The sequence below is a fragment of the Perognathus longimembris genome, chromosome 14, assembly GCF_023159225.1.
Source record: "Perognathus longimembris pacificus isolate PPM17 chromosome 14, ASM2315922v1, whole genome shotgun sequence".
NCBI classification, from domain to species: Eukaryota; Metazoa; Chordata; class Mammalia; order Rodentia; family Heteromyidae; genus Perognathus; species Perognathus longimembris.
In genome coordinates this window covers 59,692,982-59,762,524 of record NC_063174.1, presented here as the reverse complement: position 1 = coordinate 59,762,524, position 69,543 = coordinate 59,692,982, and the positions used below count along the sequence as shown (strand labels likewise).

Genomic DNA, 69,543 nt, shown 5'->3' with positions numbered 1-69,543 from the left:
CCTCTCAGGAGGCTGAGATCTAAGGATCATGGTTCAAAGCTAGCATAGGCAGCAAAGTCTTTAACACGCTAGTCTCCAAATAAACCACCAAAAAGCCAGAAGTGGAGCTATAGCTCAAGAAGGAGAGCACCAGCCTCGAGCCAAAGAGCTAAAGGACGGAGCCCAGGCCCTGAGTTCAAGTCCCAGGACCAGCACCAAAAAAAAGAAAGAAAGAAAGAAAGAAAAACAATAGTGTAATATAATAAAAACAACTAAAAGCAAACTCTTCACTTGAAGAGGTGACATCAAGCAAGACCCGTTGTACTCACAAGACACGTTCAACGGAAAAGCTTCTGTGTAACTACTCAAAAGTAATTTTTAAAAATATATAATTGAAAAAAAAAAACACCAAACTAGGGCTGGGAATATGGCCTAGTGGCAAGAGTGCTTGCCTTGAATACAGGAAGTCCTGGGTTCGATTCTCCAGCACCACATATATAGAAAAGGCCAGAAGGGGTGCTGTGGCTCAAGTGGCAGAGTGCTAGCCTTGAGCAAAAAGAAGCCAGGGACAGTGCTCAGGCCCTGAGTCTAAGCCCCAGGACTGGCAAAAAAAAAAAAAAAAAAAAAAAGAAAAGAAAAAAAAAGAAAGAAAAGAAAACGATTAGGTAGGCCCTGGTGGCTCTCACCTGTAATCCCAGATACTTAGGAGGCTGAGCTCTGAAGCTACCCTGGGTAGAAAAGTCCACTCAAGACTCCTATCTCCATCAAAAGCCAGAAATGGAGACGTGGTCCCAGTGGTAGAATGCCAGGCTTGAGCAAAAAAAAAAAAAAAAAAAAAAAAGCCAAGTAAGAGCACAAGGCCCTGAATTCAAACCTCAGTACCAGCAGACAAAAATAAAATAAAATTGAAAGCATTAAAACTAAAAGGCGAACTCTTCCCCCCTCCCTCCTCTCCCCAGAGCGGGCTAGGTGCTACCCCACGAACCCTTCAATCTGCCCATGTGGACCAGCAGTTTCGGGGTACACTGCGGCCAGCTGCCCATGAACCCGTACCCCCCCACCAGGGCAGAGCCAGGACAACCGCATGGCAGGTAAACCAACAAAGCATTTATTGTCACATAAACAGTCTCGTTAGATCACACAAGAACCATGCCGGGGAGGTACAACGATTTCCAGGTTAGAGGGAAGCACTCTCGCCCCGGGCCGCGCAGTCAGGGAGGGGGAGGGAGGGCTCCACTCCAGACAGCCTCACAAGCCAGCACAGACTCAGGCACCGGGGCTCACGGGGGAAACGGTTACCGGTGCCTCCCATTTCAACAGGTGGGAAACTGAGGCTAAGAAGGTTCTAGTAACTTTCCTAACACTGACAGGCTAAACCCCCCCTCCCTGGGACCTCACCCCCTGGGAATCCTCCTCTCCTCTCCACCCTCCCACCCTCCTCTATCCGGGAAGCACGATGGCCTTGTCTTTCCCTCCTGGCTCGATCTCGGGGGGCGCGGGGGGGGGGGGGGCCCAATGGGGAAATTCCGGGCACCTGCACGCTAACTGCCTAAGCTTCCAGGGAAAAGGCTTTTTCCACCCTTACCACAGGCCCTTGGGAGCCCAGAGGCAAAACCCCCTGGGCTTCCAAGGGTGACGGTCCATGGCAAAGACAGAAAAAGCTGTGCGGGGGGGGCCTGGGGGCGCGGGAGGGGCGGGGCAACGTGGGCCTACGTCCCTAGCGGCGACCTCGGCGGACCCCGGTGCGGGGGGAACCCGGGCGGGGACCCCAACCCATGTTCCCAGTGACTCTTCTACAGGGGACCTCTAACTACCCTACGGGGAGGCTGAGGGGTGCCCTGCCCTAATCCTAGCAGCTACTCTACAGGGGACCTCAGGGTACCCAGGCAGAGGGAGGCACCGTGGGGGGGCGGGGAGCCACGATGCGTGGGGTAGAAAGCGCTATCCACACAGGACGGTTCAGCTCTGACCCTGACCTTGTCTCTCAGTGGCCCCACACCCCAAGAGCAGTGCTAAAATGTCTGGGAACCCTACGCCTGTTGTCGAGTCGTGGGGAAGACTCAGTTCGGTTGCTATCCTACTAATGAGTGGGAGGCGTTTTAGGGCCTTGGAGACAGTGTCTAACGAATCCGGGGGCACGGCACACATACACCTTTGCAGGAGCACCCCCAAACCAGCAGACACACCGCCCCCGCCCCCACCCAAAGCAGAGTTCCACCATCAAACAAGTATTTACCCTGGATCCCCACGGCCAAACACCCCGAGGTTCTCTGCTGGGCCTCACGCATCCCCTGAACTGTGGGAAACACAACCTTGGCGTGAAGATCCTCCCTTGTGGGGTAACCCCCCCCCGCCCCGGCCCACGACCCCGCACCATGGGCCGGCTCTGGCCCCTCACAACAGCCCTGTGAGGTAGGCTTTCCACGACAGAGGGGCTGAGTGGCTCGCGGACACCCCGCACGCAGCTCAGCGGCACGGAGGTCGGCCCACGCCCAACGCTCTGAGCATGCGCCACAGAAACGCAGACGCCGGCCAGGCAGCTCCCCGCCCGTCCACAAGGCGCCCGCAGACTAGAGCCCTTCAGCAGGCCACGCGCCGCCCGGCGCGCGTGACAATGAACGCGTTCATGGAGAGCCAGACAGCGGCAGCTCCGAGCAGAGGCTCCACACGCTCGCCCCTCAGCCGTGGTTACAGTTTGGCATCGCCTGGGCAGCCACCGAGCAGCACGGGAGGGGAGTCCCTGCCACTGGCCCGGGACTGTGTTAGGCACCCGGCCCGTGGGGCAGAGGACCCGAATGGAGTTGGGGGACACTGGCAAAGCAACAACGGAGACCCAACGCGCTCCCGGGAGAGGACTTTGTGGGGGGCGGGGGGGGGGGGGGGACGTACGGGTGCCGCCCACAGCCTGGACTCAGAGGCGCTGCTCAGTGGCAGGAGAGCGGACGGAGCACCCCAACCCTTCCCAGAGGAGGGTGTGAGCGCCCCGGGGCATGGGGCCAGGGCATTCCGCTGGGAAGTTCCTAGCTAAAGCGCTCCATGAACCATCACACCTAGCCACCGCCGTATCCCACAATACGCTCCGCGTGCTCCTCCAGCCGGAGCGAGCCCCCCTACCTCCTCACGCTGGGTCCCCGCTTCCCTGGCTTACCCCCACGGGCACGCACACCGTCCTTCTGGAATCACAGATGAAATTTCCCCCCGGTCCTCCCGGCACACAGACTGGAAACGCGCACAGGAAGGGAAACTACACAGTTTGTCCAACTCCACGATCCTGGCTTTGCCCCCGCAGCTCCTCCCCGCCGAGGAGGGGTCCGCCCGGCCTGGTTTCTGCATAGAGCGTCAGAGTGGCAACCAGAATCTGCAAAGCGCTACGTGTCTCTCACGTTGGGGTCTGCCCAGGACCCCTGGCTGGGGCAGGAGTCTTGTCACCTGCCCGAGCAATGACCTCCTGCGATGTTCTCTAAATAGAGCCCTGCATCAAGCCCCGGAGAGGCTAGAATGCTGATGGGATCGCCTCACGGGTGGGAGATGCCTGTCAAACCTGCCCCCCGGGGCAGCAAGCCCCTTGCTCTGCGCCGAGCCTCCTCAGGGTATACACCGTGGTTTCCGAGAACACAGTTTGAGGGGTTTCTCATCCACCTAGCTTTTACGAGGAACAAAGTGGGGAGGGTAATCACACTCACAGCAACACGGGGGACGGGGGGAGTTTAAACTGAGTCAAGGCCCACAAGCATGGCCCCTCTAACACACACACAAGTGCTATCTTCCAAAAGCCAATGCTGGGATGAGTCCTAGTCATAAGCCAGCTCTCGTACAGCACTGGCGACGTTCGCTTTTTCACGTATGCACGCACGTCCACGGTAAGAGAATGGATGACGGGGTGAAGGAATGAACGGATGACGCCAACAACCGCGGCCGTCGGGTGGAGGAAACTGCAAGGCTGAAGGCAAAGCTCACGGCAGGGACCATGCGCTGGGCGGGGCGGGACCTAACGGTGGGAACGTCTCGGATGAGCAGGCTCCACACCGGGCCACCACTTGCCTCCTGGCCCTGTTGAGATGCATGGAGAGGGAAGCACTATGGGGGAAAGAAGCCATGAGAGTGACCGTCGTGGACGGGGCGGGGGCGGGGGGAGGGTGCAGCTGGGACGTGCTCAGCTGCGGGGGGGAGGGGGAGGGGGAGGGGGGATCTGCTTCGTCATTTCAGCCCATGGGGGTGCCACACAGCCCGCCCGAGATGGAAAGGTTTGCTTTGAGGAAAAGGGAAGGCCAAACGCACCAGGTCAAAAAAAAATGTAGGCCAAATGCATGGATGGACAGATGGTTAAAGTCATGTCGAACACACACACCCCCCACCCCACCCCCGCCCCGCTGGATTCCCAAGCTTGATGCTGAGATAAACACACGGGAGGGGGGGAGAGGGAGGGGGGAGAGGGAGGCTCCACACAGGCAGGCATGCTCAGTTGCTATAGTAGAGGGGACTGGGGAGGGGGTCGGGGAGAGGAAGCAGCTCTTTGCAGAGAGAGGAGGTTTGGTGTGGAAGGCAGGCTATCCCCAAACGGTGGTGACTGGCCAAGAGCCCAGGCTAGCTAGCTTTGGGGAGGAGGCGGCCATCTATCCTGTCCCATGAGGAAACTGGGGCGGGGGTGGGGGGAGGCGGGGGAGATTATCCATCACTCCAGATCGGAAATGATCCACGGGTCAACGAAAGCTCACAGCTCACCATCAAGGCAAAGACGTTCAGGCCAGGGTGTGGGGGCCGCTGGCGGACACATCTCAGGACACTTAGGAGCCCGTTCCGGCAAGAGCTGGGGGAATGGAGGCCCTGTGCAAAGTCACCCACCCACCGGATGAGGCTGCCTGGGCGCCAGGGGAGTCACAGAGGCACTCCGGACCCTAGGACACTGGAGAGGCTTCGTTGACGCACCCCAAGGGGTGCACCCTGGTGGGCTAGGGGGGGGAGATGTGTCTGCCCCACCTTCCAGGGGTAAAAAGAAAAAAACACTCAAGTCAAACAGATCTGAGGTTTCAGCTGGTCCACCCTCCTGCCACTCTTTTGAGTTTCTGTAAAACTCTCTCCAAGCAGCTACCTGGCTGCCCCCCACCCCGCTCCCCTGGGTGCCTCTGGGTGCCTCTGGGGACAGAACGGTTCACTGCGTTCTGAGGGACACCTTTGGGCAGAAGCCGTGACCCAGTGGAGTTGGACAAATAGTTCACAGAAGGTACAACTGGTTAGCAAGGAGAACTGAACATCCTCAACCTTCGTCCGTACACAACAGGCTCCTTTAAAAGCGAACGGCCCCGCGCTGCCTCCCTGCACTGGGTCCACATCCACACTCCAAACCCCCGGCCTTTCACGCTCAGGTCTCCACTCAGCCGCCTCGCCACCTCATTCGGACCCACGCACGCTTGCCGGGCTCAGCCAGCCTCTCACCCACACACCCGAGAGACACTCGCTCAGTCAGCCAACACCAGCCCCTCAAGCCGCTTGCCCCGGCGGGGGCTCACAATCTAGCGGGGAAGGCGGGCGCGGAATGAAGCCATGAAGACGTTCCAGATGTCAAAAGAAAAAGCACGGGATGAGGATGGAAGACGGCGGGTGTGGTTGGGTCGTTAGTGTGACATCGTTTGTAAGATTAAAAAAAGAAGAAGAAGAAGAAGAAAAGAAAAAGGCCATGTGTGCGGAAGGATGGGCAGAGCTGGCGAGTGGAGTCTAAGGCAGGGAGGAGAGGCGGACAGGGAAACAAAGAAGAACGCTGATGACAGACAGACAGACAGACAGACAGACAGGGCGCGAAAAGGCGCCACGTGGTGAAGACTGCTGATTAAAGTTTTCAAAAATGGAGGCTGACTAAACACAGAGCAGGTGGGCCTGGAAGACGGGATGCGGAGGGCAGAAAGAAAGATGGTGGCACAACAGCATGGAGCTGGGCGGGGGCTTCCTCCTGCTCTAGGTCACATGGCATCGGGAATCCCAGGAGCCTCTGCCCGTCCGTCCCATCCGAGGGGACGGGGGGGTCACCGTGCGGAGCCAAGGAGAGCGGTCGCCCCTGATGTCACCCGGGAAGAGATTTGTGTGGGGGTGCGTGCAGATGTCCATCAAGGGGGGCAACATTTCCCCTGGGTTTATCAAGTGGGAGGAAAGAGCCACAGGGCTCTAAGGATGGGCCCTGGGCGCCCGGGGCGGGCGGGGGCCAGGGAGCATGCGCAGGCCACGCTATCCGCCCCGCCCCTCCTCCTCCTCCTCCTCCTCCTCCTCCGCCTTCGGGAGCCCTGAGCTGCCTTGCCATGCCCTGAGGTTCCGCAGGTCGTGGATCCTAAGGCCCTCAGGATTTCTAGGGAGACATGGGTGCGATTCCACCCAGTGGGTGTCCCTCCCTCCTGGCCCCTTCTCCATCCCAAGCGTGAGGTCTTCAGAGCCTCCTGGACTGGCTGAATAGCTACAACCCCGCCCTCTGGAGGCTTCTAAAGGCCCCCTAGTCTCCTGCCCCGGCCCTGCGCCCCTCCTGCGGGCACCCCAGGCATGCGTGGGCCTGTCTGAAGACTTCAGAAATCAGCTCAGCAGATGTCCCGGGGAGATAAGGGCCAGGGCCCAGCCTGGAGCCCCAGATTCTGAAAGAGATGGCCTGCATACCCCTGCGGCCCTAGCTCCACGTCAGGCCCACGTGGCCCTGCTCACGTGGCCCAGACACGTGGTGCTGGGGGCACAGAAGGTGGCTTCTGACACGTGAACTCCGTGTCCTCCATGTTCTGAGGTCACTGCCGTCCAGCCGGGGCTTACACTAGAAGCTGGGGAGACCCCCCCCCCCGCCCTCCGTCTGCCTCTGTGCTTCCTCACCTACAGCCTCAGTCCTGGGCTAAGGTCAGGCCTCCCTCGGCGCCACCCTAGACGGCAAGCAGCTCTCCCCAGAGCCCCTCGCCATCTGCCCACCTTCCTAGCATGCAGATGCTCCCCGAATCCTGCCCCCCCCCGGGCTTTGTTCATGCCCCAAAGAGGAATTTGGAAGCCTTCGGTCCTTGTTTTTGAGGACGGATACACACACACAACACACAAATGCATACGCCTTGTCCACTACAAAGAAAGGAAACTCCACAGAGACAGGGTTCCCGGAGCGTGGGGGTGGACATCAGCACAAACAACTCCCCCCGGCTCCCCACGCAGACCCCCCAGGGCGAGTCAACACAGTTCCAACAAAGGCATTTTCCAAGAAGTACAGAGCACATGGGAAAACAGTCAGGAAAACAGGCCTTGAAACGGGCTCCGGGGTGCCAGGTATTCAGGGCAGCCGGGATTGGGGTCTCTAAGCCTAGCTTGAGGTACACCTGCCCAGGATTCCCGACGGGCTTCTATCAGAGAGTTGCAAGGACAAGGTTCCTGGTGCTCTGCCCGGGGCACCCGGGTCCCTGGGCTCCTGGGTCCCCCCAAACCGCTGTCTTACCTGCCACTCCCAAGACGGCAGGAAGGAAGCAGGCCACCCCCTCCCGAATCCTGGCTGCTCTCTGACAGGCTACACCAAGCCCCCTACCTGAAGACTCACAGGTGACCCCAGCCCAGGGAAGCGTGAGATGCCCACTGGGCTGAACACCCCTTGTCCATGCAGCTGTCTGCAGCCCGCCCGGGGCTTCGGAAAGGGCACTGGAGGCGAGGGCATGACTTGCGCCCCGGGGGTCCCCCTACACCGGGAGGGGTGCGGCCACCTGCGTTGACAGGTGAGCCCACGGAGGATGAGAGAGCGGGAGTGGAATGGCCCATCATACAAGCAGGACATCGCCACGGCACGCCAAGGCCAAGGCGTTCCTGCGCCAGCTCTGCCCTGCCGGGGCGGGCTCAGGACCGGCCCTCCCGCAGGCATCTGCAGCCAGCCAGGGACCAGAGCTGGACAGGAAGACCTTCCTTCCCTGGCCTCCTTCTCTTCCTACATGCCTCCCCTGGTCCATCCATCCGTTCACTCGCTCGCTCAGATTTGTAGGCACCAATAGCCCCCGTTTCACGGGCGGGTATCTCTGGGACTGTGAAGAGCCCTCCTCACAAGGCCCACTGCTCGGTTCCTAGCTCTCTACGTCGCGTCTGCCTCCCTTCCTCTCGCTCTTCCCTGCGCTCGCTCCTTGTCATTAATCTGGATGCCCAGAATCAGGGCTGAGCCTTGCTCGTCAACATCCTCACCACTTGTGAACTAACTGATGGAACGGTCAAAACATCACCGACGCGGACATCCGCCGGCACCCCTGTATTTAGTCACTTTTTACAGTTAAGTACTTTTGCGTTTATTTATGCACCTCAATTGTAACATAGTTTATTACGGTGCTAGAGGATGGAACTTCATTTGTGGGCTGGGACTTTTTCTATTTTTCATTTCAAGGGAATAATGTATTTATCTATTTAACGAGGATATATGCGAACTTATTTTCATCCCTGTTTAGACAACTTCTCTTAATTATCCATTTATCACTCTGGTTATTGGTTTATTATCTTTTCCTTCTTAAATATTTTTTTGGTAATTCTCTTCTGCCTTCCCCTAAGAAACCTGGGTCTGAATTATCTCATCTATCTTGAGGATTGATGACAACCTCATTACTAATCTTAAGAGACTGTTCTCTTACAGATGTTGGTTAGTGCACGACTGGTGTTTATTTTCTTTTTCTCATTTGGTTGCTTCCTTCGCTCTTTTTTGTTTTCTAACTCTTAAGGACCCCAGGTGCTTAGGATAAGATAAGCAAAAGTCCCCCGGGTAATCTGCTCCTGGCCCTGGGGGGCATTTCCATTTTTAATTCAGTCATTCATGTATTCATTCATTCTTTCTGTCACTCCTTCATTTGAATATTTATTCTTTTATTTATGGACCTCAGGTGCATGGAATTGGATTAACCACAATCTGAGATTCCCTGAGCCTTGTCAGCACAGGTCTGTGTGGGGTTCTCTTTTGTTCCTTAATTCCTTGTACTGGTGATTTGGTTTAGGATTTATGTAACAATCTCAGGAGCCTGGTTTTTCAAATCTTGATGATGCAAATAATCTTTGATTCAAGAATCCTTGAATTCTTGCTACCTTCTTTTTTGTATTTGTATGGCCCTGTCTCTCACTTATTTATGAGTTTATTTAGGCACTCGATGTTATTGTGTATGCCTGTCTCATCCTAATTTCCCCTGCCCCTCTCCTTTCTTGCTTTCGGTTTTGCGTTCTTCCATTGTTTCTAGACTTGAGTGAAGTGGATTCATTAAAACCATCGCCTCTCCTTCCCTCCGTTATGCCTCAATTTATTTCTCCTTTTAGAGATTTGCTCTTTTACTGATAAATGCCAACTGTTATTATTTATTACACCTAATGAATGCTTATTACATTTATTAATTACTTATGCAGGAAGTGCCTTTTCTGTACAATTAACTTTAGTTTTGTTCTACAGCTTTCCTCTTTTCATTCTCGCCTTTTTTTTCCAGCTCCTTTTCCTGTTCGCTCGGCCGGCCTACGTCTATCTATTGCTCCTATCTTTTATTTCCACCATATTTATTACTATTCCTGAACTTGAGGACTGCCATTTGGTCCATTTGTCTTGTGGTGCTGGGAACGGACCCCACAGCCTGCCACATGCGCCCCCCAACAATGCCACCGAGCTACATGCCAGCCCAAGGGTACAATTTGGATTTAATGTTCATTACTTGCGCTAAACAACTCCCCTCTCGTTAACAATTGCTCCTCTTATTATCTTGTCTGCTTCTTGTTCCTTCTCCCTTTTCATTTTCCCCCATCTTATTGTTTCTATCACTCTTTCAAGCCTTCTTTCTTTGAGAGATTAGCCAAGGGTCAGGCGACTCTCGGAGTGCTCCGATACCACCCCCCTCATCGGTGAATACAAATCTTTTTCTCATCCATTCATTCATGCATTCGCGCAGCCATTCAGTCTTTCTTTCTATTTAAATACTGATTTCTACACTTGCAGAGGGCAGGTGCACCTAATTGGATACATTATAATCTGCTGTTAATGGGTGTCCCGTCCGGGCCTCCTCAAGTCCTCTCTCATGGGCCGGGCTGTGTGTGGCCAGCCTCTTGGTTGGGTCCTCGTCCCTCTCAGAAGCACAGATGGGAATTAACTAGTGTGCTTGTCTGGCCTAGCCCTTTCCTTTCTGTTCCTGGAGGGACGCTCGCTCCTGTCTGTGTCCATCTATTATTCGTTAACATACTGCAGTGGGGGAGGGGAGGGAGGGCGGGTGGGTGCGGGTGGGTGGGTGGGGATCTGATCTGCGGCCAGGGTTTGCACTCAGGGCCTGGCACTTCCAAGGTAAGGGATCTACCACTTGGGCCATTCCCCCTGTCCACTTTTCTTCTTTTCTAGCTAATTCTGTCAAGTTGTTACCCTTTCCTCGCCCTTTGGTTTTAACTTTCTGTCTTATTCTTCTATCAACAGGCCTCAGAGACCTGCATCCAAATGACATACTATCTGGCCCATTATAAATCGGGTGCCAGTTTCTGTGTGGCCCTAAGTATGTAAGGATTCAGTATTTTACGGGTGGTTATCTTGATGGGCGTGGGTCCGAGGAGGGATGGGTAGATCCTCAACCTGCCTTGCTCGCTTGTGGATCTGTCTTTGGGTCTACTCTCTCCTCCACGCTGGCTTGGCTCACCCCATCATCTGTGACGGAAAGTAGCCAAGGCCAGCCTCCCAAGAAAGACACTAAGACACACTCTCCTGGCTTCTGCCCACCACGTTCACCATCACCATTTTCATACCCACAACCCAGAAACACACATGACAGATGCAGAGTAGGGATGTGGTTTCTGTTCCTTTACTATGCCGTTCTCTAAGGGTCCGCATCCTAGACACGGCGGGAGCAGACCCGAAATTGGGGGGCCCCCTCCCCTTGGCGAGGCGGGCGCTGGACCCCAGTGGATGGCCAACCCCATGAGAAACCTGTTTCAAGACCCCAGAATACACAGAGACATACACGATACAGTTTTCGCGGTGGGAAACGACCGACACAGAGTTCATTTTTAAATAGGTGGCTTTGTCTACAGCAATATAAAAATATTTTGGCCTTTCAAGGCAAATACAAAAGAAAGCCCCCATTACCATCGCTGAGTGTCTCAGTCTCAAACAATAAAGAACTTGAAGAGGTTTAGCCGGAAACTTTGAAGACAGAAAACCTGCCCATTACATTTTCCAGACATTTTGAGGGGGTAAGCACAGGTCATTGGAGCTCGAAGCCCATGTTAGAGGCTGGTCCTCGGCCTGCGTTTTCTCCTCCGCCCCTCGAAGGCCCCCAGCTCACAAGGGCCCTTCCACGCTAGTCTGGCCCTGCGGCACAAGGCCAAAGAGAGACTCAGTAATGAAAGGACCATTCATTTGGAAGAGTGAAAAAGAAGACATTCTTTGGGGGTCCCACACTCGAAGCCATCTATAGAATTCTTTTTTTGCTGCAGAGACAACACAAGGGGCTGGGGTTCCCATCTCTTGAACACAAGCCCCGGGTCAGCCTGTGGCACGGCTCGCTGGACACCCACCCCCGGGGGGTCGGAACCAGCCGTCTGTCTGGCAGAGTGGTCTGGATAGCCGCCCAGTCCTATCAGCTACGTGTGTGTGTGTGTGTGTGTGTGTGTGTGTGTGTGTGTGTGTGTGTGTGTGTGTGTCTGGCCACTTACGATTTTAGAGCTGGAGGGTGCTGGAGGGGCGTGTGTCCAGATGTCCAGGGGTCCGGGGGTTCCGACGTCCAGGGAGATCCAGGAGTCCGGGGATCCAGGCGTCCGGGGGGATCCGGGGAGTCCGGGGGGTCCAGGGGGTCCAGGCGTGCAGGGGTCCAGGGTCCCACGCAGATCCCAGGCGGTGGCTTCAACCAGAAGGAGAAAACACAAGTTATGAAAGAGAACCCTACCAACCATGTAAGGACCCCAAATTTATGGTTTGATACCTTGATGCTTATGCACCAGAGAACAAGTGGCGGGTCTACACCCAACATACTAAAACCCAGAAAACATGCTTGAAATAGGGATTCGGCAAGGAGGAGGAAGCCGGTGACGGGAAGGGCAGTTCTACTGGGAGCAGGAAGGAGCTCCCTAACTTCCCACAAGTATTGAGTCCAGGAAACCAAGCATTTCCTGATCCAACATCCTCACCTGCCTGCCCACTTCCCCCCTCCCCCCAGCTGCCCCTAGGATGGCAGGGAAGGGGGTGACAGGTACAGACTAGACTAGACCCCAAGAGACCTGGGGTGGGGGCCTCGTGGGGGGGTGGGGGAGCAGAGGGCTGCTCTGTGCCCCGACACAAGCGAGGACCCAGAAGGGCCGGGGTGTGGGTTGTGCTGGGGCTGGGGTTGTGGAGTTTCCTGCGCCGACCACGCACCAGCCGGGACGCGTGGTCATCTTGGCAGTGCCTGGACAGACATGCTGACCCCAGTCCTCATGGAGAAGTTCTAACCTCTGTGATACCAGTCACTCAAGAAGTTGAGATCTGAGGATTGTGGTTCAAAGCTAGCCTGGGCAGGAAGGAAAGGCTACAGGACTGTGACCTCCGAGTGACTAGCAAAACGCCAGAAGTAGACCTATGGCTCAAGTGGTAGAGCGCTAACCTTGAGCAAAAAAAAAAAAAAGCTAAGGGACAATGTCCAGGCCCTGAGTTGAAGCCCTAGTATGAGCACACGCATGTGCACATACACACACGCACACACAGTCTAACAGACACCGTGAAATTCCTCAACCAAGTATTACATCACATCAACTATTGCCCTTGATGTGAAGGCAAACATATGCCATTAGACATTTGTCAAAACCCAAGAATACACCGCACAAAGAACAAGGCCTAACGATGTAAACTACAGACCTGACCTAAGAATACGGTCTCCTCGCTGCTAACAAACACACCTACAGATCCAAGACACGAGTAAGAGGACAGCAGACTGGGAGGGGGGTGTTTGGGAAATCTGTGGCTTTTTCTCTACACTGAAAATGGCTTAGAAAAAAAAAAATAACAATCGCCTATCCATTCAAAAAAATTGTTTAAATGTTATCATTTAAATACATGAAGCTCTGGGTTCGATTCTTCAGTACCACATATACAGAAACGGCCAGAAGTGGCTCTGTGGCTCAAGAGGTAGAGTGCTAGCCTTGAGCAAGAAGGAGCCAGGGACAGTGCTCGGGCCCTGAGTCCAAGCCCCAGGACTGGCAAAAAATAAATTAAATTAAAAGTGTGTCATTGGGGTCTGCTAAAGGTGAACTACTAAGCAGAAAAAGAGGGTGAGCAGAGGCTGAACGCTGGAAGCCAGGACCAGGGCTGAGGAGAGGACCAAGAACCCAGGGGCCGGGGGCCGGGTAAAGCCCTCGGGAGACTGCAGAAAAGGCAGAGGAGGGGCTCCCGGAGGACCTGTGGGGAGCCCAGGAGGCTGCCTGCCGGCAGAAAGGCTTGGGAGACCCATGGGTGAGGCCAGGGCTCTGAGGTGTGAGACCCACCCACATCCGGGGAGACCTCGCATCGTTGGACGCCTGCCCCACGGGCCCTCTAGGGGCCCCAAAGGAGAAAGAAGAGCTCCCTAGCTCCCCGCCCTGCGCCCCTTGCCCAGACTCTAGGCTTGGGGCACCCTGCTACCTTTCCCCCTCCATTCCCAGGCAGGCCTCTGGCTGAGTCACCCCAAGGCCCACCAGGGAGGGTGCCTGCACCTAGCTCACAGCCCACCCACGCACCCCTTCCTCGGCCTTGCGCTCCCCCAACATACGTTTTCCATAACTACCTTATTTGAAAACTTGACAGTAAGTTCGTGGGTGACCCTGGGGCACCGTCTGGCTATCTGTAGCCCCAGGACCACCTACCACGTCCTACACAGTGCTGGGGGCCGCTCAGCACAGCCACGGTGCTGAGGTGACAGTAAGAACACACAGCAAGACCAAAGGCCCCGTCATTCCCCACGGGAACACGAGCCGGGTCTTTTGGTCCGCTGCTTCCGTGTGGGTCTATTTTGTTGTTAATAGGAGCAGGGAAATCAGAAGCCGCGCGGGGCATCTGGGTTTTCTCTTGCCTGTGCCGCAGGGCCTCCCGGACCCTCAACGCGCCCAACTGTCCTTAATTAACTCTGCACGCAGCCCCCGGGCTGCCCTGCCTTGGCCTAAATGCTCCGTGTGCCAGCCCCGGGCCCACGGGGATGTACAAGCGACGCCATGCGCGGAGCTGGGCTCTTCATAAGTGTGGGGAACACTACAGGACCCCCAGCCCCAGCACACCCCACATCGGAGGAACACTGTCCAGAGCCCAAAGGAAAACGCCAGGCACCCTCATCACCGGAGGAACGAGTGTGGCCAACCTTCACTCAAAGAGCACGTGAGGGCGGCTCACAGCCCACGCTGAGAGCACGGACAGCCAGACCCTCACCCCAGAGAGCCCCAGCCAGACCCTACCCCAGAGCCCCCCAGCCAGACCCTCACCCTAGAGAGCCCCAGCCAGACCCTCACCCCAGACACCCCCCAGCCAGACCCTCACCCCAGACACCCCCCAGCCAGACCCTCACCCCAGAGAGCCCCAGCCAGACCCTCACCCTAGAGAGCCCCAGCCAGACCCTCACCCCAGAGAGCCCCAGCCAGACTCTCACCCCAGACACCCCCAGCCAGACCCTACCCCAGAGCCCCCCAGCCAGACCCTCACCCTAGAGAGCCCCAGCCAGACCCTCACCCCAGAGAGCCCCAGCCAGACTCTCACCCCAGACACCCCCCAGCCAGACCCTCACCCCAGAGCCCCCCAGCCAGACCCTCACCCCAGACACCCCCAGCCAGACCCTCACCCCAGACACCCCCCCAGCCAGACCCTACCGCAGACACCCCCAGCCAGACCCTACCCCAGAGAGCCCCAGCCAGACCCTACCCCAGAGAGCCCCAGTCAGACCCTCACCCCAGAGAGCCCCAGCCAGACCCTCACCCCAGAGAGCCCCAGCCAGACCCTCACCCCAGACACCCCCCCAGCCAGACCCTACCCCAGACACCCCCAGCCAGACCCTACCCCAGAGAGCCCCAGCCAGACCCTACCCCAGAGAGCCCCAGTCAGACCCTCACCCCAGAGAGCCCCAGCCAGACCCTCACCCCAGAGAGCCCCAGCCAGACCCTCACCCCAGACACCCCCCCAGCCAGACCCTACCCCAGACACCCCCCCAGCCAGACCCTCACCCCAGACACCCCCAGTCAGACCCTCACCCCAGACACTGCCCCCCCACCCGGCCACCGTGACTTTAACTAGAACATTCCAACTTGAGATTTGTCTTAAAGTTAACTCTCCTCTGGAGGTAAACAAGACCTGATTGACCCAGTGTTGTCTCTGGTACAAATATATTATGGATGCTTTACAGAGAAAAACGTCCAAATGTGCTTCTGACTAAGATGTTGACTTCAAGAACTACAGCCTCAGCCCTCCTAGCTCTACCTGTCGGACAAATACCACGTTCTTCCGACTTTCCCTTACACACGTAAGCTCTTTACAGAGCTAATTTCCTGTACCTTTGAGAGGCCCGGTCCCTGGACATTATGGGCCCATTTAGGAAAATGGGAGCAGTAATTGGGACATCTTTTGAAACCCTGTCCCCTCCCCGCACCAGCCCCCGTCGGCCCCCTCTAATTTTAGCCGGTCCGGTTAGAGGATGTTTACATGTGCCTCTTCCTGGAATTTCACCTCTCTGCTTCGGGAGCGGGCAATTAGAGAGAATTAGGGCCTATTTGGCACATGTTTTCGTTAATGGATAGAAAGGCACAGGCAGCCTTGGGAAGGCCGTCTGCCGGTCTAATTGAAGCTGGCAATTTTTTGATTCCTCGTTTTAGCTCACAGGTATTGTAGCAACCAAGGTCACAAAACAAAAGCTGCAGCCCACCACGGTACTAGGCGGGCGTAGGCCTGAGGAGGGGGCGCCCCGGGCCGCAGCCAAGCACCGAGAGAGCCAGGGCCCCGCGCGAAGCAATGGCAGGCAGGCCACGGCCCACGCCACCCGTGGCTACCCCGACGGTCTCTACAGAAAGTTCTGGCCAAGGGGGTCAGGAGGCCAACGGGGAAAGGGTGGGGGCTGCCGAGGGTCTCCAGGGACAGCGCCTTGGGTCGCACCCTCCCAGCCATCTCCTTACACAAGAGTTATTCTCGGGCCCCAAGATGGTTCCCCAGCCAGGCCGGAGGCCGACATGTGGGGCCCCCATGTGGAGCGGCCCCCCCCCCGTCCCCCGCAGCCTCCCGCAGCCAAGGCGGCAGCCCGCCCAGAGGCCGGCAGTGGGGCTGGCCCCCGGCGGTGACCCCTGGCCGCACTGGTCACGCAGGAGCTGGCGTGGCCTCTACCGAGGTCCTGGCCCTCTGGGGTCCCTAAAGCAGGGGGCCAGGGGGACCCAAGGTCCACAAAGCCCCAAGTCCTAGCTGACTGGCGGGCAGAGAAGCCCGCAGGGACCTGGAGTACCACAGCACTCCTCAGACAAGTCCCTCATCCTTCAGATAGGGAAACTGAGGCTCAAGAGGCCAAGAGCACACCCACAGTCAGGGCAATGGGTGGCACTGGTCCATCACCACAAGCTGGCCCCGGACTCTGGAGAGCTCTCTAGGATGGCTGGCCGTGCTGAACCCCGGCAGCCATGACCGCCAGCTCTCTCCTGATCGCCTGACCAGTCCCCAGTGGCCAGTGACCTACTAGGGGCTCGTGGGGGCACAAACTAGAAAGCTGGGGGTCTCCGTGTCCTCCTTGCCTCTCCTACACCCTGGACTGCTTCTGGCTTACAGGTGGGGTACCATCAACAGGCTGCCACCTCTGAGGCACAGATACCAGCAGACGCAAAAATCAGACCGAAACTCCATCCTCTCATGACAGGGACTTGGCCCTGGCTGGCTGGAGTGCTCCAAGGGCTTGAGGAATTCCAGTGACGAAGCAACCCCCTGTCCCCAATACCCCAGCCCAGCCCTCTCCCTAACCACACACACCTGCCCTGGAGTTAGGAGCCCCCTCCCCCCCTCCCCAGTAAGGACAAAGGACCCTATGTCCACCCAGAGAACAACCCAGGGAAAGGGCTAGAAGACAGAGGAGCCTCCCAGCTGTGGTTCCCTGGTGGCCCCTCTGACCATCACCCTCCTTCCCCAACTTTCCCATCCTGGGGCTCCGGGTCTCATCCCCGTGCTGGCTCTAACGCGGTCTTTCGGGCACCAGGCCCGGTTTGATAGAATTCCATCTCCAAGTGCAGCCATTGCAACCCTCGTGTCCGAAGAGACTTGCACAAACCCGGCTCTGGGTCGGGAGGGCATGGGTGTCCCCAGGGGTCACACAAGCCAGTGGCTGGGGACGAGAGCCATTGTGCCTCCTCCATCCCACACATACACACAGGGCTGAGGCCCCACGCAGCTCGAGGAACACACTCGCGCGCACGCACGCGCGCACACACACACTGTCCTTTCTGGGAAGGTAATTGAGGTTTGCTTCTTTTCTTCAGAAGAAAGGGCACCTTCCATTCACGCCGCGCATTCAGAGGACCTGGGAAACCCATCTGCACTTGCTCTCCCAAGGACCCCCCCAGGTGGCTGGGTTCCATGGGGCTCCCCCACATTCCTTTCTGCTGGCGCCTTTGTCTCCGGCCACAGAGGCCGGGGATGGGGCTCCCTAAGCCCCTGCAAAGCCCCTATTCACTGAGAGAAGACAAACCAAGCAAAAGGTGGAGGGACGCCCTCCTCCTGCCCCCCCCCCAGGCGGGAAGGGGGGAAAGGACTCTTCATCTGCATTTTTCTCCTAAGCCAAAGAAATTGGAGAGCAATTAAGAAAGCCAGGAGGATCTCCTCCAGCACAGTCCTCTCCTTAATTAAGTCGCCCCCCATACATCCCGCCCGGGTTGCGCCCCCCCCCCCATGCTAACCTCGGTCACCCAGCACCTGCCCTGAGCACCAGCCCCCACCTAGGCCGCTGGGACTGGAGGGAGATGAGAAGACGCAGCTCCAGAGCTGGCGGCAGCTCCTTTGTGAGAAGCCCCGGAGACTCGGGGCCTGGGCACTGGCCTCGGGACCCGACGAACCCAGAAGGTACCAGACACGACAGCAGCAGTGACCGCCTGAACCGCGGAAGCCCGGGACCCTGCTTCTAGTACCGCCCTGCCCTGTTTTGGAGCCCCAAAGGTGCCCAGGAGAGGACACTGGTGGGGGGCAGGCTCCTGCCGCCTCTCCACACCCCATAAGGCCTCTTTTCTAAGGAACCCCTAAGCGTGAGATGGCCATGTCTAGAAAGATCCAGTTCACCCAGAATCACGCAGGCAGCTCAACCCAGAGATAAGAGACCAGGCCGTACTTCCTTATTCTGACTTGGGGGGGAGTGGGGGAAGGTCAGGGTTTGAAGCAGCAGAGAGAAGGGGGGACTAGGTCTCTGCATCCTAAGAGACAATGCTCTGGGCTCCCCTAAGCTTTCCCCTAAGAGGCCTGCATTACCCGCTGCCCTTTAACCCTTTGGGACCTTAACTTGTCCCTTCCAAACTCCCTTTTGGGTAAGGCCCCCTTCCTCTTTTCAAGAAAAAGCTCATTCAAACATGGGTAGGTGGCCAGAAGTGGCGCTGTGGCTCAAGTGGCAGAGTGCTGGCCTTGAGCAAAAAGAAGCCAGGGACAGTGCTCAGGCCCTGAGTCCAAGCCCCAGGACTGGCAAAAACAAAACAAAACAAAACCCAAAACCCGGGGCTGGGAATGTGGCCTTGTGGCAAGAGCACTTGCCTCACATACATGAGGCCCTGGGTTCGATTCCCCAGCACCACATATACAGAAAATGGCCAGAAGTGGCGCTGTGGCTCAAGTGGCAGAGTGCTAGCCTTGAGCAAAAAGAAGCCAGGGACAGTGCTCAGGCCCTGAGTTCAAGCCCCAGGACTGGCCAAAAAGCAAAAAACAAAACCCATGGGTAGGTGTTTCGCACACAATATAAATAAGTAACGTTTTAAAAACAAGAAGCCCACACTTTGGAAGCTGCTTCCCGCACATGAGTAAGGAAGGCGGCGTGGCGGGGTCCCCACGCCCTCCCAGATCCTGACGTGACCTGGAGAAACGCGCTTGCTTGCAGCCCAGGCATCTGGGGTTTGACTCATGGCTTGGGACGCGGGGCTCAGGAGTCCTGAGAGCCTTCGCAAGGAACACGCAGGTGCGGGAGGCAGGGGGCGGGGGGTGAGGCAGGGGCCACCGTGTTCCCAGCCAAACGCTAGCTTCCTCTTCCCACACATAGCAAGGGGCCGCAGGGGGCGGGGGGGTGGGGGGGCAGCTCTCAGACGCCGCCATCGCTTCCCGGACATCTGGGCCCACCTGGAAGATGCCTGGGCCCCTGGGGTACCGCTTAGCGTGATGACAAACGACCAGAGGCCCCCCCACTGTCCCCCAGGGGGACCCCCTGCCTGGCTGGTCACTTTCCACCCTCCCAAGTGCTCACGGATGGGTCAATCTACCAATAAGAGAGAGAAAAAGAATTTTCCTGAAAATGACTCTTTCCTTGCACACTTAGGAGTGGCCCTCGTGAAGTTCCTGGGGTGACGCAACCAGGGACAGCTGAGCATCCTTAATGGAGGCTCTGGTGTCGTTTGTTGTTTGTTTTACTCCCCTGACAGTTCCTGACTCGGGTCCCAGTCGTGATAGAGCTGCGTGGCACCCTAGAGCGCCAGCCCAGGAAGGCAGCCCGCTTCCAAAGTTCTGAGCGGGTTGGGGACGCGCCCAAGAGGGTGGGAGCCACGGGAGGTGGGCAGGGCGGCCCACAGCCGTGCCGACCGGACCTCGCCTTTGGCCTCGAAGGCTCGGTCTACCTGGTGAGTCCGGCCATGCCCCCTAAGGGGCCAGCCTAGCAGCCCGGGGCTGGGCTCAGACCAGCTCAGACCAGCTTGGCAGATGCTCGGTCTGAGCTCGGGATCCGGTGCTCTGGGGAGCCCACTTCCACTCTATGCAAAGTTCCCCCCGCCCCGGCCCTGGCCAGCGCCTCGCCAGCGCGCGGTGTTTGGAGGTGGCTCGGTAAATGCCAGCCGTGGAGTAAATGTCACGGGGCGCAGCCCGCCCGCCGCCCCGGGCACGCGCCGCCCCTCCCGTCTGCAGCCCGAGGCAAGAAGCGCACGTCCAGGGGCTCCTGTTCCCCCCCCCCCAACTCTGCCTGCGTTGCGGGCTCTTGTTTAAAAGTCACCTCCCCATCCTCAAATTCGGGGAGACGAGCGGAGCTGTAGAAGAGCCATCTGCACCTTCCGTCTGGTTTGGGAACACGGTGGGGGGGGGGGGAGCAGGAGGCAGATGGGACCTGGGGGGGGGGCAGGGTTCTGTTCACAAAGACCCTGGGTGTGGGCATCCCAGGGTAGGGGCCCCGAAGGACAGGGCTGGGCCCACTTGGAGGGCCACACTGTCCTCTCCTCCCTTCCCCTTCCCCGCGCGGTAGCACGGCCATTCACCACGCCGTCCCGCGCCCGGAGGACACGGTCACCCCCTCTCCACGCCGCCTCGCTGGCTTCCTTGAAAGCCACGCAGCGTGGTGGGGGGCCTCTCGGTCCCCTCTCGACCCTCTGTCCCAGCAACAAGGCCTCCTCCTAGCCACTCCCCAACCCGAGCCCTTGACGGGGCCCCCGCTAATGTGTCTTGAATAAGTGAACCACAAGAAAACAAATGACGAGTCCTGAAGGAATTGTGTGGCTCTAATCCCCGCTTTCTCCGTCTTGGCCAGCGTGGCCGATTTTCCTGAAGCACACGCACACATTCCCATCTCCTTGTGATTTCAGGGGTGAGGACAAGAGCCAAGGGAAGAGCTCGCTCAAACCCCCATGTGATTAAAGGACCTTCTCAAAGGCTCCCGGGCGGGGCACTGGGATTCTTCACGGGGGCCCGCGTTGCCATGGCGGGCGAGAGACATGTCTTCCAGCCCAGGGTAGACAAGACAGCCGGCCTCCACCAACACGCTCAGCGCTCACTGTGTGCCTGGCTACCCTAGCCCTGGACGGTCCCCACTCACCTGCCCTGGTGCCCCTCTGGGGTGACCAAGGTGGCCCTGCCGCAGGCTGAGGCGGCGTGGCGGCGGTCTCCGCTCCGGGCAGCGTCCGGGCCCCGGTCGACGTGGAAGGTTGATGGTTGCCCCCCGCCCCAGAGGAGAGGTTGACATTCTACTCTTCCTTGTCTGGCTTGGTTTGGTGGGGTCTCCTTGTGTCGCCTAGGCTCGCCTAGAACTCGCGACGCAGGCTCGGTGGCCCTTGAACCCGTCATCCTCCTGCCTTAGCTTCCCGAATGCTGGGATTACAGGTGTGCACAACCACACCCAGCTCAGCTGTTCTTTACGTGGAGAGATGACCTACGCGGACCCTAGCGAAAAGGTGTGTGGAAGACGCAAAGAACTCACCCTCCACCGAGGCGCGTGGGGAAGAGGCTCGCGGGGGGGCGCGGGTCCTCCAGGGTCCCGGGTGGCGCCCGTGGCTGCTCTTCGGGCCGGCGGAGGGGGTCATCTTTGAGGAGGAGCAGAGAGTTAGACACGTCCCAGGCGGGCACCCCAAGAAAGCCACCCTGACAACCAGCGGAGGACCCGGAACACAGTCTCACCTGCTTCTCAGTGGAGTGGGGCAACCGGTGTGGTGTGAGCCACGGCGGGGAAGGGCGTGGGAGAGTCCTACTAGCCTAGGGGCCCCAAACCAACGGGGGGGGGGGGGCCGTCAGCCAGTGGCCCGGCAGCACTGAGCCTGGGCCTCTCAGGGCAGGTGGGCAAGGCGGGCAGGCTGCGGGCAGCACCCACCAGAGCTCGATGAGGAGGGGTCTCGGGAGCCAGCCCCGGGAAGGCGTGCCATCTGAGGCCGGGTGTGGAGAGATGGAGACGCCGGCAGGGCTAGGCCCCTGGGCACCAGGAACCTGTGGGAAACTGAGGCAGCACTGAGTGGGCTGGGCAGTGAGAGCTGGAGGTGGGAGGTGAGTCAGGCGGCCACAGGCGTGGCCTTGGCAAGGGAAGCCAGCCAAGGAGGCAGAGGGCAGAGGGGCAGAGTCCAGGGGGGGCTCTGAGCCCTGAAACAGAAGCAAGGAGGGGGCGGCGGGCAGGCTGGGGGGCGCGCGCGGAGCCGGGAGACCCCGAACGGGGCCATGGAGACGCCGGGGCAGAGACGCCAGGGAAAGAGCAGGCAAGCGGCCAGACGGGGGCAGAGGCTCCTGGAGGTCCCCCACCACAAGGGAGACTGAGTCCCGGGGGTGGGGGGACGGGAGAGGAAGAAATCGTGGGGGAAGGGGGTCAAAGACACAGACCCCCCCCATCTCAAGAGGGAGACCCACGTGTCAGGCCCGGGGCCACCGACCCCATCGCCATCCCACCATAGACCAGGGGGCCAGGGGTCTCCAGAACTACGACAGGGTGTTGGGGAGGGGGTGCCAGGCAAGTCTGTATGCAGGACAGTCGAGGCAGGCAACCCACACCGACCGACGCCGACGCGCCCCTCCCTCCCCCCAGGCCGCCGCTCTAGGGCCCTGACCGCCCCCCTCCCCCCCCACCGGCCGCCCTCCTGGGAAGCAGAGGCCGTCGAGGTGGCGCTAGGTGACAGGGGCCACGCCCGAGGCTAGGACCATGGGCTCGCTCAGTTAGGATCAACTGTGGATGACGGGGTGGGCGCGTGAGGGGATGCAGGGGCGTGGCCGCGGGGCCCCGTCAACGGGGCTGAGGGCCCTGCACCCGCCGCCGCCCCTGAGCCTGACTCCCCGCGTGGCCCGCCTCGCTGCTCGGGGTGATGGCCGAATCCTTCCATTCGCTCACCTGCCCAAGCCTACATCCCACATACTCTTACTGAGCCCCACTATTGCCAGGCTGGTACCGTGGGCACCCGGAGGCTGGGGGGGGGGCGGCCTAGGGAACCCCGGGAGGGCCAGAGTCCAAGCGAGCGAGGAGAGGGAGGGAGAGACCGAGAGCGAGAATAGAGGCGAGGGGTGGGGGGGGCAGAGAAGGCAATTCTCAGGATTGGGGTGGGGGGCGGGGGGGGCCGCTCCTCCTGAGCACTCCAGATTGGCTCAGAGGAGGCCGTGTGCCCAGAACTCTCTAGAGCTCTGCGCCCTAACTCTGAAGCCAGCCGGGGTAGAGAGAGAGAGAGAGCTGGGAGCCCCACAGTTCCTGAGAGCAGCCGAGCAAATGGCAAAGGGCCTGCCAGGCCTCCGGCGCCCCACCCTGGGCGAGGACCCTCACTCATCACTCATAGATCCCCCTATGTGTTCAGGATCCTGAAGACTGTCTCTAAACTACCCGACCCCCTCCCCCAGGGGCGGGGGGACCCTCCCACGGTGGCGTGGGGGGCTGTGGGCAATCCCTGCGTTCAGGGTCCCAGGCCTGCAGGCCTGACACCTTCAGAGTGGCTGCTCTAGTCCTCATTGGACAGGTCTCATCTCCAGAAAGGACTTTCACCTCGAACGGGCAGCCCTCCGCCCTGAAAGTATGGGGGCGCTGGCCGGAACCCACTTCCGGTCATTTGGGAATACCTGCAGATGGATTCCTTTAGAGAGGGAGGCCCCATCACTAGCAATGGCTTCTTGCTCAAACCGTCTCCTCTCTCTAGGCTGAAGGTCTGGCTAGAGCCCACGGGTTAATAAGAGTAATCTAACCCGGTGGATCTACCTTGGGTATGGAAAGGTCTGGGCTCCAGGAAGCTGGAGGGTGCGGGTGTGGGGCGGATGCGGTGGGGTGCAGGACATCTTGGTGGGAAATGAGCTAGAGCTATAGCGCCGGGTTAGTGCCAGGGCCTCCCATGTCCCCCTGAGCTGCACCCCCCCCCCAGCCCCAGATCCAAATGCTAATCTCCCCCCTGCAATCTGACAAGCTAGGAGACCTCTGGACCCCAATTCTGTCAGTACTCTGAAGCCAACCTTGAACCCCCCAACTCTGTCCTGTCCCAGCTGACCTTTCCTGTGGTGGCTGGGTGGGGGCGTCCAGGGGTGCTGGTCTACCTGGGTCTACCCGGGTCTGCTGGCTCTGGGCCTGGGCCGGCCCACTTGCTCCTAACACTCTGGGCTACACTCCCTAAGTTCTCCGTGGGGCCTGAGACTGGTAGACGGGTGGGGCTGGGGGCCGGCTGGGGGGCCTGGCACCCCACAGGGGGGTGACCTGCCTGTTGTGTGTGTGTTCGGGGTGAACAGCAACAACAACAAACAAAGCCAACCTTCACAAGGCAGACCGTCCTCGGGACCCTCGTCCCCCGAGGCTGCCTTTAACTTTCCACCCTCCTGGGGGACTTAGCTCTGGGATGGGGTGAGGGCTTCCGTGAGGAGCCCCCGGGGCTTCAGAGGCAGACCCCCAAATTGGACGTGTGGCTTCAGGACCCTCCCTGCCCCTGCCCCTGCCCTGGGCGCCAGCTCAGCTCATTAGGATAATCAGTATGTTTTTCCTTCACAGACAAAGAAGGCCCCTTATGAGGCCAATATTGGAACCCAGCAGCTACCTCATTAGTGTCTGCGGCCTCTTCCTTCGACAAGGCCCAAGATTAGCCTTTGTTCATTAAGGAAAAAGGTTGGGAAGTGGAATGAGACTGAAAAACCCAGCTGGAGGGAGGAGGGGGTCTTTTCTGTCTGCGATTCATTCATCGCAAGGTTCCTTTTACCCAGGGATTTAATCGCCAGCCCTGGCCAAGGGGTGCGGGGGTCGGTAGTGGGTAGGGAGGGGCAGGGAGGGGCAGAGGTTAAACCTAGGAGAGGAGTTAAAAACCCAAAATGGGGTGATTTGATCTGGAAGCTTCCTGGGATTTGTCACTGGGGTAATCAATTTAAAAGCTTCCTCCTGCTTACTTTCTCTTAAACCCAGCCTAATATGTAAGAGGAAACCTTTTTTCTAGATGAGTTTTTGGTGGGTCTTAATATTTTCTAAGTCTCCCCTTTCCTACTTTTTTTTTCTTTAATGGCTTTTAAAAAATTATTCTTTTCTTCTTTCTCTTTCCCACAAAGACCTCTCCCTCCCCCTCTCTCTCTTCTGCCTGGGGTCCTGGGCCCTCCCCGTGAGAACTATGCCTGTAAGAAAAACCTGATTCCAATTGTGTTTTCCTCATGACTTGCTGGATTGACTTCGCCTCGAGTCCCTCATCTAGTAGCGTCTGGTGCTTGCTTACCGGTAAGCTAAGCCGACCTGGCCTGCCAGGTAAAGATCAGTCGCCCTACTTCACACGTGGAAGTGGCCCACCCTAATGACACGGCCTGGGGTGCATTCACCAGGCTCACCCCGGCTTGAGAGTGGGGGGCCTTGAGTTCTCAGGAAAACCCAGAACAAGGCTGGTGGGGGCAGGCTGTCTGCCAAGTCACAGGAGAAAAGGCACTCCTAGGAGGGGCGTGTCTGGGTTGCCGGGAAGCTACAAGTGTGTCTAGGTCAACCTTACAGCCAAGTCTTTACCTGTGGAGGCCGCTGGACTGAGGAGAGGAAGTCAGGAAGCAGTGGTGTGAGGAAGGGAATTGGAGATCAGGAAGGAAATCAGCAAGTGTGCAGAGGCCTTTGCAGAAGCCGGGCTGCGAAGGAAAAACAGACACTGCAGTGGCTAGAATGGAGGAGAGCGCAGGAACCTGAGGAAAGCAGTCCAGAGTTCAGAGGGGACACCGGGGGGGGAGGTTCAGGCCCAGGACAGGTACCCCTAAAGAGGAGACGGGGATGGTGACATTGGGGGGGGGGGCCCAATCAGGAGATGCCGCAGCCTCTGCTTCCCTGGGAGGTAGCAGGCCGGTTCCACACCAGGACGGGACTTGTGAGGATCAAATGAACCAATGTGTGTACCAAAAAAAAAAAAACCGTGCCGGGCCACTGTGACAGCCCACTTGGAGGCTCACGGATGCCTGGATTCTCACTGACCAGAAATCATTGGTCCAAACATGAAGGCTATAAAGAGCCGAGAGTAAAAAGCTCCTCCAGTCTCCAGAAGACAAAGGGTCCCCTCCTAATAGCCTGAATTAACTCAAAGCAGGTCTCCACCCACTTCATTTGTCACCTTCTAAGTCATTTTTCCACCTCCACTGGTCTCCTAATCCAATCAGCCCTTTTCAGAGGCCCGCAGCTAACGGTTGTCTGTAGGAAGCTGAGTCACTCAAAAGCAACTCAGTTGTGGGGGTTTTTGGGGTTTTTTGTTTTGTTTTGTTTTGTTTTTTGTCTGGTCAAGACAAAACTGGATGGCTTAAGAGGGGACCAGAGAAAGTGCTGGTCAAATGAGGGTCCCAATTAGCTTCCCAGAGACTGTCTTCACGATCTTTGTCTCCTGGTCAAATGAGGGTCCCAATTAGCTTCCCAGAGACTGTTTCCATGATCTTTGTCTCTTGCACCTAGCCTGGCAAACTGGGCACATTGTCAGCGTCTCAGAAAATGTTTGTCACCTTAATTCCATTTATGTGCATTCTTGATCTGCTGAGCGCACAACACAGCACCTACTGGGTGCCATTGCCCCTACGGGTGAGGGCTTCAAAAGCCCCCTGTGGGGTACCTAACCTCACTCACGGTGGTAGGGGGCTGCCTTTAAGAATCCTCCTGAAGGCCATGAAAGGAGCTGCCAGTGGCAGAAGTTAAATGACTCGGCTAAGGTCACTCCTTCACGAGGAGGTGACAGCCAGCACCGGGACCACCCTGAAGGCCCCTGGGATTTGATAGCCCTTTGTCAAATGCTAGATCTGGTATTTAAAAAGAAAGCTCGGAGTAAAACTCAAGAGCAGGAGCAGCAGAGGGGCCAGGAGTAGCTACAATGGCACGCAGGGTCCTACCAGGACGCCCTCCTCTGGCTCACACAACATAGCAAAGCGGTCAGCTTCTTGGCGGCCCGTGTTCAGTCGGCCCCCATAGGACTGGGCGGGGGGGGGGGGGGAGGGGCTTCTCCTGTGCTCAGAGTTCTCTTCCTCGGGCCCCTACGCTTCTTGAAAATTTTGCAAATCAATGTCAAATCCACCCTTGTCTGGAAAGGGGGCTGCCTGGTTCCATACACACGTGACAGAGGGACTGCACGTGCAGGCCACGCACAAAGTGCTTTGGAAATGGCCCCATGCATAATTCATGTGGTTACACAAGTCTGCCCGACGGCGTCTTTGTGGAGCCCCTACCTGGTGCGGGGGAAGCCCCCCCATGCGCGGGGGCTGCCAGGAGTCTGTCGGAGAATAAACAAGACACGTAAGAGAAAGGCATGGGGTGGGGACGGACTGGCCTGCAAGCTTGTTCCACAAACATTTGCTGACAGCCTCCTCTCTGCCCAGCCCGGCCTCAGGCTGCTCTATCTCATTTAATTCTCACAAGGACCCTCGAAGGTTGCCCCTAACTCCCGGGACAAGGACAGGAATCTCTCCGAGGAAGTGAGCATGCCTGGGGAGGGAGGGGTGACAGCCAGCGTGCTCATTCCAGAAGCCCACCCAGGTTGCCAGCAACCTGCCCCTGGCCCAGGTCCCCCTCCTGAGAGGTTCCCAGAGGGATCCCTCCACTCAGGACGCCGTCAGGACCCCCTATAGGGAGGGAAGCACGAGGAAAGAACACACAGACACGAGGCAGGAGGGCAGCAGAGGTCAGGGGTCGGGCCCAATGCCCCCTCACTAGGGCATTGGTTTAAGTGTGGAGTGACGAGGGCCTGGTGGTCTTCGTGGTCCCTGGGGGTGGTCCTGGGGGTCTTCAGGCGGCGGTCCCGTCGGCTGGTGGCGTCCTGGTGTCCTCTGCAAACGACCAAGCATCAGAGAGCCAACGTCAAAGTCCGGTCTAGGAATTAGGCACAACTTAATTAGTGGGACTTAACTGATGAGTTGCGATTGAACGTGGTCTTGGGGCTAATGGGTCTGGGGGCGATGAACACGGGCTCGGTGAGGGGAGGGGGCTGTGGTACCGGCGGCGGGGCGGCATCCGGGGTGGGTGGTCCTGGAGGCGGGGGTCGGCCCAAGGCGCCATCCCGTTGAGCCTGCAGCAAGGGAGCGCCCGTGAGAAGGCGGCCTCTGCCGGCCAGCGCGGGAACTGCAGGGAGAGGGAGGGGGCAGGGGCGGGGATGGGAGGGAGGATGGGGAAGGGGAGGGGGCGGAGGGAGCCCAGGAGGGAGGAGGGAGGAGGGAGGAGGGAGGAGGGAGGGCCCGCCCGCCCAGGCGGGAGAAGAAGCAGGAGGGGGAGGAGGGAGGAGGAGGGAGGAAGAGGTGGGAGGGGGGGGGGAAGAGGAGTGGGGAGCAGAGGCAGGGGGAGGAGGGAGGAGCGGAGGAGCGGGAGGGGCCGAGGAGGAGCAGTGGGAGGGCCCAAAAGGCAATGGGAGGGGGTAAGGATGACTTGATTGACAAGTCACAAGTGGTCGCCGGGTGCGCCTGCGCAAGCTGAAGCCCAGCCTAGCGGGCCGCGAGCCTTTTGCGCACAGGGACCGCTAGGGGGCGCGCGGCCCGCACCCAGAGCCTAAGACCGCAGCCACCTGCGGCTGCCCCCGCCCGCGCCCAGGGCGCAGCTGCCAGAGCCAGGCTGGCGCAGAGCGGGCGGGGCTGGGGGGGGGGGGCGCACAACAGGTCTCGGGCCCGGGGAGGGGGGCGCAGCGCGCCGAGCCCTCCCCGGGCCCCGCAGAGCCGCCTCGCGCGCCCGAGGGTCTCCGGCGCCCCCTACCACCGAGGGGCCGCCGCGCCCGAGCCACGGCGCCCGGCCGCCACGGCGAGGCGGTGATCGAAGAGCCACCGGGAGACCCCGCCGCCCCCTCCCCACGCCCCCGGCCAGCGCAGGCATCGGAGGAGCCCACCGCGGGGCCGCGCAGCTCGCCCCCCGCCCTCCCCGGCGCGGCGCTCCCGCCGAGGCGAGCGGGGTCCCGGAGACCACCCGGCGCCCCCCGAGCCGGGCGGGCGCCTCCCGCCCGATGACGTCAGCGGGCTCCTCGCACCCACCCCCCCTCCCCGAGACCCCCGCCGCCGAGCCCACCGCGGATCAACCGCCTGCGCGCCCCCCGACGCCCCCCACACCCCGCCAGGGCCCGTGGCCGCCTTGCCGCGCCGCGCCCACCCCGCCGGCCGGGCGCCCCGAGAGCCCGGGGACCCCCGATCGTCCCCCCTCGCAGGTAAACCCACCCAGAACCTTCCAGAAAACTCCCGCGCCCGACCCCCTCCAGCAGGAGAACAAAGGCCACCTCCCCTCCCCACCCCGCCCCCCAAAATTCCGCAGTGCTACCCGGCGCCCTCTTGCGGCCAGCAGGAGAACCTTCCAGAAACCTGCCACGTAGCAACCCGCTCACGCTCCCCCCGCCCCCCGCGAGAACGCCAGCCAGAGTGGGGAGGGGGCTGCTGCCTGGGGGGCCCTGGCGGGGACAAAGGGAATGGCGAGCGGCCACCTCACCCAAGTCCGAGGCCCCCCCCCAGCCGGCCAGGATCCTGCGGCCCCGCGCCGCGCCCCCGAGGTCCCGCGCGCGCCGCCCGGACCCCCCCAGCACGCCCACCCCGCCGCCATCCGCCCTCCCTCCCCCAGACCCCAGGACGCGGCTCTCCGTCCTGCCCGCCCGCCCGCACCCCCGGCTCCGTGACCCCCTCGCCACCCGCCTCTGCGGCGCGGATCTGGGGGTTCCCGGTGGGTTTGAACTCAGACCCCCCCCCCGTCTCCCTTCCCCGTGAAGTGTCTGGTCGGGATCGAACCCGAGGGCACTGGGTAGAAATTGTACACCTCCCACCCCCACACCACCCCCCCCCCCAGCCTGCGCCACCGTAAACCTGGGTACTCGGGTTCGGAACCCCTGGGCGATACGGGAACCTGCACCCGCATGCCCGAGGACCACCAAAAACCAAACCCGGGGTGCCGTGCCGCAGACCCCTCTCCTCGGGCTTCCCCTCCCGGGCTCCTGCGGCGTGCAGAACGCGTCGCCGCCATATCTCCCACGTGATCATGTGATCTGAAAGGGGGTCTCGGAAACCCCCGAATCAGGGCTTTGGACCCCCACACTGGACTACGCTAGATTCCCGAGGGAGGGACTCTATCGGATTGCTCCCGCGCCCCGCCATCGGCCCCTGCCACCCCCCTGCTCTGAAGGCTTAGGGAAGAAAAGGACCCTGGTGTGGTCCCCCCCGCCCCCCCAGGAAAATGTGCCTGGAAATGCCCTTCCTGACGGGGTCTGGGGTCCGAGGCGCGGGGGACCAGTGGTCGCCTTCGGGCCGAGGTCCCCGAGCCTCGGGCTTTCGGCGTGCCGGAGGGCAGAGCCGGACCCAGATGGGAATGTGGTCTTGGTTTTGCGCATCCTTGGAGGCGAGGATGGCCACCGACTCACCAGCTCAGGGGTTCTCTCGTGGGCGCCCCGGCTCCGCGGAGGAGCTGCAGCCTCGGCCAGCGGAGGCCAGGCGCGCTCGGTCTCCGCGCTCCGCCGTCTGCGCTAGGGGCCGGCTGGGTGGGGTTTATATGGAGGTGCAGAGGGGGTGGTCTCTGACGACAGCGCATTCTGCTGCAATGCGCTCATTTCTCTAAAAATGATTGGCCGGAAAAATGAGCCCCCCAGATTCGATGACAAATTGCTCTAGCCGCACCCAGATTGCAGCAAAGAACCTAGGAAAAATTCTGCCGCAGTGCCCCTGGCCGCCATGACCGACACCCTGTGATCGCCGGTGCCTTTCTCTCACAGCAGCCCGCATCGCGGGGACGGGGCGATCGGGGTGCACAATTCATGGGGCGATCGCCCCCCGGGGGATGGCTGTCCTTGGGGGTGCCCGGGGATAACGGTTGGGGTGCTGTGGGGGGGGGGTGGTGAGAAGGTGGGCACGCCGATGATATAACCCGCGGCTTCCGAGCATCCATCCGTGGACCCGGGGCTTAGGGAAAGAAAAGTACGACTTCTGCTCGTTGCTGGGGCCAACAAAAGGCCTGGGTGGGATAACGGGGGTCCCCAGCATCAGCCCGCGGCTGTCACCCCTCTTCCAGCCCACCCCATTGCAGCCGTGATGGTTGCCGTGGGAGATACTGCGCTGCGTAGGCGTCAGGGGAAGAAAAAAAAAATCTGATTTTGAGTCTGGGGCTCTGCTTCTTACAACATATGTACCCAGGACCCCTCCGTTCCCCTCCTCTTCTAGGGGTCCATTTCTTCCACGGATGGGGTACCCCCACCCACCCAACCCGGCTTGGAATGAGAACGTGGGCGCGCGTCGTGTATTTCTACCGGGAGAAAAAGTACTTCCCGAGTGAAAGCAGGGTCCTCGGTGGGCCCGGGGTACACTGGGGGTACACTGGCGTACACCCCACAAGTTGGGGTGATCTCAGCACACGTACGCCTTGCAAGAGCCCCCACCCTGCCAGCCCAAGAAAACAGGCAGTGACACATGTTGCTGCGGGTCAGAGCCCGGGCCCTGGCTCAGCACTTGGCACACGGGAGCTAATCCCGGACAGGTGGCGCCTGCCTTCCCGCTCCGCGTGGCCTGAGGCGGCCAAGGGGGCAGCGCCATCCATCAAATGTCCTCTCCCAAAGGTCAACATGCTGTTGAAAGAGACACGAAGGATCTATCTTAGGGTGACAGGTGGGTGGCGGCCGGGAGGACAGGGAAGGGGTGCCTGGTGACAGACCGGGGGTGGGGGGGGTGAGGGGGAGTGGTGAACGTGACTGATGGACCCCACAGGGACAGGACGGAATTAGAAAAGCGGCGTTGCCCTTCTTCGGGGATCCAACTGCTCCTCGGTGAGCCCCCACCCGGGTGCCCAGGTCCTAGGACAGCCCTGGCTGTAATGGAGATCAGAGCTCCTGGGGTGGGGGTGAGGGGGGGAAGGAGGCCGAGAGGAAGGGAGGGAGAGAGGGGCGGCTGGGCGGCCACAAGTCAGGGAGCTGAGCAGAAACCACAGGGGGGGGACACTGGAAGTCGGGGTGCTAACGCACGAGAGGGATACGCTCCTGGGGGCACGAAGCTTTGGGAGACTGGGGACCTCACATGTGTGTCAGATATGGAGGGCATTTTAAAAACCCTTAATTAGAGCCTGGGGGACCATGCAGAGAGCCCCCCCCCTTCAAAAGCAAGCCCCAGAAGCCACATTCGCGAGGCAGAAAAGCCCCCACCAGCCGCAGACGTCAAGAATGCATCAAAAAATCATGGCTCCTATCAGCCGCATCAACAGGAGAACATTTATTACCCAAGGTATTAATAGCTAGGAAACAGCCAGAGCTGGCGGAGGCCAATCAACAGCCAAGAGACCCTGTCGTCAGGCCTCTGCAGCCAATCAGACGCCGGCAGGCCGAGTTGCTGGCCTCTGGGGGCAGAGGCAAGGGGGGTGCTTTGTCATGGGCGCTCCCGTCGCGGCCTGGGCGCGTGGGAATCGGGGCGGCCACCAGAGAGCATCCGTCGTCCCGCACCGGGGGGCCCTGGGGGCCCTGGGGGAGGGGGGGTGGCTGGCTTAGAGGCAGTGCCTCCTACCTCAGCCCCACCACCCCAAGACCATCAGGAGTGGATGGTCTGGTGGGGAGCACCAGGCCCCCCAAGAGGAGAGCATGTGGAGAAGTGGGCCTCCCCAACGTCCTCCACCTCCCTGCTTAGAACACATAGCTCCCCCTAGGCAGCCCCTGGCTCCTAAGCCCACTCCTCCACGTCCCTCGGCTCCAAGGCCTTCCTGACCCACCAAGGTGAAAGACCTTGGAAAGGCTGCCTCCTCGGAAAGCATGGTTTCCATCTGGGCTCTGCTCGGCGCTGCCTGGCCGGGCGGGAGGCCGAGGTCCGGGCCCTTCCCCACTCTGGGCCCCGTTTCCTCATCTGGAAAAAGGACAGGAGCGTCCCCAAGGAGCTTTCCAGTCCTGCTTTGCTTGATTTGAATGTATACATCAGGCGAGTCAAATGTCTTCCAGAACATTCTGCATGACAGTAATTAGTATCAGGTGTATCCTGCCGTCCATGTGGTTACTTCATCAGCCGGTTTTCCTTTCCATTGTATTTTATTTTAAACAGAACTCCATGGCAACATGTTTATCCTGCTTTTGAAAAAGAAAGAAAGAAAAAAAGATAGGGGGGAAATGGCAAAAGGAGGGGAAAAAAGACTTCTGTAAAGTAATCTCCACTGAGCAAGGTTCTGACCACAATTTAAAAAAAAAAAAATTCCATATGTTTAAATGTTTGTGTTGGCGTTTCTGGAGTTCAGAACCTAGCTTTTTAAATATTTATTGGTCCACAGCAATGGAAGAAATTCTTGAAGAAGCCAAATCTATGGTAATATTTGGAAGTGAAAAGTTTCTCTGTCTGGGCAATGATCTACACACTTTCCCCTCTCAGAAAGGACATTGGGGAGTTTCCAGTCACATCCATAGGGAAAAACAGTCAAGGAAATCTGGGTTTGAGAAATGAGGTACATTCTCTGTGAGCATGCTGAAACCTGGGTTTGCTGCAGGCCAAGAGAGAGCCATGTCCCAGCTGTTTGGCTCAACTGGCTGGCTATCCTGCTGCTTCTCCTCCTGTTTTCACCCCATCTCCTCCTCTTCCTCCTCCTCTTCTCTCTCCTTCTCTTTCTCTTCCACCCTGTCCTTTTCGATATCCTCCTCCTCCTCCCCCCTCCTCCTCTCCCTCTCACATAGATCAAATTCAAAGCACTCATTTTTCTTTCTTTCTTTCTTTTTCAAACTCATACTTGGGAATTCTCATGACCTGGGCGAGCAGTTTCCCTGCCCGCAAGTGCATACTTGTGGGCCAGCGTACAAACGTCCTAACATCCAGCCAGCAAATGAACACAGGCTCCTCTTTTTCATCCCCGGGGCTTCTCAGAAGCTATACTGGGGGCTACTGTCAAACACCACACCGCAGTCCTTCCCTATGTCTTTAAGCGGCCTCCCCAACTTTCCAGGTTCCCCCCAAATCTTACTGCTCCCTCAGGGAGCTGGGAAGCCTGCTACTGTCAATCATGCCCTCCAGTCCCCATGTCCCTGAGCCCTGCTTCTGGTGCCATCATAGACCCCAGCCAGCACTAAAGCAGCAACAGAACACTTGGGGGGGGGGGGGCTTCCCAGAAGCAGGTGTTAGTTGGCTAGTTAGTTGGCTGGTTGTTTGCTTAGTTGGTTGGCTGGTTGGCTGGCTGGCTGGTTGGTTGGTTGGTTGGTTGGCTGGCTAGCTGGCTGGTTGGCTGGTTGGTTGTCTGGTGAGTTGGTAGAAGAGCCTGACAATGCCAGCTGCAGCTTCTCTGCTTCCCATAGCTGTAAGATAACACCAAGTAATGATGGATGTGGGGGAAAACACAGTCTCCTCTTCTTTCTGAGGCTCAACTATTCTAGAAAGCGCCCCAAGCTAGTTCCTCAGTGTCAGGAAGGCTCTGCCCTTGCATATAACTCACCAAATTGTGGATTCTACAACAAGATTCAGTCTGGCACCTTCTAGAGAAGACCAAGAAACCAAGTTTAGTTCCCAGTCTACTGCAGATGGCCCCGAGCCCCAACCCTCAGCCTTCAGGCCCAGGAATCGATGCTCAGCTGCCTTCCACTCTGCTGGGGGGCTGGGGGGTGGGGCTTTCTTTCTCGGTTGACTTTCTGTCCGGTAATGTATGACTTTGATAATACGCTTTGCTCTTTCAGGTGCCAGGGTCTGAACACAGGGCATCATACCTGTTCAGCTTGCTTGCTCTACCACTTGAGCCATGCCTCCAGCCCTGCTTTTTGCTGAGAATCTTGGAGATGGAATCTCAGACTTCTCTGCCAAGGTTGGCTTCAAACCGTGATCCTCCAGATCATGAGGCCCCGGAGCCGCCTGAGTGGCTTGGATCCCAGGCAGGCCTGAGCCATCTACACCCAGGAGATGAGATGCTTACGTTTTGTTGATTGTTGTTTTAACGCAGCAACCCCAAAAGAATGGCCACTGACTTAGCCCCTTCTGTAGAGACCCCCAAATAGAAAATCTTTCTCTAACAAGTCCATAAAAATCTAGAGACTCAGGCTGCATCTCCTGCATAGCACAGGCAGTGTGTGTGTGTGTCGGGGGGGGGGGGGGTTCCGGGAAAGTTAATTCTAACCATCAAGAGCAAGAAAAAGAGCCTTCACCAGCCCCTCCCTGAGGAGAGGCCCCGAGAACTGTATTTACTCGGGGGAAATCTTGACATGAGAGGAAGGTGGAGGCCACGAAGCGGGTTCTGGGCAGGGGCCAGCCCCCGATTCAAGCTAGGGGTTTTCTTGGCCCAACTCCATGGAAATATTCCCTTTGGAGAAGCAAAGAAGTGCTTCATTCAACCGCCTGCGGCGGCGGGGCAGGAGGGAGCGGCTTTCCTGGGGTTCCTGGGGCGGGGGGGGGGGGTGGCGGGGGAGGCCCACAGGAGAAAGTGGGCTCCAGGTAGAGCAAAACCGGAAAGTTGCCTTTTATTTGATTTTTTTAAGCAAAAAGATTGCTGACGGCTGAAAAGCCACCACCCCACCCAAGGGGCCGTGGCGGACGCCACGCTGCTGGAATTCTGAGAGGCCTGGAATCGTGCGTGTCTGACTGTCAACCGGAAAGGGGCCGGTGCGGGGCCTCTTGGCAGTTTACACGTTCCAGAGCCCACAGCCACCCTTCCCGGAGCCGGGTCCGGGGAGATCCAGGAACTGTCCAGACACAGCCCCGGCTCCCATCGGAGAGCCGGGGGGTGGGGAGGTACCCCAAGGCAGGTGCCACTGTCTCAACAGCGGTGACCATGAGGTCCTCACTCCAGGAGTGATGCCGGAGGCCCCAGGCTTCCCCCCACGGGGCTGCTACCCCGGGTTCAGGCAGGCCAGACAGGGGGAGTGAGTGTACTCTGCTTCCTGTGGGGCAGTGGTTAGTGGCTCACCCTCCCGGAGCCACGTTTCCTCCTCCCATCTCCTAGGGCTAACATGCCCCCCACCCCCAGCCGAGAAGGCTGAGTAGAGAAGAGAACATGGTCTCAGGACTGCTGAACAAGACACTGCACACGCGCGTGTCCCGGGAGGAAGACAGGGCTCATGGGGAAGAAATCTTATTCAGCATTTAGTTCATAAGAAGTATAGATATCTATCAGATAGAGAGAGAGAGAGAGAGAGAGAGAGAGAGAGAGAGAGAGAGAGAGAGAGAGAGAGTTTGGCCTTGAGCATAGAAGCTCAGGGACAGAGCCCAGGCCCTGAGCATGCGCGTGCGCACACACACGCTCACACGCGCGCGCACACACACACACGCGCGCGCGCGCACACACACACACACTCCAGATATTGCCACCATACTGGCCCACATCCTTTTCCCTGTGGCCCTCAGGTTTCTGGGAGGGCGGGAGGCCATGTCAGCCTAGCACAGGGCGTCTTGGGGTGGGGAGGGGGGCTCCCTGCCGCCACCCCGCACCTCCACTCCCTTTCTGCAGGATGGGTGTCGCGGCCGGCGGGCCTATCTCGCAGAGCTCCTGAGAAGGTAAAGCAAGGCAGTGCGTGGGGCGCCCAGCGTGCCTCCGTTTCCCCAATGACATCCTTCCTCCTCCTGCAGACAGCCAGGGATGCCACAGGCCCTCGAAGCTTCTTGGTCTTCCCCCATCCGTCCAGCCCGGGAATGCAGGCTCCCAGGATAGCCCGCGGACGCACGTCAAGGCTAGCCTTCGGGCTCACCTCACGGCTTTAGTTTCCCCGCTTGGGGGGGGCCCTGCCACCCTGAAGGCAAGAGCCTCCCAGGGTCTTCCCAAAACGGCCCGGTTCAGCCCGGGTCTCCGTGCTTCACCCCCAACTCCTGAGCCGCCCAGGCTACGCTGTGCAAACGGGGCCCAAACGTTCAACATACCCTTTCCGTGTTTGCCGAGAGGATGAGCTTAAAGGCTCTGGCGTTAGGTAAACGGAGCTGCCCTCATATACTTGATGATAAAGAAGAGCAAACACAGTCTGCCTGGCAAAGGCCCGCACCCCTCCTACCAGCTCCCAACCTAAAGGCTTCTGCCTCTGCCGGTGTGAGCCGGGGGGCTGGAGACCCAGAGAGAGAGGGGGGTGCCTAAGACCCAGCCCTTAGCCTCCCGCAAGAAAGGTGAAAATTAATATCCGGGCCATAAGCTCGATTGAATAAGACAATTAGAGAAAAGAAAAGAGAGCCTCCCACGTCGTGGGATTGAAACTGGACCCCCGGGATCCACCGGGGAAGTGGAGGCTGAGCCAGGCAGAGAGTCGATGCCAACAGGCTGGAAAGCCCCCCGAGAAAAACCAGCCGCTGAGCTTGTGCGAAGCGAGTGTGAATTCTGTGGACTTCAGACACCCTCTTCAAGGCAGTAGAGCGCCTGCCCAGCGAGCACGCACGCGCACTGAGCAAGCGTGAGGACCTGAGTTCAAGCACCAGTACCAAACGCAAACAAATAAAGCTGACCGTGGAGAGCAGTCTTCCTCCACTCCACCGCTCAGTACAAGGATTCCGAGGGCTGGTCCTGTCGTGGGCACTGGGGTCCGAGGAAGAGTGACGGGGCAAGTGACAGCCCCCTCGCAGTCACACTGGACGCCAAGGGGAGCCCTACTGTGCGCACGCAAGCTCTGCTCTGCGGGGATATCAGGTGGGCCTCTGGCTCGGCCCAGCCCCTGCGGAACGGGGGTGGGGTGGGGTGGGGGGGGGCTGGAACTTTAGGAATCTGGACCACGTCTTTTCCCGACAGTCCGGGCCTTGTGTGTTTCTCAGAAACGCTCACTGTTTATACGGAGGGGCCTCTTGGAGCAGAAGCCATTCAAAGTCTGTGTTCCGCCGTAAGTCACTGCTGGCACAGGCACCTGGGAGCCGAGCGTACGGCCACGTGGCTGCCCAAGAGAGCCAAGCAAAACGGCCCCGCTGCCCAGCCCGCGCCGGCCCGGAGAGGCTTCCGTGTATAGCCTGGCCCTGCTCCGAGCTCTCCCGGGGGCTCCGGCCTGGGCCTGAGTGGATCGGAGAGGCCGGGGCCCCCTACCCACCCGCTTTGGAAGGAAGGCTTGGAAGGGCCTGGCGAGGAGAGGAGCTGGAGGAGGGGGAAAGAGCGAGGTGACCGCCTCGCTGGGTGACCCCTCACCTGGGCCTCTTGGCCCTGCCCTCCTGGAAGCAGTCTCCCAGCTCTACCCCAAGGGAAGGTGGAGGGCTGGGGCGAGCGCAGCGTTCGAATATTTGCCTGGCACGGGTAAGGCCCTGGCTTCTATCCCCAGCACGGTAACACCACCACCACCAAAAGGCGGAGGGGTGCTTGGAACCAAGTCCGCTAGCCCCGAACACTCCTCTGTGCCTACTCCAGGGCCCCGTGGGGCTGATCCTGTCAGAAACATCACAGGAGCCAACGGGGGCTCCGAGGACAGTCCTTCTCCATCTGCACACCCCCTCCGGGAATCTGGGACTATTAGCGTCATCACCGGGATCGGTCCATAGATGGAAATCGGTGTGCTAGGACACAAGGTTCTCAACCCACGCCATAGGATGCCAGGGGCAGAACGAGGAAGGGGTGCCAGGACCCCGGGGGTCTGGCTGCCCCTGTTCATCGGGGACCCTCACCCCAGCCTCACTTCTTCTGCAAGGTGGGGCCAGGAGAAATGGAGTCAAGGAAAGAAATCCCTCTCGGAGTGGAAGGAGCCTGTGGGCCACATGACGGACTGGGTCACTCCCGGGACTGTGGGGCTTCGTGCGTCCTTGCAGCCGATATTAAAGGCTCCGTTTGGGTATCCACTTAACAGCCAGTCCTGCCTTCTGCCCATCACATCCAAGGAGCACGTGAGGGGCTCTGTCCACCCAGAAGATGGGAACCACCCCTTCTGGAATCCTCCTGCTTGCCTTGGACTCTGTAGCTCCAGGCTTGGGGAAGGGGCTGGTAGGTCGATGGACGGCATACTAAGCATCTACATGCCCAAGGTGACCTGGGCCAGTGACTCCCGTCCCAACAGAAGACGGGGATGACATGGGGATGTCTTCAACATCCTCCTCTCTAGAGGAAGTCAAGGCAAGATGGCCTCACCAGCCAGGCCACATCCTGCAGGCCAAGCCACCCCCCTCCCCTCTGAGCCCAGAATCCAAGATCAGACCAGCCAGCACCCCCCTACCCCCACCAGCCCCAGGACAAGTCTACACAGAGGTGAGACTCCAGGTCCCCTTTAAATAGTGAAAACTCCCCAGTCTCCTGCTCTTGCCCCCACATTTCGAACTCAGGAAGATTTTGTCAAGGGCCCCCCCCGCCTTGCTTGGGACCAGAGATGGGCCAAGTTCTTCCCTGGTGACTAAACAGCACCTCTCACCCCAATTCCAGGCAGGGGTGCTGGGTCCTCTGGTCACCGTCACCACGAAAGACACTGGAAGAAAGCCAAAAAGAGGCAGGTGGGCTTCGGACCCTGTCAGAACATTCTGGCTGGCAGGCTTTCGTTTCCATTGATTTTTTTTTCTTTAAAGATCAGCAGGCTTTTACACAACTATTAGGTGCGCCATGAAAACGCACTCCACCCTACCAGGTTCCTGTCCCCAATTCAGCACTGCACCCCCAGTCTCAACAAGCTACAGCTTCTCGGGCCCACATCCTGACCACCGGCACCAAACGTCGGTTTGTTTGTTTTTGTGTTAGTCCTGGAGCTGGAACTCAAGACCCGTCCCTCAGAGGTGCTCCTCCGCTTGAGCCACAGCTCTCCTTCCAGCTTTTTGGTAGTTAATTGAAGCTAAGAAGCTCATAGGCTTTCCTGCCTTGGGCTCACTTCAGACTGTGGTTCTCAGATCTCAGCCTTCCCAGTAGCCAGGATTACAGCAACTGACTCAAAGGGTCCGCTTTCCACAACCACCAAATGGCCTAGTCAGACATGCGAGCCTCCCAGTCTGGCTTCTACTACCGGACGGTAAACGTGAGCCATGAGAAGGACGGAGGGCGTCCGGCACTGGTGGGGTAGACCCTGCAGATGCCAGGCCGCTTCGGAGGCTCCAAGACGGAAGCCATCTTGTCTCCCCCAAGCCTGGAGCCCAGCTAGGCGACAGGAAGGGCAGGCCTGCGGCCTGTCCCCTCCCCCACCAGGGACACACCGTCATTTGCAAACTTGTGAGACCAGACCCATCCTCTGAAAACTCCCACCTGAGAAGTCTTCCTCTTCCTAACGTGACAGGACTACCCAGCAGACATCAGCTTCCTTGGACCAAACAGGCCCGTCCTGGCTGGACAAGGAACTTCACGCAGTGGCCTATGGACAGATAAGAAGAAGCAATGCCCCATCTGGTCTGCGCACCCCTCTTCAGGGGCCCCCCGAGACTCATACACGTCATGCTGTCACAATTTCAGGGTTGTGGCGTGAGATTTTTGCATTGGTTTCTGAGTCCTGCCTGGTGAACCTTTTCATCTCTATTCTTTGCTGAGATCCACAGGGCTGGCCACAGCCCCCAGCTCTGTGTGCGCCTGGAAAATGTCATGGCGCCTGAGCCTTAGCAAATATTGTCCTGCCAAATCTCTTCTGGCAAAGGTCAGAGGTGAAAGATCAAAAGGAAAAGGGCTCCACTCGGATTTTCCCACTCAGATAGGCTCCTTCCTCAGTTTCAAGCACAGGCCAAGATCCACTCCCACTTTGGCTTTTTGGTCACAAACTTGACAACAGTTAATCCCAAGGAAAGTGGGGCCGGTAGCCGGGGAAGAATTCTTTCTGAGCAAAGCAGGCCCCAGGGCTTCCTGAGTGGCTGTGGATTTGAGGACCTCGGGGGCAGAGGGGGAAGAGAAGTGTCCACACGCATGTGCAGTGTGTGTGGAGATAAGGCTGTTTACCTTCATAAAGTTTGGGGGTGGTTTCTCCGTACCCTTTCTGGTCTGAGAGCCAGAGAACGGAGGTGTCTCTGGGAAGGAAGACAGACCCAGACTCCCCCACCACCTCACCCCCACCCCAGGCCGCCAGCAGGGATTTGCTGGGAACCGGAATCGTGGGGGGAGGGTCAGCTTGTCTGGACTTTCAATTCCGCTTGAAATGTAGATTCTCAGAGGGGGAGGGGAGGATCAGGCCCTCAGCTGTTCCAGGACACCCAAGTCTACTAGATAAACATGGAGGGGGCGGGGAGACTGCAGAGGACCGTACCCCACCTGGAGTCTCTGAGTCGTAGCCCCATGGGAAGTAAATTGCAGAGACTGCCCTCTAAGGCAAGGGGGATGGGAAAGCAAGCCAGCAGGTCGGCTCTGGCTAATTCTAGCATCATGGAATTGGGATAAAGTCATTGTGCGTGGACCACGGGCAACCCATACACACACACACACACACACACACACACACACACACACGCATGCACGCACGCACGCATGCACGCAATCATGCCTCCGTGGATCTGGGGCCTGAATGTTGACTTGGTCATCCAGCTACTCAGGGGTCACCTGTACTGGGGACCATCTGGGGGCCAAACTGAGGTGCCCCAAGTTCCCCCCAAATGTAACCACTCAGACCCCAAACCTAGAAAAGAAGTTGATAGCAGATCTTAATTCTCAGGGTGGGTCATGCCAGGTGCTCAGGCATCTGCAGCTGAGTCATTTGGAAAACAAGCAGATGGGGTGAGGAGGACACCCCCATTTCTGGAGCCCAGAGCCACCCTCGCCAGCAATGAGGACAGGGATACGTTGGATGGGAGGCGGGTGGCTACTTTATCCCTCCCCTGAGGGACAGTAGCCATGCGTTCCGGGGACCCTCACCCTGGCCTGCCCGTCTGTCTCCCCCAGGCTGGGTGGAAGTCAGTGTGCTCGCCCTCGGATGTAGGATTTGCTGTCTCCTAATGGAGAATCCGTACCCCAATGCTAATGTAAAGCACAGTGTTTTCAGGAAGGACGCTGCTACGAGCGTCCCCGCATCTCTTCACCACTGTGAAGAACTTGAGTCTTGGGGTCTCCTATTTTATAATACTCCAGCTCGCCGGGTGTGCTCAGTGGGCTGGCTGGCCAGGGCCACCAAACAGTCGAGGAAGAATGTGGGTGACAGGCAAGATCTAGGCAAGAGGAGAAGCAGGCTTTGCGAGCCCCACAATGGCGTGTCTAAGAGGGGCTGAAGGCGTGAAGCCACTTCTGCTATAGGATTTCAGGAATATTCAAGAGGATGCAGAGCCACGCGGAAGTGGCAGGGGCATCAGGCCAGGCACCACATCCCGCCTGCCAACCTGAGAATCTCTCGGCCCCAAGACACTGCAAACCCTGAGGGGTCGCGGTCAGTTAACCTCAGGGAACGGTCGCCAGAAGACAGGCCAGGACGTCCAGGGGGTTGGGCAGATCCACTGTGGGAGATTAAAAAGCAACAAAGAGCCTGTCCACACACCACATTCAACCGGCCAACTGTGGGCAACACCGGCGCGATCTGGACAACCATGGGTGTTCATCCTACGGGCAACTGGTGAACCCCAACTCAGCAGGAGCTTGATGCTTTGTCCAAGGAGTGGCTCTCCCCTTGGAGGTGGAGCTTCCTAGCCACCCAGAAACTCAGTTCCTTAGACCCCAAAGCTAAAAACAGTGGCGAGAAGCAGCCCTCTCTCTTAGGAGCAGGCAAGGCCTAAAGGGGCTTGGGCGGGCTTAGTGCTCCCTGCCATAGGCAAAGTGAGCTATTAGCAAAACAATTAAGACTGTAAAGAAACTGCTAAGCGATTCCATTACCTTTTCAATCTTCCCCTTCCTTAAAGAAACAGGGCTTCTGAACCGGGCGGCCAGGAGCCATTCAGCGAGTAGTCTCCCGCAGGCGTCCTGTGCCGCGGCCGCGAAGCCGGGAACCTTCCAGGTGGAAACAGGAGAAAACGCCTCCTTGCTTATTTACATCAGGTGAGGAAAAGCCTTCTGGAAAAACAATTCCTTAGCCCTAGGGACCTCTGCATAGCACCCCCCCCCACACACACACAGTAACACTCACCAAACGCCAATGGCAAATAACAGTGCATTGTGGGTACAGTCCACTCTGGCTGGGATAGAGGAGGACACGGAATTCTGGTGCAATAAACCACAGGCCTTGGAGCCACTGCCAAGCCTGGGGAGAGTCACTTTGCAAAGGCTGCAACTCTCCATTCGGAAGTTGAAGCTGGGACGTCTTCACTCCCTGGCTGCCTGGCCGCGCAACCCGAGGTTCAGAGGGATCAGAGATCTTGGGAAAACCCTGCAAATGCCAAAAATCATCAAGGACGCCAAAACATGATTCCACAACTACAGGGCTAAAAGGAGTGCCGCCCCACCCCCAACAGGAGGGTTTTTATGCAAAGGCAAGGCTTTGAAACCCGCGTCCAGGCCCTGAGGTGAAGAACGCCGGCCCCAGCCGAGTGCAAACAACAGAGCTGTTGAGATGTTAATGAGTGACTTAGGACCGCGCCTCTGCACAACTCAGGTGCAAAGAGCCGTGCTCTGCCCCCAGCTGCCGCCGTGCACCGCGGCACGGTGCAGGAACAGGACACCGGTGCGCGTGGCCTCTCGCGGCACGAGTCCAGGACACACAGCGACACCGGCAAGAGGGCACCGCGCCACGGGTACCGGCGGCACTGCGACACCGCGGCAAGGGCCCACGCGCGCAGCCATGTAGACACGCGCACCACGCACCCGGGCGGGGCGCCGCGGCATCGTGTGCAACAGCAGAGACACACCACGCATGGCACAGCGCGGTGGGCGCCGAAGCCCGGGCCCATGGCATGCTACATACTGCACGGCGACAGCGGGCGCCACGGCACAGGTCTGTGACACGCGTCGGTGAAGGCCCACAGTGACGCGGCACTGCCACAGTGGGCATCGCGGCACGGGGCCGCGGCGTGAAATGACAAAGTCACGATGGTCGTGATGTGGGCATGGACAGCACCGCGGCACGGGGCCGCGGCACGCATCGGCAGGCACGGTGGGTCATGGCACTGGCAGAGGGCACCGCGGCACGAGCTGTGGTGTGCAACGTCACACTGCCTGTGGCACCGCTGTGGTGGGCACCGCGGCACGAGCCTGTGGTGTGCTTTGGTAAAAGCCCACTGTGCCGCGGCAGAAGTCCATGTGTGCAACGGCAAAGTCCCACTGTGCCGGGAAGGGGGCACAGCGGACACACTGCCCCACAGCACAGACGCAGCGAGCCCCGCGGCACGGGCTGCGGTGTGCCCCGCGCTGCCCCGGTGTGCCGTGGCATAGCTCTAGTGGGCGCTGCAGCACGCGGCAAGGTGTGCAACCGCGTCGTCACGGGCGCTGCACCGCGCGCGAGCCCACGGTGCGCAGTGATGCGGGCGTGGTGTGCCAGGCACAGCACGGGCACAGGCCGCCCCGTGGCGCGCATCCATGATGGGCACTGGCCAAGCCCCAAGGTGCCCGGCACCAGAGCCAGATGCCCCGTGGCTCATCGCGCGAGTTCGTGGCTTACGCGGCACCCGTGCCAGGTGCGCGGCCGCGCCGCTCACAGGTCCGAGGTGTGCCATGGCAAAGTGATGGAGCACCAGGGGCGTGCGATGGCGTGCACGGATCCGCGAGGCGCTAGAGCAACGGGGAGGCGCGTGGCACAGGCACGGGCAGCACCGCGGCACGGCCGCGGCGTGCACAGGCAATGCGTCACGGCACAGGTAGATGCATGGCGGCTCGGAACCGGCACGCGCCGCGCGCCGCGGCTCGGGGCAGGAGGATGCGACCCAGGCTCCGGTGCTGTGTGGACTGGCACAGTACGCCGCGGCACGGGGACAGCACGCATCGCGGCACGGGGACAGGCCGGGCCCTGGCGACTGCCAGGACTGCCGGGTGTCTCACTGTCCTCCATCGCGGCCGCAGGGCAGCTCGCCGATGGGGGCCTCAGAGCCCCGCACCGCCAGGCCCACCAGCAGCCAAACTCCGGCTCGGTGGTCAGATCACCCGGGCATTTAGCCGAGCGGAGCGCGGCAACCAAATGGCACGGGGTGGTGTTTGGGTGGCCCCTGCGGGAGCTCAGCACGAGGCGCGGAAAGGGGCGGCCGGCTGCCTAGCCTGGAGCCGTACCATCCCCACCTGGCCTTCTCCGCCCACAGTCCTCACCTGGCCCAAGCCTGTGTGAACGGCGAGCGGAGGCCTGGGGGGGAGGGAGGTTGTTGGTCTCGGCTCGCTGGGTTTTGCTTTCCTCGGAGGAACAGCCGGCAGCGGACCTTCCCGCCAAGGCCGCCTTCCCCGAGGGGGCAGCTGGGACTCATTCCTCCCCGAGCCAGAACCACCCCTGCCCTGGGCCACGGCGGGACAGGAAGCTCGCAAAGTTCCCCCGCTCTTGCTCAAGGCTAGTCCCCGGCCCCTTGAGCTCCATTCCCGGCTTTTTGGTGATTAATCGGACTTGAGAGTCTCGTGGATTTTTTTTTTTTTTACCCAGCTGGCTGTGAACCATGATCCTCAGATCTCAGCCTTCTGACTAGCTAGGATGACAGGTCTGAGTCACGGGGGTGGGGGTGGGGTGCCTGGTGCCGGTATTCTGGATCTGTGTGTGTGTGTGTGTGCGCGTGCATGCAGGTGTGGGTTTCATTTTTATAGTACCAGAGGTTAACCCCAGGGCTGTCTGCTTGCTCAGCCCTCTGCCGCTGGGCTGCGGTCCAGCCTCGTTTCGTGGGATGTTCACACCGATCCTTAGCAAGTGTTGTGTGTTCTCCATGATTTCAGATGCTGCTGCTGGTGCTAAGGCTGGACTGCAGCCCCGTGACTGGTTCTGGCCTGAGTGGGTTTCCAAGATGGCTAAGTCGGAAGCCATGAAGCTCCTCGGCCCAGAAACCGCAGATGAGGCTGTGGAGGAGGCGCCGGGGGAAGAACAGGACCGCAGGCTGGGCGGCTGGAACTTGAATACTCTATAGCAATAGCCAAGAATATTCACCCCTGAGGCTGGAGGTGTGGCCCAAGTAGGTGAGCACCCGTCTAGCTGGTGCCCGACCCTGAGTTCAAACTCCAGCACTTCCAAAAGGCTGTTTATCCCTCAAGCCCTTGAGGAGAAGCTCAGCCGCCTGCGTGCTGTATGGAGGCACCGGAGGGGGCGACGCCACTAATCAGGATCTGATGACAGGCTAAGGGGACCAAACAGCTCCCCACAGACCACAGAGGCAAAGAAGCCCGGCGGCAAGACTGTCCTTTCCCTTTCCTGGCGCGGTTAGAAAGCTCCAGAACGCCTGCTTCATTATGTTCCCTGGAGCCTGTGTCATTTCATTTTCCCAACAGTCCAATCAGGGAACTGTCACAATATTTTAACCTTTATGACAACTACAGAAATTGTTCTTTTCTTTTTTCAAGGCAAGAACAAAAGAGCAAAACAACACCATACAAAAACAAGAGGAGGCCCGGTGTGTGGCGGTCACCCCATGCCCTGGCCATCGTCCCCCAAGGGGCACCGTGGGGTCCTGCTATTCCAGATGTGGTAGAAAGAGGAAGATCCTGTCTGTGGAGGACAATATCACCTCAAAGGGTCAGACACATTTGGTTTTAGGGTGCTCCTCCTCCTCGTAATCAAGTTAGGGTTTTCTCCAGGCCTGTGGACCCCGGCGGCGGCTGGCAGAGTTGCTTTTGCACTTTGTGACGGGGACCCCATCAGCCTGAGAGGCCTCCAACAGCGTGGAGGGGACTGCGAACCCTGGGAAGGGTAGAGGCCTTTTTCAGTGCTGGGAACCATCCCTTCCTCTGAATCCCCATTCTCCAGGTAAGCTAACCCTCCTCGGTAAGTGCTGGAATGTTCTCTCTTGAAATGCACCGTGGTGGGAGGAGCACAGGAAGGCCTGCTGAGTCCGGCTGGGGTGGGGGTAGCTCCCTGGGGCGTAGGGAGGCCCAGCACTTTCCCCGTACACCTAGGAGGAAAGGCGAGTCCCCGAGCTAACCCCGGTGCAGAATGAAGACTCAAGCCCAGAGGCTGATGCTCAACTTTCCCTTCTCCTCGGCCTGGAGTCCGGGCTAGACCACAGGTCGGGGGCTTGGCCTTGAGTCTGGGCTCCCCTTTGCTCAGAAAGGGTTGAGAGGGCATTTCTATTGATTCCAGGGGGGGGGGGCCTGCTCTTCCTCCCACACACACTCAAAGACACCCCAAGCAAAATCCAGCCCCTCTTCCTCCCCGTCTTCCATCCCCCAGGCTCTGAATGTGAGGGTGGTTAATGGGGCGTGGAAACCAATAAGCCTGGATGCCTGCCAGCTCCCAATAAAATATAGGGCAGGCTCTCCCTTTCTGAAAGGGAAGATCAAGCTTGGCCGGCACACCACCACTTGAACCACAGCTCCACTTCAACATTTTGCTGGTTCATTGGACATCAAAGTGTCTTAGACTTATCTGCCTGGGCTGGCTTTCAACTATGATCTCCAAATCTCAGCCTCCAGAGTAGCTAGGATTGTAGACATGAGCCACCAGCACCAGGCTAGTCTGTGACATTTTGAGTAGTTGTGTACTAGTTCTACATCCTTTTTTAAAAAATAAACATTCTCCTAATAAAGAATATATATTTTATATTATGTTGAAAAGGTTTTTATATAATTATTTGCTATCTACCTACATCCTTTGGTGAAATGTGTGTACCAATCTTTTGCCTGTTTTGGGAAATTGGCAGTTTGCTCTCTTATGGTTATACTTGAAAATCTTAGTACATTCTAGATGCATGTTCTTTTCCAAACACATTCCACGAATAGGTCCTGCATTCTCTCACGCTTCTTTTCATCTTCTGGAGAGAAATTCTAAACTTTGAAGTCTAATTTATCAACATGGCATTTTGTGGTGTGATGATTAGGAAATATTCAACCAAGATCAGTGCGATTTTTCTCCTATGGATGTATGTTGAGGCTCCATTTTGCGTTTACTGTTGATAAGTTTGAAGGGTGGTTGGTTTGTTTTTTTTTTGTATATACATAGTCTAATTGGACCAGTACCACTTGTAAAGATTGTTGTCTCTTTGCTAAATTGTGTGTGTGTGTGTGTGTGTGTGTGTGTGTGTGTGTTTGAGAGAGAGAGAGAGAGAGAGAGAGAGAGAGATGAGATTTAAACTCAGGGCTTTGCAGCTACTAGGCAGGTTCTGTACCACCAAGTCACTCCATCTGCCTGCCTTCCCTCTTTTGTCAAAAATCAAGAGTCCCTCTGTGTGGGACTAGATGTGTCTAGATGTGTGTCTCTAGATTCTCCATCCTGTTTTATTTCTCTTCCTACCAAGCACACAGCTTTACTGTAACTCTGTAATGATTCAGTATTGTTCCATCAACTTTATTCTTCCTTTTCAGAATTACTCTGATTCCAAGTCCTTTCAATTTCATATGGATTTTAGAATTAACTTAGAATAGCTTCACCAATTTCTCTCTTATAAATCTTTCTGGGACATTGCTGACCTACATGTTGAGTTTGGGGAGAAATGACTGTTGTTGTTTTTTTCCTTTCTTTCTTTCGTTCTCACCATGAGGCCCCCGGCTGGCCTGGAACTCATCATCTTCCTGACACAGCCTCCTGAGAGCTGGGATTGCAGGCATGTACCACCACGCCCTGCTGAGAAATGGCGGTAACGCCGAGTCCCCTGACCCACGAGCAGGGTGCAGGGCGTGTTCTTCTGCCTTGATTTATACCCTTGCCTTTTCTCTGCAATGTGGTGACGTCGTACAGACCTTTCTTATCTTTGGTCAGATTTAGTCATCACTGTTTAATGTATTTTGATCTTGCTATAGATGTCGTTTTTATTCCAACTTTGGAATTTATTTGTTGCTAGTGTGTAGAAATAAAATTGGCTTTTCTGATCTTCTACCCTGAGCTCTTGCTCAACTCACTGGTCAGTTCTAGTAATTCTGTTATAGCAGAGATCATGAGGCTTCCAGCATAGAATTTATAGGCATAGAGTTGTTCATAATAGACCCTTATTGTCTTTTTAATATCTCTGGGTGTGCAGCGTCATCGCTATTCTTGCTGATGTTGGTATCTTACAATTTCTCTCCCTTTATTATTTTTTTCTGGTCACTCTAGCTGGAGGCTTATCCATCTCATTGATCTTCTAAGATCTCTCAGCTTTGGGTGTCACTGATTTTCTGGGTCATTTTTGGTTTTATCACTTGCTGATTGATCTCAATTATTTCTCCTCTTCTGCTGACTTTGAGTTCGATTTGTTGTTCTTTTTCTAGATTATTGGTTTAGAGGTAGAGGTCATTGACGAGAAAATTCCTGTTTTCTCATCTAAGCATTTATGGCTGTGACTATTTACGGCCTTCCCATGGCTTATAAGATGTCCCCCAAATTCTGATGTGATGCGTTTGAATTTTCAATCATTGCACAGACATGGTCTGCTTTCCTCTTCTATCATATTTACTTGGTACTGTGCCAAGCAGTTGGGAATTTCCCAGATCTCTTTCCATTATTGGTTTCTAATTTTTAATTCCACTGCGGTCAGCAAACATACCCTGAATGACTTGTGCCTATTAAAAAAATACAGACACATATTTCACAGCCCAGAATATATTTTCTCTTTGTACGTGGCCCATGTACTCTTGAACGGAATGCATCTTCTGTCTCTGGGTGGGGTGTTCTATTCATGTCAGCTGTGTCCAACTGGCTGTTTGTGCTATCCAAGCCCACATACCCTGGCTGGCTTCCGGCCCACTTGCTTTATCAGATATTGAAAACAGACAGGGAGATATGCAACTAGCATTACATTTGGCTATTTCTCCCAGCAGTTCTTCATGTACTTTTGAAGGACTGTTATTAGATCTATATGTTTGGGATTGTTATGTCCGATTGATTAATGATCCATTGTTATTACAAAATGAACTAACACTGGTGATTTTATTTTTGGCTCATATCTACCATTACTAATATACTTTTTTTTTTTTAATGTACTGGGGATAGAACTCAAGGTACGCACGTGTTCCTGCACGCCAGTCCCGGGGCTTGAACTCTAGGCTTGGGTGCTGTCCCTGAGCCTTTTCACTCACAACAGCCACAGATCCACTTCCTGCTTTTTGGTAGTTTGATGGAGAGAAGAGAGACTTCCCTGCCTGGGTTGGCTTGGAACTGCTATCCTCAGGTGTCAGCGTCCTGAGTAACTAGGATTACAGGTGTGAGCTGCCAGCGCCCCACTTCCACAGATTACTGCAATTTTATAGATTTTTTGATAAACCCTGCAATGAATTGCAAATCATTTTATATTGACCATCAATTATCCTCTAATGAAATGTAAAGAATTTAGACTTCGCCTTGAGTATACCCGCAAGGCTGCTGTTGTGGGTACTCTCTCTGTTGTGGAGATTGTCTGGGGCTGTCTAATGCGGGGTTCTTCATGCCTGGCGGGTTCTGTTGGTGATAAACTCAGTGCTCTGGGACTTGTGTAAAAGGCTTTGTTGCTGTGAGGTTCTTGGGGCTGGGGGGGGGGGGGCGGAACGGGGATGGACAGAACTCCAAGCTGACAGTTCTTTTCTCAAGGGCACTTCAAAGATCCCAGTCTCCTCTTGTTTGTGTTGTTTCTCACTAGAAATCAGCATTAATCCTTGTTTTGTTCCTCTGAAAATGCCTTTTTTTCCCCCTGACTGGCTTGAAGAAGTTTTTCTTTTTCATCACTGGCTTAGAGCAATTTGATTATGATGTATCATGGTGGGTTTTGTTTTTGTTTTGTCTATCTTGGGGCTTGAATTTAGGGCCTAGGCTCTCTCTCTGAGCTTCTCTCTCTCTATTTTCTTTTCAGGGCTAATGCTCTACTGTCCTTATGATTGTAGTTCATTGAGGTCCTTGGAACTGGGGCCTTATAGCTGCCATCAAATTCCAACAAATTCGACTATTTTCACCTATATCTCCAAATAAGTAAGGCAGAAAGGGAAGGGGCCACAGCTCAAGTGCTAGATGGCTTTCCTAGCAAGCATGAGACTGAGTTCAAATCTCAGTACCATGCATTTGTATATTGAGCTTTTTCAGGATCTTCAGCTACATACATATACATCCAGCTGTGTATACATACACACACACACATTTAGATCCATATACATAGATTAAGCGACTTCCACTAGTCTCATGACTGACTGGAGCTACTCCAGTTACCTGGATAGTTTTCTCTGTCATTTGAAAAACCTTTTCTTCTGCAATGTTTTATCTGTCAATGATCTCAAGAGCAATTTTCGGCTCACACATCGTAATTGTCATCAACAAGGTCCACTTTCTTTCCTTTTTTTTTTTTTTTAAAAAAAGAAATCCTTCTTGTCTCTAATTAACTTTTTGAACATACCAGGATACAATTACAGTAACTGTTCCAATGTTTTTTTCCTTCTGCTAATTTCAACATCTGTGGAAGCTCTGGGTGGGATTTAACGAATGAACCAGTCTCTTCTTGGGGGCTGTGAAGTCCTGCGTCTTTGAATGTCTGGTAAACTTCAGCTGACTGCTCGACATGGAGGATTTTACCTTATTTGGGGGCTGGGTGTCTTTGTTTCCTGTAATTCCTGTAAATATTCCTGATCTTAGTTCAGGTATGCAGTCGAAGCCCTGGGAAGGGTTTGATCTTTGAGGGTCTGGGTTTTATCATATGGAGGCCAGTCAGCAGCAGCAGCATTGAATCTGAAGCAAAGTCCCCCCCACTCCCGTCCCCCATCTTCTGAGAATTCCTCCTAGCCTTGCTGAAGAACATGGCCAGTCCCCATGGCCCTGTCTTCCCAGTCCTGACCTCTCTGGCGGTGTCTGTGGTTTGCTGTTGTCCTTGTTGCTGGTGTGGGGTGCTGGGGATTGCTGGGCTGCAAGGCCTCGCCCGTCCCGAGCCCAGGCTTCCCCTCGTCCCTGCATCTCCAGCTCCCAGCCTCAGTACCTGTTTTAATTCTTCAGCATTGGATTTGAGCAGCCTAGGTCAGAGACTCTGTGGGGCGTTTGAGGGGGGAACCCTCTGCAAGCCTCCAGGACTCGCTTGGGGCAGCTCTGTCCTCCTGACCCCTGTCCTGAGGCTTCTGGCTGCCTCAGTCTCCCCAAATGCTCTGTCTTCTGAACTTACGAGTCCTCTGGGCACTGCCTGACTGTTCCCTCTCTAGTTGGAATGTCAGCCACAGAAGCAAGCCAGGGCAATCGCAAGAACCCCCGCCCCCCCCCCTTCCATCCTTCAGCTATGCCTGGTGTCTTGAAAAGTTCCACTTCAGATACTGACTTGGCACAGTGGTTTCCAGGGTGGTTCCTACCGCCCCGGTACCCAAATCAGCTTCCATTATGTGTCAATTAATGTAGACCTATATGCACATACACATAACATGTTCTCTTTGGCCCGGTGAAGAGATGGCAGCCTGCTGTGTGCAGTGCGGGGAGGTGTCTTCTACTGTGTGGTTATGAAAAGAGCATGCGCACGTGCACGCACACACACACGCACACGCACACACACGTGTACACCAGATAAACCAAGAGTGCTCTCAGGCAGCCATTCGACCCTAAGGTGGTTAGGGATCCTGGAGGAGCGGCCTCACACCAGCCTCAGCTCACCAGGAAGCCAGCAGCCCCTCGGGGCAGTGCCCTGGACAGGACAGACACAAGCATGGAGCCCTGCCCGGCCCCGGAGACACGGCAGACGCCCCCTGTGCAGGACAGAGGCTTCCACAGCGCGCAGAGGGGCAGGAAGAATGACAGGGACAGGGGGCAGCGCGCGCCCGGCCTGGCTGGGAAGGCCCACGCCAGCTGCTCTTTCCCTCGGGCAGGGAGGGGGGCTCAGCCCTGGAGAGGGCGGAGGGCGCCAGGCTCCTCCACCAGAAGTCCTTCTGGAAGACTCTCGTCCTGCTGAGATCACGCGGAGGCCTGAAACCCCTTCCCCTCGCCCCCGGACTCCACGCCCGAGGGACCAGGCCGGGACTGCTAGCCTGGCAGGCCCGGACCTCACATCGCTGGTAATGCCCAGGCCGCGAAGCTGCCAAGGTATCAGTTAATCCCGCCAAGAGGCCCGCAGGGTGGGCCCGGGCCCTCTGGGCTCTGGGGCCAAGGATCCTGAGGTGCTCAGCTGACACCGCAGTGTCCATAGAAGGCCAGGCCCAAGCCTTTCATGCCCCTGCCCGCCATGGCTGCCCTCCACGGCCCTTGAGACGGCAACACCCTCCTCCTTTTCTTTTTTCCATTTAAAACTATCATCTTTCCGTCGCTGTGCAAAGGAGTTTCGACTCAGCCTCTCGGTTGATGAGTGCAAGGCATCCTGATCCGTGTCAGCCCTGCCCTCCTTCCCCCGCATCTCCCCCGCCACCCCCCTCCCCTCAGTTTTCCTTGGTTCCATGTTCACATGCCTACGCTGAACGCTCACCCTTCATCGGCCCCCTCCCCTCCCCGCCTGCGCCCACGAACAACACACGTGCCAGCTTTCTGGTGACCCTTTTATTCAACTGTGAGTTAGTTGGCAAAACCCCATTTTTCACCTTCCCTGACTCTGGGGCCTCGGAGGTGTCCTGGACCCCAGGCCCCAGCTCCGGCCCAGGGCCTCTACCAAATGAGGACACAGAACACGTTCCAGTCCGCTCCAAGCCTTGTAAGTTAAACAACGCTGCACTTCTCGGGGCCACCTGTGCTGGCGAATGATGGATGGAGAGGTTGCTGGCCGGGCCCGAGGCGAGGGTCTGTCCTAAATAGGACATGTCGAGACTCTGGCACCAGAGCTCTGTGCCCTGCATGGAGACACGTGTGAGGCTAAAAGCGGAAAGAGCGGACAGAGCCTTGACTTTTTCCAACCTCGGTTCACCCGTCACCTGCCTCGGGCCGGGAATGGAGGGACAGGTGGTCCCAGCCCCTGGGCCCCAGAGCCTGGATTCCTGTGTTCTCAGCAGAGGCCCGAAAATAGCCTGGCGCCCTCAGTGGCCTGCCTCCTTGTGAGGGGCTCTGGGGCTTCGGGCGCAGGCCCAGGGACAAACCCCGCGGCTCCCCAGGCCTGGGGCGGAACAGTTACCTGTGAGCTTGGGGCGAGTCACCTGAGCCCTCCCTGGGGCCGGGAGGCTCGCTTTTCGCCCAAGTGCCATCATTGGCTTCTTCTCGTCGTCATTGTTGTTCATTCCCAAGGGGCCACCAGGCATGGCTTATTTCTTCCTTGGATCCGCAACACCCAGGATCCTCTATAGCTTTCCCTGAGGCTTGCGGGTTTTACTTCTATCTAAAGCCGCTGTTCTTTGTCGGGCTTTACGTGTCCTGGGTTGACAGATACAGGCAGAGCCTGAGCTCAGGCCTCCTGTGCTTCCTGGCGGAGGGTGTGATTTGTTATTTCCAGACTCGGGGATCAGAGGCGAGACAGGGTCCTCATCTGGTGGAGACAGGGCTCAGCCTTTATCGATGATGGTCACTGTCCCTAATTCTCTCTGGAATTAGACAAGACAGCTAGCTCTCGGGCCTGGTTTTATGGCTGAAGAAACTGAGGCCCAGAGCTCTGAAATCACATCCTCAAGTTTATGAAAGCAGCCATGGTGGGAGGTAACCACGTCTCCCAGTTCTATCTCAATCTGGCACAAAGGTCTTCCCCTGTGGGGGCCACAGAAACTGCTAAGAAGGGTTCCTTGTGTCAGCCTGGTGCCGCCAGCTGTTGGGATGTCACACCAGTGCTGCCTGGCGCCATGTCTCATGTCCTGGGCTATTTTAAGTGGCAGGAATTCATGGGCCTTTTGCATGTGGTCAGGACCCTTGGAGAGCCACCCACCCCCCACCCTGCTGGGGCTCCAAAGGCACCTCAAGGCCTTCCTTTGCTTCTCCAGAGGCAGGAGGGTGATAAGAGGAGAGTGATGTCTTTCCTGAAGAACCTCTGCCCTTGAGAAACCTGGGTGGCTTGCTACCCAGGGACTGTGGCCTCGGTGTCTCTCTGAAAGATTTTCTGAAGCGGGGGCCCCCCTTCAGACCATGAGAGTCGCCGGAAGGCTGACCCTTTGTACCTGACTACCCTAATGTGACTCTGTGTTCCCACCATCCGCCTGACACTTCTCACCAGAATCCGGTTTGTCCAGCTCCTCAGGCCTGGGTGGCAGGAGCAGAAGAGGGGGTTCGCTGGGTCTGTGGACAGCATCTTGGCAGTGAGGGATTGTGTGCCTACAGTCAACGTGTAACTCTCAGAAGGGGTGAGTGGGGCCCGCAGTCTGGAAATTCAAGGTCGGCCTCTGTCAAAACTCCATAGCCAATCAGAAAGAATCTGCCTGTCAAGTCCTCCACTCCAGCACCTCCCGTGCCGCCAAGTCAAGGGCAGCACCGACGTGACGGTCTATGTCCCCGGCTATTGCCAGGCTCTGCTTCGGTTACAGGCATCTGAGCGCTTCCGGCAGGTGGCGGGACCACCCAGATGTCCCCCAGTCACAAGTGGAGGAGAGCGGGGCGCGGGCTGGAATGTGGGCCCGCCTGGCGTTTGGTTTCAGCAGAGCTTCTCAGGCGCGGCCTCCACGGCCGGCCACCGCCATCACTCACCGGCCTGAACCGCTGCAGCCACGCTGGCCCCGCAGACTTCTCTGCATTCTCCAGCCTGACCCTGTCGAGGCACAAGGCGGGGGGCCGGGGGGGCGGGGAGACACAAATAAGATCTCTAGGAGAAATCTCCCCCTCCTCTGGGGGTCCTCGGGGACTTTTGTTACCACGCAGCAAGTCCTTGAGGCCTACACAACCCCCCTGGGTCTGGGAATGGAAGAATGTCACAGATTTGAGACGCAGGGTCAAAGGGCAGGGGGCTCAGCCCATTCCGCGTTCATAACCCCGCCCTCTGTTTGGGGAGACGAGTGGGGGCCTCCCCTAGGGAACAGTCTGTACTGGAACCCAATCTTCCCTCCAGCTCCTCAGGAAGCCCTAGCTCCCTGGCCCCCCTTCCGTTTAGAGGGGCGACCGCGCCCTAATTGTGCACCCCAGACCTCACAGGGAGCAGCTTGAGCTCCCATCTCCAGTTAGCCGGCAGGCTGCGAAGCCGGGCCCTGGATCCCCGCCAGGGATCGGGGTAGTTCAGGCCCCCCGGCCGGACGTGAGCGGAAGCAGCAGGCCGAGGCCTGTGCATCCTGAGACTCAGGCTGAGGGACCCAGAGGACCAGGACGGACAGACTGACTGACAGACAGGCCAGGGACAGGCCACGCGCTCCCCCCATGGGGCCTTCCCAGAGCCCTGCACAGGAAGTCGCCCCAAACTGCCTGTCCCAAGGGCCTCGGCTCACCCAGAGCCGCCTTCCGCGTCCAGGGACAGTGTCACCAGGGCCGCATCCGCAGGCCACGGAGTTTCCGTCTGGCTCGTCTCCAGATCAAAGGAGCTTTGCCCAATGTGTTGCCGAGCCCCTCGGGGCTCTGCAGACGGAGGCAGCGATGTCTAGGTGACCGGCGCGGGCCTTCAGCCAGGTGGGCCCCGCCGCCAGCCGGCTGCCCAGGTCTCCCGGCCTTGGGTGCTGCGAGGACACACAAAGATGGCTTTCATGGCGAGGCCTTAGAGCCTCCCTGGAATGAGGCAGGGTTTAAATAAATACAGAAGGAAGTTGGATGTCGGGGCCAGACTGGGCTTGCCCAGGGTGGTGGGTGCCACTGAACTAAAAAAAAAAAAAAAAAAGTGCTCCCCCCGCCAGCAAGCGCCGGGCTCAGGGCGGCAGCATCAGGAATAATGGTTCTTCTGTCCATTCACGGGGGCCCCTGCGCACCCCTGCTCAGCAACAGATGTGGCAAATGTGTGTTTGCTGATGGCTCCAGCGCCCGGGACTCACTGGGTACAATGCACAGACCAGACTCTGTCTGCGGCCTGGTGAGGAGTTTAAGCTTCCTCCAGGCGACAGGATGCCAGAGCCTTAGGTTCATGTCTTCGCTCTTTATGAACGATGCAGTGAGGTGTCGGCCGGGGGCGGGGGGCGGGGGGGGCAGCCAGGTGTCGGGGCGCAGGGGCCGGGTGGTCTCTGGATACAGCACCCTTGCTCAGACTGGGAGATGAACGACCAGGAAATGAGGCGGAGCGAGCGTTTGGGCAAGCACAGCCCACTTACTGAGCTCCTCTTCCGGTGGGGAAACTGAGGCACACACCCAGGACTTGTGTAAAAATAAAACAGTGGTAAGTCAAACCTTCCCCAGGCAAGGGGCCCCTGGGGAAGGTTGCCGACCTTCCATCTGAATATGCTGGTTCACACACACACACACACACACACACACACACACACACACACACACACACACGCTAAGACATAAATGACCTTTGACTCCTGAGAAGTTCAAGGCCCAGCCCGTCACCCCCCCCCCCCACTCTGTGCTTGCAGCCGGGGGGTCCTAGTTGTAAAACATAATGAGGTCCAAAGGAAGGCAGAGGAGGCTGGCCGCACAGGCTACCACCCTTGTACAGGGCCTGGGGGATATTTTGCAAAGCTTAGAGAAGCCCAGAACCTTGTCCTGACCCTCTTGATGGTTCTAGGGTCCCCCCAAACCAGGTGCCTCCGTGGAGGGGAGTTCAAAAAGTTGCCTTCCGGGCTGGGGATATAGCCTAGTGGCAAGAGTGGCCCTAGGTTCGATTCCCCAGCACCACATATACAGAAAACGGCCAGAAGCGGCGCTGTGGCTCAGGTGGCAGAGTGCTAGCCTTGAGCAAGAAGAAGCCAGGGACAGTGCTCAGGCCCTGAGTCCAAGGCCCAGGACTGGCCAAAAAAAAAAAAAAAAAAAAAAGTTGCCTTCCTCCTCCTCACCACCCCCAGCTCGTGCTCAGGGGTGCAACCATGGGGAAGGTTGGGGTGGGCAGCCACCCCCCGAAAAAGGGGGATTGGTTAAAGAGATCTCACTGTCCTAACTCTGGATCTTTCACAATGAACAAACTCGAAAGGGTCTTTCAGGATAGATGGTGACCCCCACCCCCGCCCCAGGGGCAGATAAAGGAGAAGGAAGGGCTGAGCAAGGCCCCTGACAGAGACGGGTGGGGGTCACAGCGCCCTGTGTCCCCACGCAGTGCCCCCCCCCCAAGATCACACCCGAGGGCAACCGAGAGGGAAAGAGGCCCCAGGCCTCCTCCTGATACCAAACTTACAATTTTTCTATGAATTTCGCTTTCTAGGCCACTTCAAGGCCTCCCTCATTTTCATATAATTTTTTTTGAAATCACCAGCTGTGATTGTAGTGTGGATCAGCATAACCTTTCTAGAAGAAACACTTCATGTCCTCATTTTCTTTTTTTTTTTTTCTTCTCTTCTCTGCTCAGATGGAAGAGGTACTGGGGGCTCTTTTCTCCTCCCCCCCCCACTCGCTCCAGAGCTATTTGCAATTATAAGAATCGTGGGGACCTCTCTGCCCATCGTGAGAGAAATGGCTGGCTGCGAGAACTGAGCGGCATCGGCTGACGTTTTCTAGCGAGCGGCAGCCGCGGGCGAGGGCCTGGGCGCGGGGACTCGCGGGCGAGTTGTCAGGAGCAAAGACAGGTTGAGGAACCGTATGTGTTGGGGATCCCATCTGTTTTTTTTCCCTAAAAAAAAAAAAAAAAGCATGCGTATGTACATATTTAGTTCCATGACTGTATATGCCTAAAAATATTTGGAAGGCATCACAGCAACCGGTTAGCAGTGATTATTTTGGGGGAGCATACATTCTTCTGTATTTGAATCTGCTATAGCAAGCTGCTCCTGTCACATTAAACAAAGACGAGCAACAAATGGCTTCCCTCCGGAGCCGGTCCCAGTTCCAGCAGCGCCGGCCCTGTCCACCCCGTGGATTTAGGCCCACTGGGCTCCCGAGGGGGGCCCTCCATGCCCACATGTTGACATGCACCCCAGGCTCGGCCTGCCCCCTGGGCTGGCACCATGCCCAACACTGCTCAGAGGTGGCTTCTATCTAGCTGGGGTGCGCTCTCCCCTCCCTTCCGGAAGAGCATGGGCAGGAGGGCTAGCTGTTAGAGAGACACGGAGACAAAGACTCTGCAGTGTGAACACGGGGCCGGGTGCTCCACCGTCCTGTACACAGCCCGCCCACCCGCCCGCCGGGCTCCACACCCCTGCCCTTTGCTGGGCTGGCTATGCCTTGCCACGCCTGGGAATTCCCAGCAAGATGGCTGCGGCACCAGCCGACTGAGAGCCGGGCCTGCCAAGGGTCCGAGGCGCCCACACACCTAGGAAGGAAGCTGACACGGGCTCGTGGGGGAGTGTGCACGGATGCGGCTTTCAGATAGAAATGATTTCCTCAGGAGGAGCTGCAGGTGGACAGACCCATAGTAGCCAAGGGCGGACCACTGGATTCCCAACCCCAGGGACCCAAGTTCCCTGTGCTCAAGGTGTGGCTGGTACTCAGTTCAGTGCTGACAGGCCCATCTTACGAGATGGAGGCAACGGAGAAAGAGGGGATGGCGTCCGGCTTTGGATGTGAGCAGGGGCCAGGCAGGCCGGGCAGTCGGGGCCCCACCGCCCGTTAAACCTCGGCCAGTCAAACACGCCCAGGCCGCACGCAGTCCCAGGCCCGGCCGAGGCCTGCCTGAAACCTCCAGGAAGAATAGAGAAATCAAGTCAGCCCTAATTAAGTCACACACAGAGGCCAGGGTCGGGGGGCTGGGCCACCTGCCCCGGCCCTCATTGTGCACAGTTAATCCCGTCCAGGTGTCTCCTGGCACTCCCTGATCAATTAGTCACTGCAACTGAAGCCGAGTGTAATTAATTATTCAATTTTGAGCTGTTCCAGCTTAATGCGTCTAAAGTGACATCATAGAGCCAGGGTGTTCTGCAGGCCAGGGACAAAGGCAGACAGGTCTGAACAAAGCCCCCCTCCCCCCGCACCTGACCCTCTCTGAATCCCCACTAATCCCCCCGGCCGCCCAGCCTGAACCCGCTCACCTCCCGCCGCAGCCCAGCAGGTGCACCGCCGGCCCTGCACGTGGGGGCTGTCAACCTGGGCCGGTGGACCCCCAGGGCAGTGCACCCCAAATGAACCCGCTCTTCTGTCACTACCAGAACTCTGTGACTTCAAGTGCCCCCCCCCCCCCCGCAGCCCGTTACCAGGGCTCTTCCTCACCGTGGGGAGAGCTGGTGCAGCCTTCTCTCCCTTGGTGGGGCAAGAGATCACTACGTGGCGAAGGGTGAGAGGTCATGGTCCTTACCCCTGGCCCACCCCCGACACGGACATCTCCCCAGAGTGACACCTCCAGCCCGCCATGCCACCTCTGCCCTCTCCCCTGCCCTCTTTCGCCCTCCCGTTCTGCTTCCCAGGCCTATGGCCGTCCTGCTGGACCTCAGTGTCTGCGGCTTAGAATGGCCCTTGTAGGTTGCGATGCCCACTTCCGGGAGCCCAACGAGAGCTTGCCCCTTTCTGTTCCCCAACTTAGACGCACGCACGGCTCTCCCTCTGCCTCAACGGCTCCTGCAGCCCCCCTCCCCCCCCACTCACCGTCATACGCCACCCCAATCCCGGGTGCTAAGCACGCGTTTACACCGCACCTCCGGCTAGGGGCAGCCGCCTTTCTCCCTGGCTGTGTTTTCTGGAGCGCCAACTCCTCACTGAGCGCACAATGGACCCTCCAGAAATGTGTGTTGAATTCGTAAAGGGAGAAGTGATGAAATCAGCCAGTTGAACTCACTATGCGCCCCTCTCTTTCTCCTGCTCGAGAGGGGGGCCTTGAGCCTCCTGGCTACATAGTGGCCTGTGCCGACGCTCTGGGATGTTTGCCCTCTGGTCTCTCATGGCTACCCAGGCCTTCTCTGCCTCCCCATTCCCGCTGGCCAGCTTGGCTCAGGCTCATGGTCTCGGCGCCTTTTCCCGGCCCTCCCCCTGGGGCTCGGCCTCCGGGATCCACCGGTGAGCTCCTGACTGGACCTCCAGAAAGGCGGGAGGGCTTGTGGTCTTTCCAGTGCTTAGGTGTGGGGCTGAGCGGAAGAGTCCAATGCCCGGCATGCGTGAGGCCCTGGGTTCCGTCACCCACACCGCGAAAAACGTAGATAAGGAAATAAAATCAAGCACTAGGCAATCCAGCCTCACCCATGGCAGCCCAAAAGTGGAACCATCCAAGTGTCCATCCGAGGACAAGTGGATAAACAGAACAACACGCTCAATAGCGGCAGCCCCAAGAAGGAGGGAAATTCTGACACCTACTGCAACACAGATGAAATTCGAGGACTCCGTGCAGAGTGAAGCAAACCAGACCCGAAAGGAGAAATTCTCTACGACGCCACTCCTGTGACATACCGCAGGGAGTCCAATTTGTGGAGACAGAAAACAGAATAGATGTTGTTAGGGGCCGGGGGAAGACGTTACTATTCAGTGGGAACTGAGTTTCTGTCTGGAATAATGAAAAAAAAATTCTGGGGATGAATTAAGGGGACAATGGCAGAATAAGGTGCTTGGATTTAGCACCCCTGACCATTTGTGTTTGGTTAGAATAGGGGTGTGTGCGCGCGCGCGCGTGTGTGTGTGTGTGTGTGTGTGTGTGAATCCTGGGGCCTGAACTCAGGGCTTAAACATTGTCCCTGACCTTTTGTGCTCAAGGCCAGTGCTCTACCACTTGTGCCACAACTCCACGTCTGGCTTTTTGATGGTTACTTGGCGATAAGTGTCTCACAGGTGTTCCTTCTCTGGGCTGACTTTAAACTGTGCGTCCTCAGAGCTCCCGAGCAGCTAGCATGACAGGCCCGAGTCACCAGTGCCCAGCCTAGAAGAGCTAATTCTATGTGAGGCCCGTAGTCCTGGGCCATACACTGATTCTGACAGCAGTGGATCCGATGTATACAGACAGTGGCTTCGTGGTGTTACAATGTTGCTAGGAAGCTCCAAAGACATGTGCTTGTGGGTTTCTTGAGCTTTGTTTTGTCTGTAACCAGGGCTCGCACTAGGTACTACACTAGGTACTACCGAGCCATGCCCAGCCTGTCATTCAATATCTTACTGCAACTTCCAATGTGTTTAGGGACAAGCTCACTTCCCATCATGTTCTTGTCACCTGTGATGGCCAGGTGGGTCATCTAAGAGCCACAGGCTGCAGCACACCATGTACAGGAAGCCGCCGGCCCCAGTGGAGAGATGACCTCATCACCAGGCATTTCTCAGAGCCTGCCTTTGTTGTCAACTGACACACGATTGAATTTTAATACAGATGTAACATGAAGACATCAAAACACAAGCTCCCTCCGGATGAGCCCCCCTGAGCTTGCTTTATGGGCCACGGTTCCCTCGGTGCCCCAAATCCCTCCACTTCAGCCTCGCGCCTCCTCTCGGGAGCAGTTCCCCCACTGTCACGGCTGGGCGTCCCCCCCCCCCGCCCCCCAACCTGCTCGCCTCCTAGGGTCAGGCCTGCTCAGCCCCTCGCCAGGCTGGTATCCATTCCGTTTCTCCAGGAGACCTCTGCAGGCCTGGGAATGCTTGGTGATGCGATAGCACGGCTATAGGCGCACCTGTAATCAACACCAACACAGGCAGGAAGGTCCATGAGACTCCTGCCTCCGATTAACCACCAAAAAGCTGGAAGTGGAGCTGTGGCCTAAGTGGTAGAGCACCAGCCTTGAACGAAAGAAGCTCAGGGACAGAGCCCAGGCCCTAAGTTTGGGATAACGGGGCTACATCCTCAGTGAAGTCAGGAAGGCTAAAGGACTTCCTGGGGCCTGCTTGCCCCATTCCTCTTCCGTGGGGTCCTCTTGCACCCCTCCCGTTGCTCTCGGCTCCCAAGCTCCCCACCTAACCCACTGGGTGTCCCAAGGGGAGGGTCTGACTACTGCAAGAGGGCCAGCGAGGGCCATGGAGCCCCAGAGAAGCCCCCTGGGCACCGCAGGGGCCGCGCCTGCAGTGGACAACACACATTCCTGGCTGTCCACCGCGCTGCAGCAAGAAGAAAGAAGATAAGGGAGGGGAGGCCAGGGGTGGAAGAGACCAAGGGAGACAAAGGGATTCTGACTGAGGCTGGGACCAGGAGGTGCCTTCCAAGAGTCCCTGGTGCTCTTCCTGGGCCAGAAGCAAGGTTGAGAAGGTGCTAGAAAAGGCCTAGGAGGCCCTACAGAGCACAATCTTCTTCCTGGGAAGAGTAGAGGTTGTGGAGCCTAGAGGGCTTCTCCTTTCCCTTCTCCTTCACTCTCCCCTTCCTCCTCCTCTTCCTCCTCCTCCTTCTCTTCCTCCTCTACCCTCCTCCACCCTTCTCCTCCCTTTTCCTCCTCCTTCTTTCTTCTTCTGTTTATGTGTGCCAGTACTGAGGCTTCAACTGGCCTGAGCTTTTTCGCTCAAGGCTAGAACTCTACCACTCGAACCACAGCTCCTCTTCTGGCTTTCGGGTAGTTATTAGCTATCTGAGTACTTGTTACATGGAGGGAAGCAGGGGGCAGGATTGGAGGGTGAGCTGCTCTGCGGCCAGATCGGTGCCATTCGGAGACCAGGCCAGGGACCCTGCAGGCCAGCAGGGCAGAGGTGAAGGCCAAAAAGGACCAAAAGTGCCAGTAGCCAGGCTGAAACAGCCTCTTAGCATCGAGGGCCAGGCTTCAGGGTGAGGACTCCCATGGGGCTCAGCCTCCTGCACTCCATTTGGAATGTGGTGAGGTGGGGGCCCCTTGCCTGGGACCCCCAAGGTAAGGCGCGGGGGCGGGAGGTGGCCTCGGAGGGCATCACCCACTCCCAGGCGTCCCCTCGGGACCCTGCGGGGCTGGGAGCGCAGCTGAGGCAGCCATGGTGGCACCGGGCTGGCAAGGCTCCCCGCGGTCGTGTCTAATTGCCTTGCGGCCTAGCTGATTAGCACGGTCACCGCCAGCCTCCGGGAGGAGACGGACGTCGTCGGGGAGCCAGGAATTAAGCCGAGACTTTGCAAGTTCATGCCGGTGCCTGCCCCGGCGAGCAACATGGCGTCCGTGGGCGGCGGCGTCGGGCCTCATCCAAGCTTGGCTCAGACGCTCTCATCTGTTGACCCAAGTGGGGCTCCTGGAAAGGCCGGGGACTCCCCGGGCGCTGTTCCTGAGCTAGCCCTCTGGGCAGGCACCCCAGGACTGCGTGGCCCCCAGAAACAACCGAGAAGGAAGCGGCGGCGGAGCCGGCGGGCCGCGCCCTCGCCTCCGGGGGAGCAGCAAGCCCGTGGCTTTCGAAGAAAGGATGTCGGCCAAGGCCTGAGGCGGCAACCTGACCACACGGCTTGGCTACCGCCGAGGCTGCCGGCGTGGATTCTCCAGGAATCGCCGGCCGGCCCGGGAGGATGTGGTCAGAGATGGCGGGGAGAGGCGGGAGGGCCCACTCCCAGCACCCCACGGGGGGAGCCGGCCATGGCGGCTCAGGGGGCCCCGGGGATGGGCACGGGGCCCCCGGGAAGACAAGACCGACTTTCAAAGGAAACAGACGGCTTCTGCAAGCCACGCAGCCTCCCCAGCCTGCGCAGAGGGAGAGAGGGGACCGAGGGGCTCGCGCGCCCCTTCCTCCCCCCTTCCCAGGCCAGAGGCCAGGAGCAAAGTGCACCCCTGCCCCACCCCTCCAGCCACAGGTACACCTCTCTACCCCTGTGGACTATTCTAGAATCTTCCCAGTCCATTTCCTCAGGAAGCCCTCTCTTCAGAGAGCCCCCTTGGGCTCAGGGTTGTCTAGAAAGTTCCCCCCCTCACCCAAGTCTTTTGAGGTAGCCCCGAAACAAGTGCCTGTGAGCTGCTCCGTGAGCTACAGGATGGACACACGCCACCTGGCACTGTCCGTGCCCGGGCACCGGGTGATCTGAGCCCTGAAATAGGCTTCAGAGCCGAGGCCCCGCCGCACAGGGCTCCAGGGCTGGACTCTCGGGGCTATTGGATTTCATGATTTCTCCTGCAGCCTTGGTTACGGGTTAGCATGAATTTTCTCACCCCTTAATTATAGTCCTGGCATTCGAAAAACACCCCAACACCTCCCCCTCCCTTGGCGCCACCCCTCATGCCTGCCCATTCCCAAATGCTCTTTGAGCCACAGTTAATCCCCCGGTGCCGTTTATGACCTGCCCTGCCCGGCCCCTCGCCTGCACTGACCGCATACCCCGGGCCCGCGCCCGCCACCTGCCTTACAAGGCAATACCGCCCGCCACGAGTGCCACTTTGGGACAAGGCAGGCGGACAGAGAATGTCAGGATCTTTTTTTATGTGCTGAGCCCAGCCATTCCAGAGGCCTGAGGAACCGGCAGCGTGCGGCCTTGGAGCTGAACTTGAACATTTGCCGTTTTCCAGGGGGCGGGGTTGGGGGATTGTGGAAAAAGTAAACCTGTGGCCTCTTTGGCTTCGGTTAGAAGGAGCAAACTGAAACATCGAGGCATTTTTCTCTCCCAGCCGCAGACCCATTCTGGTTTATGGTCTGTCAACTAAGTTAGGATAATGAAAGGCTCTCAGAAACGGGGCTACGCCTCCACACGGGTGTCCCCCGCTCTCCCCTGAATGGCTGTGTCTCACACGTGGGAACAAGAGCCAGTCCCAACCTCCCACTCTTCCCCCCACATCTTCCCCTATGGGGGGGCAGCAGGAAATCCGCACAGGGGTCAAGGTGTACAGCATTTCTTTGGAAATAAAGGGGGAGTGCCAAGGGGGGAAAGGTGGGCGCATAGAGCTGTCACTTAAGGAACAGTGTGGTGAAGCTGACCCGGTCCTTACGCTGGAGACACAGTCGAAATGTCCTGAGCACCCGAAAGAGCAGACAGAACTACAGGGCACGGCGGACAAGAGGGCGAAGGAAAACTTGAGACACCAATCACACACAGAATTCCAGCAGCCAGAATGTCTTAGCAGGGGGTGGGGCGGGGTGGGGGGATGAGAGAAGGGAGAGGCAGGGCTGGGACCACAGCCCTGGCCCACAAACATGGGGTGCAGCAGTGGAACTTCCGAGACCCACCAACCTGCTCTCCGCTGGGCATTGAGGACATTGCTGCCTGGCCCTGGATCAGCCCCCCAGAGTCCCCGAGGGAGCAGAAAGCCTCCCGGAGAGAGGATGAGGCCTATCAGAAGAGCCACAGGGCAAGATGTCTGCCTAAGGCCTGGCTCTGGGCCTGCCTGGCGCATGCGCCTGCCCGATTTCCCCTCCAGTCCTAAACCCCAAAGGGGACATGCTGGCTCAATCCTCTCCCAGGGGGCTCGGCCAGCCTGAAGCGCACCAGGAGAACATCTTTATCTGGGATCCCAGCCCTCACAGAAGCCCCCCAAGGCCAGAGACCGACTGGGCAGAGGAAGGCCAGGTCCCCTCTGCCGGGGGCCCACAAGCTCTTTGTGGACAGATCAACAAAGATCCTCTGGGGAGCAGCGGGGCGCGGCCTTGGGATAAGGAACAAAGGGCTGGGCGGCCTGGGAGGGGAGCACGGAGACCTCTCCCTTGACCTCCTGGGGGGTGGGAGCTGAGTCACGGGGAGGCCCAGGCTGGCCTGATCCTGAGATTTCCTGCAGACCTCCCCCCCTGCCTCAGCCCCTGGTAGATACGCTTGGGGGTCCCTCCTGGACTGCTGTGGCTCTGGTCTGTTGGGGTGGGCTACAGCCTCCCCGGTGGGTTACTGAAGCGCTCCTAAGGCCTCTGCCAGAGGCCCCCTCCCCTGCCCTCCTCCATTCCAGCGCCCGGCCGGCCGCAAGGACACGGCGCCAGGTCATTCGTCTTCTGTCGCTCCTCTGAGGTCACTGGACAGGAATGGTGGCATCTGCTGTCCCCGCACACGGCTGTAACAAGATCGGCAGAGCCCCCTCGTAGGCCTCCTTACAAGGCCTGCCGCCACCCTGAAATAGCCTTGATGCATGTACGGAATCTTCTGGAACCAGTGGACCCCACATTTAAACATTCCTGGCACCGTGCTGATGTTTGGTAGTTACCAATAAGGCGGCAGAGAGGGTGGGGGTGAGCTCAGGGGTTCATTGCTACCAGGGGCCCCCGGGATCAACAGTGCACATGTTTCCCTAATGTGCTGATGCCCGTGCCCGCGTGGGCTGGCACTGGGCGCTGCCTCCACCCGGTTGATATCTGTGGTCACCAGCCGGGCCCAGCGCCAAGGCCTTACCCCTGAAAGGGAAACTGAGCCCAGAGAGTTTCAGTAAGATGGCACCCTTTGCTGTCTGACACACACACACACACACACACACACACACACACATGCACACGCACACACACACACACGCACACACACACACACGCACACACATACACACGCGTGACAAAGGGGTTGGGGTGGGGGCTGGCTGAAAGTTCTTGAGAATGGAAGAGTGGGCCTTGGAACTTGAAGAGGGAAAGGGCAGCCAGGCACAGCAAAGACCCTTAAAAGCCCCCACCCCAGCGGGGTCCTCTCCTCCGAGCTCCTGACGGGGCTCCGCAGCGCAGGGCCGGTTGCTGAGGTACCGTGGATGTGTGGCCTGTGCGCTCTTGGTGGCGGGGGGGGGGGGGGGGGCTGCCTGTACAATGGGAGGTGTTCAGGCAGTACCACGCCCCCACCATGGCGGGGGAGAGGGGGGAACCCCGGCCCACACTGTAAGGGAGACACTTTTAAATACAAGTTGTTGAACGTTTTCTGTGAAGCAGCCCCAAGATATGCTAAGTGCCAAAAAAGCGAAACAAAATATAACACTGAGTGGGAAGTACTACGATACAATGTTAACTTAAAAAAAAAAAGTTGTGTGCAGCGTTATAGCAAAAATATAAAATTATCCTTGCGAAGAAATTACATGAAAGAAATATGCTAACGTGTTAATAGTGAGTGTCTAGGAATAGCAGAACTATAAATATTTGCTTCTTTGTCCTTGCCTGTATTTCCTAAAACTCCTCTCTAAGGTTTTTTTTGGGGGGGAATAAATAGAAAAAAAAATGATTAATAAGATTACTAGTAGCCAGGCCCTGGTGGCTCACACCTGTAATCCTAGCTACTCTGGAGGCTGAGATTCAAGGCTGGAGGCTGGAGCACAAAGCTTCCTAGATGGTTATCCCCAATTCCCCAGCGAAAGTCCACAAGTGGAGCTATGGATTACTGGGTAGAGTTTCAGCCTCCAACAAAAAAGGTAAGGGGTAGCACCCAAACACTGATCGGAGCCCCAGGATTGGAAAAACAACGTCAACAAGGGGATGTTAGTGAATTCCACCCTGCTGAACTTGAGAACAATCTCTGGGCATTGCCTCCATCCAAGCAGGGATGGCACCTTCTGTCGATGGCCCGGTGGCGTGGCAGGTATGTTCTTGGGCTGGAAGAGGCGCCTGTGGTCCCCCTCCTTCTTCCCAACTCACTACCAGCTCCTGACACCCACCTCCCCTCCCCGGGCCTGCCTCACTGGGGCTGCTCCTGGAGTCCCGTGAGCCCTAGCAGGCACTGGGTGGAGCTCAGGGTCTCTAAGAAGCCAGATCTCACCCCACAACAAAGCCAAGGCCACAGAAAGCTCCGGCCTTGGCGCTGGGTCTGGAATCCCATCACAGAACTCACGGCAGACAGGTGTGAGGGGAACACAGACAGTCATGTTGAGGGGCGGGGCAGGAAGAAGGATGGGGGGAGGAGGAAGTTGGGAAAGGGTCAGCAGGCAGCCTCGCTCCAGGGCCTGAGCAGCTTCTGGAGGCCGGGGAGCTGGGAAGGCCGCACCTCCCCTTCACCTGCCTCCCAGGTGGACGGCCTACTGGGTAGTGTAGACAGGACCCCAGCACCAAAGGCACCAGATATCAGACTCCTACCCACCTTTGGGGGGTGGGGGGAGGCACTTCCCTTAGATGGGCTACACCCGAGATGGGAAGCATGGGGGGCGGGGAGGCCAACGAGAGATGCAAGGCAGCGAGCGCTCAGGTCTCCTCACCAGCACCCCGGTCTCCTCAGCAGTGGCCGCCTCAGAAGTGGGGAGCAGGGCCAAAGAGCCCAGGGCGGTGTTGGGGCCCAGCCCAACGCAGCAGCCCAGCAGCCGTCAGTGCGAGCATGCTGCCCTCGTGTGGAAGCCGGGGCCTGGATGGCCCTGGAGCCATGGACACCCCCTGGCCCCCCAACCTCACGGGCCGGGGCGCCTCTGCCTCCACCCCACCCCACCCCCCAGCCACAGGCCTAAGTGGGCCCAGATGGTTTGGGAAGCGTGGACTGGCAGGGCTTCAACTCGGCACGCTTAATCCTCGAAGGGAGATTGACAGCCCGCCCGGGACAGGGCAGCCCCCCTGGAGCCCGAGGTGGCCCCGGTACCTGCCCTGTCTCCCCGGACCCGGCGGCCCCATGCCTCCCGGGAGTACAGTGTCTTCGGTGGACACCCTGGCCACCCTGGCCCCACGCTGGCTCGCCTCGGGGGCCCAGTCACCCCTCCCTCGGGGCATCCCGGATCGCAGGAAGAGCAGAGATGGCCGCGGGCAGCATTCCTCTCTGCCCGGCCCCCTGCCCCGTCCGCTCGGCGCTTACTCCTCCTCTAGACCCCTCTCCTGACAGTGGACCCTCCCTCCCTCCCCCCAGCACCTTCGCTAAAGCCACCACTGGCTACGGCCGGAGGATGGAGGATGGAGAGTTCAAGGGCAGCCTGGACTACTTAAAAGGACCCAGTCTCCACCTTCTCTTCCTCCACCACCACCCCCCAAAATCCCCAAAGCAGGAGGAGGATCGGTGAGGGTCCCGGGGCGCAGCCGTGTGCTGGAGTGGAGCACTAAAGAGAGCGATCACCGATCACGGATCACGGAGGAGGACGTGAGGACGGCGAAACTGGAAGACGGCGAGAGAGCAGCTCCGGGCGGGGGAAGGTGACAGGTGCGTCAGGTCCCACACCCTCCACGGAAGCAGCGCCCGCCGAGGGCACCCCCAAGCGGACAGAGTGACACCGCCAACTCGGCCAGCTCCTCCCCAGGGACGCGGCAGAGCGTGGGGGGGAAGGGGGGCCGTCTCCCCCGCGTGGGCACTGGCCGGCGACACCCGAGGAAGGACAGTGCACCGCCGCTCAGCGGCGTGGACACCCCCCCCCCCATCTCCCGGAGCCAGGACTTCCTGCTGGAGGACGAGAGCCACGTGTCTGCGGGGACAGACGGCTCCCCAGACGGCTCTCGGCAGGGGAGCTGGCTCTGTGAGAAAGGCAGAAGATTCTAGAACGTAAATTGGAGAAGGACCTCCCCTCCCCAGTGGCCTTCATTTTGCTCTGCCCATCCACTTGGGTCTCAGGGACGGGGCTCTGGGCGCTGGGCTGTCTGACTCTGCCTTCTGGGACGGAGGTA

The 69,543-nt window shown here is 58.1% G+C and overlaps 1 protein-coding gene across 5 annotated transcripts; it reads right to left on the bottom strand.

Moving 5' to 3' along the window:
* Positions 1 to 10,922: 10,922 nt before the first annotated feature.
* Positions 10,923 to 28,934, bottom strand: LOC125363188 (cuticle collagen 13-like). Of its 5 annotated transcripts, XR_007213187.1 has the most exons (9): positions 28,907 to 28,934; positions 27,709 to 27,780; positions 26,945 to 27,541; positions 25,266 to 25,378; positions 21,660 to 21,782; positions 21,470 to 21,544; positions 21,273 to 21,375; positions 11,611 to 11,795; positions 10,923 to 11,266 (listed from the first exon to the last, which is right to left on the bottom strand). XR_007213187.1 is itself a non-coding variant. In XM_048362257.1 (7 exons), the coding sequence occupies exons 3-7, from the start codon at positions 26,966 to 26,968 to the stop codon at positions 11,237 to 11,239; spliced, it is 417 nt and encodes a 138-aa protein (XP_048218214.1). In that variant the 5' UTR covers positions 26,969 to 27,541; positions 27,709 to 27,780; positions 28,907 to 28,934; the 3' UTR covers positions 10,923 to 11,236. The 5 variants fall into 5 exon arrangements, 1 of the variants encoding a protein (XP_048218214.1); XR_007213186.1 differs by having other exon boundaries at positions 25,266 to 27,541; XR_007213188.1 differs by lacking the exon at positions 21,660 to 21,782 and having other exon boundaries at positions 25,266 to 27,541.
* Positions 28,935 to 69,543: the final 40,609 nt, after the last annotated feature.

Coding starts and splice junctions, on each gene's coding strand:
- LOC125363188 (XM_048362257.1), bottom strand. CDS start 26,968: ATGGGGGGGCTTCCCCCGCACCAG. Junction 21,545..26,944: donor GGGGGCTTCCCCCGCACCAG/GTAGGGGCTCCA, acceptor TGGGGCCCCTAG/GCTAGTAGGACTCTCCCACG. Junction 11,796..21,272: donor CCCACGCGCCTCGGTGGAGG/GTGAGTTCTTTG, acceptor TTCTGGTTGAAG/CCACCGCCTGGGATCTGCGT.